Raw genomic sequence first — 72,089 nt, 5'->3', positions numbered from 1 at the left:
TTTTAAAATTTTTTTAAACCAGCTATTTTTTCGGCGTAGTCTGTGTACGTGTCGTGTGTCGACGCGACGCCGCTATACGCCTTGGAAACGTAGACTTGCATGCCTATACCAGTGCACTCTCGTAATCCCAGATAAACACCTCAGAACCATTCCTGAGCAACTTTGATTGCACGCCTTTTTATACAAATTCTGCACCGTTTCTTTTTCTGAAGTGACACACTGAAACGGGTACACAGGAGTTTGACGGGCAGGCGGGCTAAGTGCGGGTTCTTATATACTTACAGCCAAGATGCGTCTGATGTAGCAGTTGTTGCTCACTACTACATTTGTCCATTGTCCTGCGTTCGAGTTGTCAACAAGTTTCGCAGTCTGTGTGTGATCGAGGAAGCTTGTTGCCAAAAGCCAGCCACCAAAGGAGTTACTGGCTGTAATACGGAATTCTTCGTTTGCCTTTAGAGGTGTGTTGTTGTATTTTGTGGGCTGAGGTCCGCCTACGAGACCAACATGAATCCTGCAGAAAAAAAAATAAAGGTTTGAACTGATGCGTCGTGTCATCCCCAATCCCATCATCATCACCAGCCGGATCAGGAGCTGGACGAAGGCCTCTCTCACTGACCTGCAACCGCTGCTGTCCTGCGCTGATTCAGTCCACAGTTTACCCCCGAAGTTTCGTATTTCATCTTTCCATCCTGTTATTATCCATCCACTTCTAGACCCATCTCTTGGTATCCACTCTGTTACCCTAATTGTCGATTGGTTGTCGGTTCGTTTCACTGTATGATGGCCAGCCCAAGTCGATTTTTTTATTTGAACTATGATATCGTCCTCTGTAGTTTGTTCTCCGATCCAGGTAGCTCGTTTGCTGTCCCTAAATGTTATTGCTAACAATATTCGTTCCATGGCCCGTTGAGCCGACCTAAGTTTGCTTTTTAGTTGTTTAGTCAGGCGCCACGTTTCAGTGCCATATGTCATCACCAGCAGTATGAACTGGTTGCAGATGTTTATTTTGAGTGACGCAGGTAGCTTAGTTTTCCTTATTCGGGAGTGCTTTCCCAGTGCTCCCCAACCCATACCTATTCTGCGCCAGATTTCCCTTTCGTGGTTGGGGTCAAAACTAACCATCTGTCCGAGGGAGTTGTATGCTTTTGCTTGTTCTAGTGTTTCGTTTCGTAAGCTGATGAGGGCGTTTTTGGGTGCTTATTGCTCATTATTTTTTAATTGTTCCTATTTATTTTTGCCGCAGGCCGGGCTTTCTGATTGTAGATCCTGAAGCATTGTTTTCATGTGCTCCACAGTCCCACTCAGCAAGGCTATGTCGTCTGCAAACAGCAAATGACTGAAGTATTCTCCCTTTATCCTTAATCCTATGTTTTCCCAGTAAAGCTGTCTAAATACCCCCTCCAGACATGCTGTGCATAGTTTTGGAGAGACAGTATTTCCCTCTCTTACTCCCTTTCGGATCGGAAATTTATCGCTGTGATTGTAGAGGGTAATCTTGCCCGTGCATTCCTTATCTGTCTTCTAGAGGTTTTACGTATGTTTCCTCTAGTATCTGGTCTGTTATTGCTTCTAAAATGGGTGCGGTGAGTAAGAAATCGAACGTTTTCTCCCTAATCTATAAATGCCATGTAAGCGTGTTTAACGTACTCTGCGGATGTTTTTATCACTTGGTTGATGATATGAGTGGGATCCATGGTTGAGTACCTTTTGCTAAACCCAGCCTGGTCTCTGGGTTGATTGGAATCTAGGCTGTCACTTATAACTTTGGTAAACAGCCTGTAATCAACCGAGATTAGGTTGATTGGAATCCAGGCTGTCACTTATAACTTTGGTAAACAGCTTGTAATGAACCGAGATTAGGTTGATTGGAATCCAGGCTGTCACTTATAACTTTGGTAAACAGCTTGTAATCAACCGAGATTAGGTTGATTGGAATCCAGGCTGTCACTTATAACTTTGGTAAACAGCTTGTAATGAACCGAGATTAGCCTGATAGGTCTGTAATTCTTAAGATCTGTGGGACCTCCCTTCTTGTGAATTAGAATTATTTTTGCGTTTTTTCAGGCTATTGGCACTTGATTATTCAAGCAATCCGGAAATAGCACATTAAGCCTTTCCAGTACAAAATCTTCTGGCTTGTTCAAAATATCTAGGGTTATGCCGTCGTCACCTGGAGTTTTTCCAATTTCGAAAGATGGAGAGAAGCTTGACAGCAAGTAAGAGTAAGCTAGCCATCGGCAAAGACAGGATGCTCGCACTCAGAAATGATAAGGGAACCATTACAGACAACTTAAACGAGGCAATTAATGTGGTAGAGCGACTCTACAACAGGCTGTACGCTAGTGACGTCAGACCATGGGAAACTACTGAAAATACAAGCCCAACTTGCACTCTCCCTCTAGTAACTAAAGAGGAAGTTGGAAAGGCTCTCAAAGGCATGAAAAATGGAAAGTGTCATATGCACAACGTAAAAAGACAATAATTGTTAGCAGGTAGTCCCGAGCCCGCCAAGACTATCAATTATCACATTCCGGAGGACATTTCAGCTGTAGTTTTTGGGTTGAGGTACATCAATATTCCTAAGAGCACGTAAACAAGATAGAGTTTCTGTAGCTGGTCGTTAGGGTACCTTGGCTACCCTGTTTGCTCAAAAAGGTAGCGCTAGCGCAATGCTTGCTTTGGAAGAGGTCATACGTAAAGCGTGATAAGATCGCCTAAGCATACTTTCAATTCTTCTGCGGTCACGAAACCCCGCCATAACGCACTGGGAAGTGTTCAGATGATCTCCACAGCCGCCCAGGGGCGGTGCTGTAAGCGGTACCCGCTAACCTCACTAAGACTTTACACGGTGGAGGCCAAGCGAGGCCTGCGCGCTGCGTCCAAGAAGCTCAGCTCCCACCGAATGCGGCAGAATAGGCACTTTGTTTTCGTAGTTCCCAGTAATTGGTAGATCTGGCGTTTTTGATCTTATGGGTGGGAACAGTGGGCAAAAATGCCAAAGTCCTTTGGTGTACCAGGATGTCGCTCCGGCTACAAAGAGGCCAAGCGAAAAGCTATCGTCGTTTGGTACATAGAGTTTGTTAGGAAATATTGTACATCGAGTAACACAGATCAGCGGGAGAAGCGCAGCCGTGAAATACCGCGACAGGAAGCCGGCGGCCTTTCTTATCACTCTAAACACGCGCTTGTGTGGTCAGATATTGCTCGAAGCGAAAATTTCGTTGCAAAAGAAGACTCTGCGTCTACACCACGTGGGAAGCCTAAGCTGCGACCCAGCGCCGCTCCTACCCTGTTCGAAGTGTCCCCTCAACTTGACAAGATTTGGGCATTTTGACCCTTGGTAAGTAGTCTAGTAAATACTTCGGAATGCGGCAGCATTACACTCATGCACACGTGCGCTTATTTGGCACAACAAACCACCAGCTCGTTTCAGTTGATCGAGTGTTCCCGTTACTATCGTCTTTGCACCACGCCTTACAGTAGTAGTCATTCATAACAATACCGCCTGTTAATTGAAGCATGCAAAATCAATGGGGCTGTAGGATTTGCCACCGAAGGCGAGAAATCTGTTAAGCGCAACGAATTTGGCAGTGCGAGCTTCCTGCATGCCCTTGAGTGGTTGCACTTCCGCTCGTGGAGTGCATAAGTAACTTTAATTTGTTGGAGTTTGTTGAAGTTGAAGTTACTTTGCTGAAGTATATTTTGTTGAAGGGTGTTGAATTGAACATAAGGTATCTGCGAACCCGAAGTCAAGCTGGATTAGTTCCTAAATATCCCCCTGCCATCACGCAACGCACGTGATGAAAACGTCGTCGTACTCGCTGTGAAATCTTGCCGAAACTTGATGTGATAGGCGCAGGACTGAAGTTAACTTCGATAAACAGTAAACATGGGGATCTATTTTTGATACTGCAGCCGCGGCGAACTTTGGCGGCGTAGACGGTTGGGTTTAATATAATTAGCGGCATCGGCAATGCCACAGGTCTCGCTGCAAGACTCGCATTTGTGAGTTTCTAATGCTAAGGCTTCGCCAGTGTCACAAGCCCAAGTAAATAGCACGCACTTAAACAAAGCGCAATCTTACGCTTAATTGCACGAGATAAAAAAACTGCTGCAAGATCAGTGGTCGCCCATCTATGCACCTAGAGGTAAATATGGAAAGAAGAAAATCTCGAGCACGAGAACCTATAGATAAATCTTTCATAAACCATTGTGAGCAATGTCTACGTTGACGCTGCCAATTGTCTCAACGCCATGACAGTTGCAGTCCTCAGGAATGATGGGCTCACAGTAGCGTCTGCATCCACGCCGGCCAAAGATCCCTCAGAGCGAGAAGAAGGCTATAGCGATTTTTTATAAATTCTGCCCGAGTGAGTGAGTGAAAAACGTTTTATTGAGCCGGTGAAGTGGGAGCGCTTCCCTTTTCCAGGAAGCAATATTATGAGCGATCTGCCTTCGTCCTGAAGGCCAAAAGTGTTTGGACATCCAGGTCACTGCTGGTCACCAGGTCCTTCCACAGCTCAGGGGTCGGAAGGGGAATGGAAGACGGTGGAGGTTGGACTGTGCTTGCACTCCAATATGATGTTAAGAAGAATACCGGTTGTAAGCAGAACTTGCGTTCGGTCGGAAATTGCATTTGGAACATACGATGGAGGCGGACTGGGTGAGGAAAGGTATTGCTCTACAGTCGGCGAAGTAGGGATTCTTATTGTGAGAGTTTAGGATGTAGAGGAGGGACGTGCTGTCATTTGAGCCGGTAATATTCGAACGACAGCACTTCCCCCTTTCAAATCCTAAACTGAGCGACAGCAATTATCAGCTACTCGAAGTGCACCATACTGAACTTCGCGAAAGGCAGGAACTCCCCTACGGCCGCCTCGCAGTTAGAAAAGACTCCCGATCAAAGAAAAATGTTTTAATATGGACTCCCGCCAATTACAGTCTATCGGGGCAATCAACTGAACGAAGCAACCACTCGAGGTTTTGAAAACCGAGCTGTGTTACCGTCGACGCCACGACAACCACCATCATCCCCATACCAGACAGCACAGCAAGGCCAAGAAAAAGCACACCCTATCAGATAACCCAAAGGCAAGGTAGTCACATGCAGGGATGTTACGAGTCACTACAGGTGAGCTGGATGCAAATATTCACCGGCCCAGCACACCATTACGAGAGAAGAGGCAGTCCCGTGGCGACGCTCGCAGACAAGCACCTTTCGAAGCTTTGTTTCCCCTACCCGTTCCTATCGCGACCTTTACTCAAACCTGTGCCCTCTGAGCAACAGCAGTTAAGACTTGGAGACCATCATATGGTCTTTCCATGAGCTCCAAAAAACAAGACTATAATAACAACTTCGGTACGAATATAATTAGAAGATACAATATTAGGACTATAGAACAATGGGAGATTGTTCTGCTCAGCTCCACACCGGAGCCACATCTCACAGCAGTCCGGATGGCCGAAGCTACCACCAGGATCCAAGGAATTCTGGCGGACGGCTGAGGAAGTGAGACCGAGGTCGACCCTTCAGAACCAACATCGGGCATCAAAGAAAGAAATAATCATCTCTCTCTCTCTCTCTCGCTCTCTGTCTCACGGCAAGAGCACGTACAATGGTGGATAAATAAAACGCGAACACAAAAATATGAACCGGAATACAGAAACAGCGCAATTTCTTTCTGCGCAAGTAAATTGTCGCATGGCTCGATAACAGTAACAAAGTTTGCAAAAGTGACTTTGAGATATAGAACAACAGCTTTCTTAAATTATCTCTACTAAATGGAAGCTCGCGTATTGTGTGTTATGGTTCATAATTTACTGTTCCCATTTCATTTGCGCCTCAGTACGTTTATAATGCTGCATCGCAGGACTGCTTCTATAGGAGCGTGGATACCTTGCAAAGGTACGCAAAAAAAAACTTTTTACACTCGGACTGTAACCCCATAGTATTTCAGTCTAAATATTAGTGATATCAGCACCTCATCGTTCTGATGCACGATAAACGATTGCCAAAACCAACGCATTAGCTCCGACATAGCGCTGTGTGCGCTGGCAGCGTGGGCACATAGTGCCCCCGCGGCGACAGCGGCGATTCTAACGGCAGCTCCTGCTCTTGACTGAAGCTGCGGCCCCAGTTTCGTGACCAGAAAGGCACTGAACGACTCTGTGAGAAGTTTGTTAGGATGAAAACGTTGTAGCGTGATAGCTGCTTTATTTTCCACGGTTCTGGTTCCCCTTTGCGTCACTCTTACAGCAATTATTAGCGCTTCAACGCGAAGGAAATGATCAAACAGCGCAGTCGAAGCAACAATAATTAGGTTACCATGTTGAGCAGATCTAAAAACGCGCCTCCAACAATTCTGTACTAGTGCCAAAAGCCTTACGTAGAACTGGGGGGAAAGCCTGTAATAGGAAAGCGGGGCAGAATACGTGCGATGTACTAGTGCGCTCGGAAATGCAGATGTTTACGTTCCGGCGAGGGCACTCATGTTTGCAAGTACAAAATTTTGTTTTTTTTCAACGCCGTTTTTCGGTGTACCGCTGCAGACAGTTTGTATGCGGTTGCTTTCATTTATTGGTTACATTTGCCCCAGAATTTCGCTTGGGCAATCGGTTCTTGACTTCCCGGAGTATTACTTTTCTCAACTATCCAGGGGCCAGTTGCTTTTTTACTGCTTGTGGAACATTGTAGAGAAGCCAGAAGGTCGCTATAGAGACAAGACGTCATCCCTATCCCTCCTATGGCGGTTTATGACAGCACATAAAGACATAAACAGTACAGATGATCACAGGTCTTTTTTGCCCCAGTGAGTGGTACTCAGGTTGGTAGAAAACCACACGTTCTGGTATAAGTCCCAGCTGCAGCAGCCCTGTTCCCGTTGTTTAGTGCGAAGCAGTATTATGTGTAACCCCCCTCCCCCGTTTTCCTTCCGGTGAAGCCGCTTTACTCGACGTCGCTCCGGCGTTCCATTTCGCCACTGCAGGGCACTCTTTCACAACTGTTATTTGTCGGTGTCTTGACGTTCAGGCACGCGCACCAAAGCAGTTGCCGGTGTATGCGTGCACGGGCGGGAAGTGGAGAGAGGGAAGGGTGCGTGCGGTCCAAGCTCTAGTTTTCATGTTCTCCCTGGTGACATGTCCGTTGTGCTGGCGGCAGGCTTACACGTATACATCAAACACCAGAATCCGACCTGTCGGGTGTCTTCACTGGTCGAGCGGATTGGGTGGTGTGTCGCACAGACAGTACGATGCCTACGACGCGGGACGGAAACAGGCAGCCCCATGTTTGTTCGCTAGAATAACACTCGAGTCCTTCCAAGTTGTAGTAACTGAAATGGCTAGAAAGTATGCTCAATCGCCAATTACAAACAAACATGATAGTTTCGTGCACTCCGTCGACTGTTTAGAGCTTCGAAGGTCATCATAGAGTGGAAAAGCACTAATTTTTTTTTATTTTTTGTCTGCTCTCATAGCTGGCCATGGTCCTCGATTGAATTGTATTAAAACCTGCTATCCAGTACTGTACTTAATATTTTAGATGCCGAGCATCTATCTATCTATCTACATCTATCTGCCTAGATGGGGAGCATCTCATGCTCGGGGCTGTGTCCCTCCCTCCCTTGTCCGCCGTCCGCACTCTACTGCGCATGCGCGTCTCTTCAGCCGCGTCAGCGTTTGGGCTGACGTCAGCGCAGTCCACTATAAAAAGAAATAGTTAGGACACGCCCGGTTTCGATCCCACGAATCTATGGCCGCAACGGGAGGTACGTAGCGCTCTTCCCACTGCGCTACAAACCAAGACGGGAGCATGTGCTACGAACGCGCCTTATGTCCTTCAGTCATTCAAACTACGTCAAGAAGCTACTGATACAACAAAAGCACGCGAAGCTGAACGTCAATGGAAATGACGAACTGAAAACTAATGGGAACTTAAGTCGACCCCATTGCTGTTTTGCATACTATTCAGGGTTCCCCTACGGGAAGATGGTGTAATTTTTTTCCCCATTTTGAAAGTTATTTCAATTGTTTTTGCGACAAAAACACTTACGTTTGACCGTCTGGTGTACCGCCCGTGAAGACCGCGAAAACGGTGACGTAGGAGCCGATTGGAAGCACGAAGTTGAATTTGTAAGTCTGGTTCTGGGCAAAGAACAAGATCAGTGTTCCTTTGTTAGAACAAACAAAAAATGCTGTCTTATTCAGTTGCTCTACAACAAGTTCTGCGAAAGTTCATTTCGAGCAAGTTGTCGAAAAATGTAGCACCTTGTCATTACCCAATTCCTTGTCTTATATTAGCCCTCTATCTTTTATCTACTGATTCAGATTTATCTTTTTACTTTGCAACAACATTCCTAATTTCTTTGGAGTCACTGGTATGCAGTCTTCTTTTTTGTATCTAACATTAGTTTCTGCAGTAACACAAAGTGTGGGTGAAGCTGAGTGATGCAGTTGAGACGCCTCGATATTGGCTTCTTCTATGCATGGTAATGGGGTGTGCTGCGAAACATTGCAAATACTTGCGCTTAGCAATATCGGGCTTCCAACCCTGTTCGCAAGCGGAAATTGTTTGGTTTACGGCTGATGCAAACAGTTGGCACTCCTGCAGTCAAGACGTTGGATCACTTTGCTGTATTGGGAAAACTGGCCTTAAAATCTATCCAACTATTCTAACACTTCCGTTATCGTATATAAATATTGTAACTGTAGCAAATTTCCAATTGTTACGGCAACGCATATTAACACAATATAAATATTTTCACAATCACGCATTATGGACTTGGAAATTTCACAAGTGATGTGAATACCGTCACATGAACGCATCCGCCAAAATTCAGAAAATTTCAAAAACATTAACCGGCCTAGTCAATGATACTGCCATCGCCAAAGCCACTTGGTTTTATGGAAAATAACTAACGGCGCAAGAAACGCGGACACGAGAAGAAAACGAACAAGACAGAGGAGGCGCCACTTCCAACTGCAATTTATTAATATATAAAAACTGCATATATATGTTATTCGCTGATGATATCATCCACTGCACCCGCCGTGGTGGCTTAGTGGCTAATGCTTTGTGGTATACTGTGCCCAAGGACGCGTCTTCTATTCCCGGCTGTGGTGGCTGCTTTTCCGGTAGAGCTAAGAAGAGCAAACGCCCGAGTGTTCGAGATTTCTGCGCACGTTAAAGATCCCCAGTAGTCAAAATTAATTCGAAACATTCTACTACGGTGCGCCTTATCGCCTGTGTCGCGGCGGCGCGTAAACCTCATTATCATAAAATCACCCAAAGTGTTCCAGTCCACTTCTTGTAAATGCAGCCTCTCTAGCTGAAAGGGCAATAGATATTGCGCTGACGCTTTTTGGATTAAAAGCACTTAGATAATTTCCCTTTCAAGCGTATCACTGGCCCCGCGCTGACATCTCGTTTGCTGTACCTCGGTACGCACTTACATTCTTTACAATGGTCGGACATGTGCCCTCCAGCTTTATTTTTCACAGCCTATTTGGGTTAAGTTAAAACAGCGATCGGCATGCCCGATGTAAACTTTGGGGAAGTCATTTGGACTTCACACACATTTTTGTGCTCTCAGTGTATTGCGTGTCATGCTTCTTTGTTCACTGCGGGCCTTCGTCCTTGACATCATCGGGCAAATCTTCGACAACTTGCCAGGTGCGTTAAAACGATATTCCCCCGATACCTCTGCGCTTTTTTCATGCCACGTGACATGCGGCGCAATTGGGGAATGACATGAACGTTCTACTAGTCTATCTTTAGTTGCTCAAACTATTTTTTTCCTTTGTGCTTCACTTCCTGCTAAAGCGGCTGAGAAACGCCAGACAAAAACAAAGATGGAAGCCCAGTTTCTTAGAGCCGTTCAATTTTGCAGTCAAAGCTAAATTGTACTTCGTGGATACAGGACCTTTTTACGCAAGCCATTAGGCAACTCTCGGCTAGAGCATCTTTTATGCATTTTAAGAAGGAATGCGCCCTACGGCGCACTTCTCCTCCAGAGTTCATTCAAAATAAGCGGAATATCTACGCATACATCCTCTTACGACGTCGGTGTGCCTTGATAAAGGTGCAGTATGTCCGGAATTCCTTCATCGATACTAAAACACTAGTGCCAAAGTGTGGACCACTTCGGTGAAGAACACACCACTAAGAAGGATTACGGCGGCAGGACAGTGTTTTGAGTTGGTGTTTACATGGAGATAACCCACTAGTTGGAAGAAATTGAGTGGAGTTAACCTCCCAACAAGCAGGCGATTTGGCATATATTGTTGATTCGTTGCATACTTGTGGGCTGCGCGACTGTTCTTAATAATTAAAACTATGCTTTCAGATCTAACTATCGGCCCAAAGGGCGTATTTTCTCGCATCCACAAACGCAGCTCACAAGAGATAAAGCGACCGCTTTCAGACGACTTAAAACCAACACCTATCCCTACCGCCATTGCTTTCATACCAAAACTACACCGGGGTATCAAGCCGCAAGTAACTACTGTCCATCACTCGGCACCTCATAGCATCACGTACGAAAGGGATAGCGAACACGACGTCTACAACTCATAGCCAATACCTCCACTGAAGAGTGGACGATGCGGTTGGCCAGCAAGGACTCTTTGGTTCAGCTTGACGTAGTGAACAGGGCCCGCGCAGCAAGAAACAAATAACCAGTGGATCCCGGACTGAGGACCCCTTTACCGTCGGTGCCCTAATAGACGCGCTAGATGCTTTTTAAAGATTTCATTCATTCATTCATTCAAACTGAACGTGTCTCATGTAAATAAAAAATAAATAAAAATAACCTACATTAACCAAGTGCACTCACCCGCTCCAATATTAGGTATCGCCTTCGCCATATGTAATGACAATATAACGTTTCGCCGTGAATTCCGTAAGAAAGCGGTCGTTCTTGTACTTTAGTGCCGTTTTGAATGTAAGCTCTCTCAGGCGAATATAAATTTTCCGCAACCTCAAAGGCATATAAACACCCTAATTTTGTGTCAACGTTGTGCATGCCGCCATATACCAAGAGACATGCCGTTCCAGCTGTGCAACCCGGTTTATGGCTTTATGAATCACTGCTAAGCTTGAAAAAAGAACACACTGGGCCACACCAACTTTCTGCATACCACAATTCGCGCTGTAGGCCGCTTGAATTGGTGCGAGCCAGTGGGCACAGTAGGTTTATTTAATCTATGTAGTCACGTTACTTTGTAACGCGAAATCGTAGGAGAGGAGACGATGACTATGTCAAGCTTTGAACTGCACAAGGAATAAATTGCAGCCGACATGATGTCGACGAACGAGGCCTTCGCGATAAGCGCATTCATGATTACATCGCCCACTTGGTGCTTCAACTGGCTGGCCGAGTACTCCTAATTCAAGGTCTGTTCTTGACTTCGTTTATGGATCAGGGCCTTCAGGGAAGTCCCGGTTGATTCTTATGTGCGCATTTGCCTGGATTTCGATCACTGTAAGGGAAAACCTTCACACTGAGTGGACAACGCTGTCCATGAAAAGCCTACATAACGTTGTTCACACCGGAGGTGCTGTCCATGTAGACGGTCACGTGTGTATATTCCCAAAAATGCTTCAGCCTGCCCTGTCTTTCGGCTTCTGGAGCCTACTCGAAGACCATATGTGATACTGCAGAAGTTGAAGTTTTAAAAGCGCAGCCAATGAACAGTCATCAGCACCACGTGATTAAGGCATGGCGGTTTTTGTTTGTAAACTACCTGATGGCATCTTCAATAACAAGCAGGTGGGACTGTTCAAAAAAGTGGCTTGCGCTTTGATGAATGCAACGCAACAATAATTTGAGTTAGGACGTGGGTTCGATTCCCCCGGTGGCCGCTTTCCTGATGAAGGCAAAAGCAAAAACACCTGTTTGTACGAGATTTCGACACTGCAAATTCCCAGGCGGTCAAAATAATCCGGAGCCCTCCACTACGGCACGTTTCATCGCCTGCGTTGCGTCGGCGCGTTAAACATAGCAATAAATCAATCAACTAAAATCAAGTAATTTGAGTCAGTGGATGGTGTCAACCTTGCGGCTCCCTTTGAGTTCAAAAACATTAAGATTTGCGAAATTTCACGCACGCTGGGCGTGAGGCCGAATTCGCGCTCGTACGTCTGCCCCTTGGTTTGTTCGACTGCAGTTTAGTGCTTGTTTCATATTGTCCCCCATTGGTAAGAAGTTCAGGGGTCCTTCAATTCGAGTGTTTTAATCTTACATCCACATCAGTAAATTTCATCCTTTTGGACGCTAGATGTGTGAAAAGATAGGGTAGTACACTTTTGGGGATAGAGGCAGTGGATCCGCCAGGTTGAACGGGCAATATACAGGAGACATCGCGCCTGTCCACGCATGATCAAAAAAAGACGCCAATCACTTCCTTTATCTTCGCTGTCATAGTGTAGATGAAGATGTGTTGCGCATATGAGCTGAGTGTTGCTTGTTAAGTGACCACAATAAATTAGAACAGGCGGCTGTGTGGTGACAGGAATCGGATTAAAAGAGGCTTCGGCATTATCCACATCGCCGGGTTTGGAATATTAATGCGCTGCTTTCGGATAACCCTGATTTCATCCTTTATCTGATTTGTGTTGAGATAAGCAGAGAAGAGGACTGGGGTGAACGCAGGTCTGTGTGAGAGCGCACGAAAAAAAAAAGTGCTGGCCCTAAAGATATAGCTAGATCCACAGAGATGCGGCCAAAAAGGGAGGTAGGGGACTGAAAATGGGAGCGTTTCAAAAGATCGCCCTTGAAAATTGTCGGCCACTATACCATGCCCCGGAGTCGAAAGGTCGTCAGGAAGGGCCGCCAAACACTTTGCAAAAAAAAGTAGCTCCATAAATATCACAGGTATTCCCCGCAGATGGCTTGCACGTGAAATAAAGCAAACGTTTTAACATCAACTTTCGAAGGTACCTAGGTAATAATTATAGAAAAAATGCTTCACTTACCAGTCCTCCTGATGGGAAACTTCCGCCAACTTCATCGCAACAATGAAGCGAAACCAGAAAGTTGTTCCCAGTATAAATTTTCATGGACCACTGGTCATCTGTTAGAAAAGAGCAGTAAGGGTACTTTGCGATAATGAATGAAGCATTCATAAACCATAAGCATCTTTTCGCGGAAGGAACCAATATTGCACGGGCTCACACCAGTACTGCTATTATCACCTTAAGACTCTCCAGGAGGCAACAGCCTGGCCCCCAGGATCGGGAACCGCGAATGCAAAGTATGTGCAGGAATATAGGACAGACATTTATTGACTGTCATTATATCTGCTCACAAAAACTAGGATACCTGCTTCTGTACATATCGGAAGGCAGAGACGTGGACACACACACGAATGTTACAACTTACTGAAAGTCAAACCACTCTTCTTGGTACAACATTCCAACTTGAATTGTTATCCTGTTGTAGAGAACGCTGCTGCGATGCTCCATTCCTGGTGCACAACTTTCCGCATGCACTTCTTCACTAAACACTCCGCACAGCAAAACTGTTCATTATTGAGAGACGACGTTTGGCGTGAACGTTTATTTGACCAGTCGGGCAAAGGAGCAACCCACGCGATTATACAGATTATGTAGAGGTGACGATGATGGCTGAGCCATCGCAGCTAGCACTTATGTTAGTGTGGTAATTATGATGGAGCCCCGGACCAAGAGTATTGGACGTGTTGTTCAACGGGATATTAACATTATCGCCAAACTAATCGTTTTAGCCCAGTAGTTCACCTCCGTAGACGCTGCCCCCAGATTAGCTACCACAAAAGCATGCAAGCGTGGGCAACTATTATACAAGAGACTGATGTTAAGAGGCCCAATCATTAAAATTATTTGATAGCAATAGTTTTTGCGCGACGATTTACGACGACAGCACGGTATACCGTACTAGGAACCTGCGCATCTCTCTGGTAGATGTACCTGCAGACATGGTGTCACACAGGTATCTCCTTGCGGACTACGCTAAAATTTTATTGGATGCGTTAAGAACCGGTTAGGGCTTTTTTGTAATTCACCTTAATGCAAGTTTAACAGTATAACAAAATTTCTCTCTTATACGCTACATTTGTTGGCCCTGTTTTCTGTAGCACCCCGTTGCCATAACGGTGTAAACATCCATTCTCCGTTAAGCTGCGGGAAATATACTTTTCAATTTTTAGCTGTGGAAGTAAGTGCGTACTCATTAGGTTAACCTGGGAGCAATCGCGGTACCATGGAAGTATATGCATGTTCATTATGTAAATATATGAGCATTTTGCCTTAGTTTGTTTTTTTACACAAAATCTCATCAAAGAACAAACAAAAAATTTTTGGCAGCATATACAAAGTACGCGATGTCAGGATACCGCAAGAATCAGCTGTCTCAAGGGGCAGCTAGTCAGAGCTGCGGGCGCCCGTGCGGCAAACACAGAAGCTAACTGGAAGAATAACGAAAATGCGTTTGTTTGCATGTAGCTGTTAGTTTTAGTCAAAATATACAAAATTCAGCTGAAAATGCAGCACAATTGTAAAAACCACCTGCTGTAACTTGGAGTTCAAGCTGAAATTCAACAGAACCTTAAAATGCCGGCTGAAATTGCGAGTAGAAGCTCCACGTTCACAGTGGGAAATGCAAAACCCCTTGTTTTGTGACAAAAATTGACCTAATTTTACGTGACAACCCAGGTATTCTGCGAGACTTAAAGCTATTGGGCAGAATTTACAGCAGCGATCACAGGATGGTTAGGTGCCAAGTAATTCTAAATATCAAATGAGAAAGAAGAACGACACTTGTGAAAAACACAACCTAGATAAAAGTCAGCCACAGCCAAGACGCAGGAATTGAAAGTAACGCTTCAAAACAAATTCTTTCTTTCAAATGCGGTGAGGAAAAATAGGGAAGATAGGGTAAATGATCGATTGAGTATTAGGGGGGGGGGGGAACGGCACGTAGAAAACGAACTGGAAAGCAAACTAAGGAAACGATGGGACTTATTACGAAACGTTGGAATATGAAAGTCGCAAGCATGAAAAATCAAACTGAATTAGCAGGGCTGTCGAAATGAATTACTAGAAGTAACACGAACGTAAAGCGTGTGCTGCAACATGGCAGTGATCGAGTGAATGCTGGAATGGGGGGGGAGGGGGGAGTTTAGAAGCAACGAAGAGGAAAATAGCCATCGGCAAGGACAGGTTATACGCACTCAGAGAGGAGGAGGGTACCATTACGCACAATACGGCGAGGATAATCAAAGAAGCCGAGTGATTCTACACCAGGCTATATGCTGGCGGCGTTAACATTGGGTTAACTACTGAGCGCACAAACGTAGCGGACGATGTCCTCCTAGTAACTGAAGAAGTAGTAGAAAAGGCTCTCAGTTGCACGAATACAGAAAACTCTGGAGTGGATGATGGCATAACCCTGAATCTTTTAAAGGAGGCAGTTTGTTGCATTTTCTTCAGAATGCACAAGGAGTGTAAAAAAAGTGTGCATAGCCTGGAAAAGCTCCAACATAATTCTGATTCACATTCCTGCATTTATAGCGCCAACAAGAAACTAGGACGACGGAGAGAGCAACATACGCAGGCGCTGACGTACAGCTGATGTTTATTGCTGCGACGCCTGGCATTTAAGTAAAGTATAAATCAAGGCAGTCAACACATATTAACACCAAGAAATCGACTCATCACAAATGAAAACAAAATAATAAACTGCCCCGACCTTCCTACCACCACGTGTTTACACGCTGTCCAGGTAGGTAATTTCATTTGCTGATAGCGTGGCAGAAGAGACGCTGACACGCTTTTTTTCTTTCTCCGCTATTTCATGGGCCTAAATATTTTCCGTTGGCATTGTGCTTATTTTTATACAACATCGCGGTACCATTGAAGATATGCTCCCATCCACAACAGTGTCTACATTGTACCCCTAAATGACTGGTTTTGCATTTTTACACGCTCACATCATATCTAGTCTCTACAATGTACTCTTCAATGACCGCTTTCGCATTTTTTCACATTGTAAATGTGTTTCTTTAACTTATAGGTATTGCACCTCCCGGTATGCACGATATATTCTCTGCCACACATTAGAGCGATGGTGTCAGCCATGTTGGTGGAACATGGACTGAAGTGTCGCTAGTGCATCTTTCTACAAACCGGAGAACTAGGCGTATCCCTAACCCATCTATGTGTCTCGAAATTTTATTAGCAGCAGGAACAACAACATTCACATCGGCATGCTTAGCAGTTCTTTTTAGAATATCTGATACCTTATGTATGGACGACCATACTGCAAACTTCTCTTTTTTTTGTGGCTTTAGTCATTATTTGACAAGCCATCAGTTTCTCTTGGCAACCTGCATTAGTTCGGCGATCAAAGCGGTCCATAAAACTATAGCGCCTCAAATGAAAGCATGACTAAACGACTGAATTTGTCAATCACAGATTCTAAATTTCTCTTTTAATGAGTTTCGAATGCGCCCAGTCATAATCAAGGACCGATTTATTGCCTCAAGGTTCTTATGGCCAACAAATCTGGCATAAATCATGGAGAGGTTGAGATCGAAAAACCGGTTACATCATGCATTGGCTTCTTCATGAGCTACAACAAGTGGCTTCAAGGAGTCATTGAATTTTTTAACAGTTGTTTCGCCGTAATATTAATGTTCTTGTGGTCACATGGAATTACCATGAGGTAATCATCAAGAAATCAAAAATGTCTGCTGACATGGCTGTGTTGCGTTGATCGGAGAAAACCCTATCTTTGGGAGCTAACTAAAACCAACTTAAAATGGGTGTGATACATGAACTAATAAAAATGTCCTACTTTTGGAAATAATTTTTGCCCTTCCAGGCTGATAAAGTAGAATTAAAATAAAAAGCAACAATCTCTAAATACGGGCAACCGATATACCGGCAGCGTTCCGAAATGCTACCCGTCCGTGAGAGTCGATTTTGTCCATTACTTGCAGACGCAATTCCTTTTTGGAACAAAATAACAAAGGTCTTGTATATCAAATAAGCATGCAATGTAGTGGCTCGATTCCGTAGGAGCCACATATATCCTTCTCGTGTTCTGAAGGCCTGGCCGGACACTTATTTTACGAAACTGAAGAGTTCCGGTGGTGTTTTCGTGGAGGCACCTCAAACTTGGGTCGATGTCTGAGAGAACCGTGTACAGGATCTGAGAGGCTTACTCCGCAAGCAGTGTGGACTTGGTTTCTTAAGGTGTCTGTTTGCCTGGCGTGCTAATACGGAAATTGCGCAATATTGATCCCTCCGTGGTGATAGTTCTTCTGATGTTATTAGGGTTTTGGATACAAAAACGGACATATACTACGTGGTATGCTCATTCGATGTAAAAGACCTTTCATATTTGATGCACTACAATGAAATGCTTCAGAATTTAGAGGGTGAAATCGACATTCATGTACCGGTCGAATTTCACAGCGCTTCCGGCATGACAGTTGCCGATTTTTAAGAAGTTGCTACTTATTATTTGAAATCTACTTTTCCAACGCAAAACTGCGAAAATTATTTCCAAAAGGATGAAATTTGCCATGGTTCATGCATCCCACCGATTTTAAGCTACTTTTATTTATCAACACAAAGAGAAGGTTTTATACGACCGGCTGAAGACAGCCATATCAGTATATATTTTTGAATTTCTGCGTGATTACATCGTAGTACCATGGGACAAGAATGGCATTATTGTTATGATGCAACAGTTAGTTGCTAACAATTTTTATGACTGTTTCAAGCCCCTAATAGTAACCCATGAATTACCCAAGGCGAGAAGTGTCCGGTTTCTCAATCTTAACCTCTCCGTTAATGATGAACACATTTGTTTGAAATACGACTATCGAGGTAAGAAGTCTCTCCTTCCGTAAGACGCTTTCCATTCGAAACTAATTAAGGGAGGAATTATGAATCTGTGCATTACAAATTCAGTCATACAGTGATGCATTCATATAATACGCTCTCGTTTTATGAACCAGGTTAACTGCCTAATTAATGCAGGTTCCCGAGATATCTATTAACGTGCGTTGCCGAAGGGCTGATGAATAAAATAGAGGCTAGGCGAAAAAATGACCAGGAAAAAAAAATAAAAGAAAAGCTTGCAGTATAAGCATGCATACATAAGGTAACGCAAAATCTAAAAAGAGTAGCTAAGTGTGTCGACGTGAATGTTGTTGTTTCTGCTCGTAATAAACTTTAGAGACTATGTTTAGACGTTAGTAGGAATACTCCTGTTTCTCAAGCTTGTAGGAAGAAACACCAGCAACTGTTCATTACATGTGACAAAAACGTAGTTTAAAGAATCCCTCAATTGTGTGGCAAGGAATATATCAGGCAAACTGGGAGGTCGTAAATGATAGTGTAAAGGAACACAGTTACATCGTGGAAAAGTGCAAAAGCGGTTATCTATGAGTATGTGGTAGAGACTGTGCTGAGTGCGAGCCTGTCTTCAAAAGTACTGCTATATTGTGTAAGAATAAGAAGAAACTGACAAGAGACATTACTGAGGCGCATGAAGTGGCAAAGAAAGCAGAAAAGTGTGTAGGCGTCCCTTCTCTGGCGCTATCAGCAAAAGAAGGCACCCATCTGAACAGTGTGTAAGCCCATGGTGGTAGTTATGTTGTGGCACTTTTGTCATTATGTCTTGATGTGCTGCGTCCATTTTGTGCTGCCTTGATTTGGGCCGTAATAATATGGCACAGTTCGCAGTAATAAGCTTCAGTTGCAAGTGAGCACTTGTTTGTCTTGCTCTCCCTGTCGTCTTGGTTTCTTTGCGCTGTGAATTCAAGAACATGGAACACCAATTTGCCAAGCATTAACGTTGGTAGGATTCAAAAAAAGAAAGATACCAAATACCTTAAGAATTACAGACCGAATACGCTACTCTCAGCTGTATGGAAGCTATTTACCAAAGTAATAATTAACACCATAAGTGATGACCAAGATTGTTAACAACCCGGAGAGCTGGCTGGGTTTCGGAAAGTGTACTCAACAATGAATCACATTCGTGGAGTCAGTCGAGTAATAGAAAAATATGCATGGTGCAGTATTCCAATTATATGGCTTTTAGAGCCTATGAACCAGCTTTTCCTTCAATAGACACCGCAGTAATGTTGAAAGTGTTGAGATAATATCCCGTTGCGATCAAAGCGAAAAGCTCCCGACCCAGGAGGGAGGGCAAAAGGGAGACACTATCTCACCAACATTGTTCACAGAGAAGGTATTCAGGGAACTTGACAGTGAAAACGCGAGCTTGCGGATAAATGGGGAATGCTTGAAACTTTTGCATTTCGCAGACGACAAAGTCTTGCTCTCTGAATCTGCAGTACAACTGCAAAAATGCTTGAAGAACTACAATCAGAAAGCTTCACTGTGGGGCCATAAGGAAATATGAATGAAGCTAAAGTAACAAGGAATAAACATGCTAAATGCGTCATCTTGAAGGCTGGTAACAAAACGTTAGAACAAGTAGATGCATATAACTATCTTGGCCAGATGGTCAGTGCTGCTTCCAGCTTCACGAAAAAAATCTGGGGCAGAATAAGAATGAGCTGTTGTGCATTCGGGAAGCACTCACAAATAATAGAGAGGGATGTGCCTTCATGCCTAAAAAATGAAGGAAGTTCTCAACTAACGCGTAAGACTTGAAGGTGGCGACGCTGTACGCAACCTTCACGACCATCACAAACGTTTAAGTTCACGATTGCAGCTCATTTGCTTCTTCTTCACTGCCGCAACGACATTTACTCCAACAGTGTTGCTATAAGTGTGAGCTTCCTTCATTTTTTTGGAAGTGGTATTCACTGGACATCACCTGGGAGGTGCATATGCTATTACATGTCTTCCTTGTCTGGAGCAAGTGCTGTCAATACTACAGTGAACGCTGCAGTTTTGGCCAATCTTGGTTTCTCCAGGAGGGTTGCATGTTGGGCTAGTTGGTAGTCAGATGAAGGAACAGCGCACATTTTGACGAAGGGCAGACGGAAATACACTCCACAAGCGCTGTAAGTGGGTCAAGTGGGCCAAGCCTACCGAAAATCGCCCAAAGTGGGTAGGCTTGGCTCTCAAACGTGCGCCGGATACGCTGAGTGGTCGCAGCGAGGCACGCAGACACGAGCGCTCGGTATTGACTTGATATTTTTAACTGCCGGGCGGTCGCCGCAATCTTGGCCAATCTCCCTAAGTGGGTATGTTTGGCTTGACAAACATTCGCCGTATAAGCTGGGTGGTCGTCGGAAGGCTTGCACGAACAAGCGCTCGCCATTGCCTTGGTTTTGTTACCTTCTGAGCGTTCGCCGCGAGGCCTGTGCTCACGTGCTCGCGCTCAGCAATTCAGCGGTATTTTTAACCGCGGACATGAAAAATTACGATTTGCTGAACAACTTCGCTGTTAGAAGAATAGTAAACACCCAATGCGTGTGCCCGGTGATGACGTGTGAAGCGAAAACTTGGCACCATACGAAACATCTGGAAAGCAAACCAATGTCGACCAAGCGGGCCACGGAGCGAACAAGGACAGGAATAATACTTAAAGACATAAAATGAGCTCCGTGAATTAGGGAGAAAACTCGAACAGAGCATTTCATTGTTCGAACTAGGAAAAAGAAATGGAGTTGCAATGGCTATGCAGCAAGACAGACCGAGAAGAAGTGGACCACGAGGGTTACAAAATGCATACCTTGAGACAGGACTTGACGAAGAAGAAGGAGACAGACATTAAAAGGACCCTGCAACACTCTTCGTGCAGTGCAAGTAAACCTGCGCGACGTTTAAATTACACTGCCAGGAACACCCGAGCCAAATATTACACATGCACGTGAAGCGGTAAGCGCACAAATCGCCGTGAAAGACGCGGAAAAACAAACCGCGCTCTCTTCAATTTCCCTCATTATGCACCCGTGGCATGGCTCTACGACGTCATTTGGGCCTTGGCTGTCCTGGCTGTCCTATTGGCTGTCGCTGGTAAACTTCACGGCTAATGTCTGGCATTTCCTAGGACGTTCCGCCGTCGCCGGCGCTGTGTATCAACCTCTTCCACGTCTGAACCTGTCCACATACTTTTGCTGTTTCTTTTGTTGTGAGTACGCGCGGAGTTTGAGTGACGAACTAAATTAAATATTCCACTTTCAACGAGCCCACTCGACAACAAGCGCTTATTGCTTAAAACGCCCTACTAGCCTGCGCGCTTGTTAGCGAGCATGCCGCCATGCCTGCTTTTTTGTGGCACCAGACCGGAAATAGACCCCTCCACGTTACGGAGAAAAGGACAAAGCTCGCCGGCCTGTGACATATCGAAGGCCGCCGAACAGAACGCCGCGAGCCGCCCCCCTCTCCGGGAGAGAGCGCACAGCTTTCATCGCGTTGTCCGCAGTTGAGTTGAGAGAAAACAATTACGCGCGATTTTTCATCGCGCGTAGTTTCGGCCATAGTAAACGGGTTTTCATAATTCTCGCGGGAGGAGTTTGCTGGGACAATAAACTTTACTCCAAAATACATTCCGAGTAGTCGATAATAGGTGTTGCAGGGTCCCTTTAACTTGATGTAGAGATGAAACAAGAAAATTCTGAAGCAAAGAATCGACTCGGACAGCGTAAGACAGGAGCGGGTGGAGGTCAATGAGCGAGGCCTTCGTCCTGAAATAGACCTAAATATGCTGTTGTTGTTGTTGTTGTTGTGGTAGTCGTTGTCGTCGTCTTTGTTGTTGTTTTAAATGACGCTGAAAATGATCACGGGTTTCCAGGTACAAACGTGCTTTTGAAGCTGCAATATGTCCAAGAATTTCTGTCTTCACAGTCCATTAGGAAATAGAAGTACTTTTCGATGAAATGATCAAAGATGTTAGAAGTAGACTTTTATTTCGGCTGAAATAACCACCCCGTAAGGCTATACATCTTCCCCGTACTGTCTCTAGGATGGAGAAATTTAAGTTGAATCTATGTCACTGTAGCGCCATAAAAGTTGACACTCCCTTATTGTTGCCTGGGTCAGTGTGCCTTAATACCTAATGCAGACATGAGTAATCAACAAAGGCAAGATAGTGCAGTAGCGCATGCTCTGGTGCTTGGCTATCGCTGTGGAATAAACGATACTCACTAGCGACTGGTTGACCCATGTCGTACCCACCTCCAACCCAGTCGTTGACCAAAGGCTGAAAAAATTCAGAAAACGTAATACTTCAGTTGTTTGTATTTGTAGGAGTGATAGTCGTGCGTGGTGGTTAACGGGACAGCGAAGACAAATGACGAGTTTGGTTTATTGAAACAACTTCAGTGACCCAGCAACAGCGATTCCAACTTTAATGCATACGTCCAACGAACAAGCTAAATAGTAACTAGAAAAGCAGATTAATGCGTGGAGCTTCACAGGCCACTATCCATGCAAATTGCTGTGACGTCAAAATGGTTTCAAAGAACGCTTGTATCCAGAACCAGCGCGAAGTACTTGTGTTTTTTCTGTTTCCACTAGGGGCCGCTTCGGAGTAAGCCTCGCGCAACCGTCCGCAATGCGCTCCTAACGCATGCAGCGCCCTCTATGATATTTTTTCTCTGTCGAGACATGGCTGCGTTCATTTCGTTCCATCCTCGGCGGCACACATTTTGGTAGTTTATTGTTATGCACTACAAGTGGGGTGTAGCCGGTGGGGTTGGTCTTTTGGTGTCAGAACACTTCCCAAAATTTTGTACGAGGCGCATCGCCGCATTGTTTCTGCCTTTTTCTCGCAGATGCGTTTCACGAATAATCTATAAATTTAAATGTAAAACTTGAGTAGGCTAACAAAACGAAAATGAGACATTGTTTCGGTCCAAGCTGTCTTAAATTTGCTTAATTTGCGGGACAAAGCACCCTTCCCCCAGAAAGAGTTTCTGGCTACGCCACGGCATCATATATATATATATAGTGCTGATCGCCCGTTAGTTTTTGTTCCAAGAAAGACATGGCAGCTAGGCTGGTTGCTAGGTTTCTTGGTTCGAATGCATTTGGTAGAGGGTGAGGCGCTAATATAGACATTCACTAAAAGAGATAGAACAGATGAAAGGACCTCAAAAATTAGATAGCTGAGGACCTCGGACGGCAGGCTACTAGCCTGGAAGCGGTTGATGACGGAAAAGGTGACATAAGACAGCTTCTTTTGTATATACCGCACAGCTGCTATATACGCTAACTTCCTCTTTTATGCAGAAATGCATTATAGTCGGGGGTTGTCGTGCGTCCCTTGGCCGGCGTGCGCAGCGCGTCTGATGATGATTGTGGCATGATGCTCCTAGGGATTGGCCAACCAAACAATCCATCACGAGATAGCTTCGCGTTCAACCACCATAGTCATCTTCCCGTAGGGGAACCACTGAAGAAGAAGAAGGAGAAGACAAAGGTGCGAAGAGGAGGGCTGCGTGAGTTTTGGCTACCGTTATCCTCCTCGGCCGGCGCATCTTCCCGATCTGAACCCGGTCGAAGAGCGGCTCATCGCGCCTCGACTCCCCTTCATGAGCATCAGGCGGCTGACTCGAGGCAACGGGCAGTTTGGAATCAAGGGACAGGCGGTGAACGTGCCCATCGACGTATCGAAGGTTGTGCGGTGCCTTCCTCGCATGGTACCCGAGGACGTTGCGTTCGACGTTCACATCAAGCGAAGGCTGATGAGTCCGGCAACGTACAAGCGCGGGTTGGTGAAGCGCGGCAACATCCTGGCTTGGCTCAAGCACCTGGAACACACCCCGCTGTATCGCGCCATCAACGTTCGGGTCGATTGGAGTCGGCTCGATCACTTCGATGACGGCGGCGAACGAGAGGAACCGCAGGAAGACGACATCGATGATGCTGACGGGGAGTTCGAAACGATTCTCGACGACTTTGACGTGAACGATCCTCTGCAGTTGGCGGTTGCGTTCAACGCGGTCTCGAAGACGCTTCTCTATAGGGACCGGGCAGCTGGACGGGTGGCGCCACCCCTCGGCGCTCCCCTCGTCAGTAGAATGAGCCGGTGCATTGGACTATACAGCCTCCCGTTGTTTTTGTCGTGTTTGCTTCGGTGCTTTGAATGTTTTGGTGGTGTTGTGAGTGGACATGTGAGATGAAACGAAGTCTAGACAGATGTGTTGGGTTCTTAGATGCAGTAACGACTACATAAACTTGTCGGACGCTTCTAAAGTTGCGTATCGGCTGCAATGGCTTGAGCGCTTTTTGCAGCGATCTGCGCTTGGCTCTACCCGTTCTGGGCAGGAATAAAACAACTATTATTAGTATTCATTTCTTCTTAAATGGACTAACGGCTGCGCAAACTTATTGGATGCTTCTAAGGTTGGGAATGGGCTGCATTGACATGAGCACTTTTTGCAGCGCTCTGCGCCTGGCTCCGCGTGATCCGAGTAGGAATAAAACTATTAGGAATATTAGTATTCATTTCTACCACATTAAATTATCTTCACTGGTCTCAATGACTACGGTTTCCACGCCAGCCTTAGCACTGGGATACCTCGATACGTGTGCTTTGAAGAGGAAGGCACTTGCGTACGAGATGGATTACCGTGTAGCCGTAGAAATGTTGCGGTAGTTTACACTTTCTGTAACCGTGAGCTTTGTGCCTTCGGTTTTGGTGAGCGACACTGTGAAAGCATGGGAGCCTGAAAGCCGAAGCGGAACTCCCACGTTTATGGTGGTCATTTTATCAAGAGCAAAAGTTGTTCCCCCACCCAACAGCCCAAGCCACAAACCATCCGTCCTCCCCTTCCCGTTTTACCACCTGCGTGGAATAAAGGCTGGCACGGATAGTTGAAAAATCATGTAATGACTTGTGAAGACACCAAAAACGCGCGATTAGTTGCCTCAAATATGGGTGCATCAGCCCAAGTCCTCCAGCACAGACACATTTCCGACGCGCTGGAAAAAGGTAAGATTTGGGGAGGGGTGCATGGAAGTTCAAAATTAAACAGCAAAATCATCTATTCCTCCGTCTAATGATTACGATGGTTGAACGCAAAGCTTTCTTCGTGCGAAATCGAATGGGAAATGGTCAAAGTCACAGACGCTGCGATCAAGAGACCAAAATGCGTGCTTGTCAAATTCGAAGCTCAACTAGTCAAAGTTTAAATCCAGAAGGCAACCAAGGAAGCCCATACGAGAAAGATTTGCGATAAACCATCATCGTCGTTAGACGGAGGAGTGCATTATTTTTCAAGCGTAGGCGGCAGCTTGTAAATTGACCGCAGCATTCAGTTGTGAAGCTGAGTACGGTTTTCGGGCACCCTCCTGCCTCGCATCCTTCAGCCACGCAGGAATTGGTTTTAAGTGCGAATGCACTTTATAAGCGACCCTGAATTCCGTCGACCACCGTCCGTCCACATAGCAACAGCTGCGGGTGCGCGCGCTCCTCGTCTTCCTTGGCAACGAGGGGAGATGGGCGCGCGCTGCCTGGCCGCTGACATGGCACATACCCACGTGGGGGATTGGCCAGGAATCTCCTCGTCTTCCTTGGCAACGGGGGGAGATGGGCGCGCGCTGCCTGGCCGCTGACATGGCACATACCCACGTGGGGGATTGGCCAGGAATCGGGCGTGAGAAGGGCTAATGCACCCGCTTAAAGGAGTACTGACACGAAATTTCAAAGCTGAGATCCGATCTAGCAATCAAGTACAACGACAACACAAATAGGTGTCTGTGCATGGCACATACCCACGTGGGGGATTGGCCAGGAATCGGGCGTGAGAAGGGCTAATGCACCCGCTTAAAGGAGTACTGACACGAAATTTCAAAGCTGAGATCCGCTCTAGCAATCAAGTACAACGACAACACAAATAGGTGTCTGTGAATAAATACATCTTTCTTTCTTTGTAGTTGTGTGTGTGTGTGTGATCTCTCTTTCGCGAACATTACCGAACCGCGCAAATTCAACTCGTGCATTCGCACTTTCACATTCTTCCCCTCGGGGAAATGCGGGGAAATTTTTTTCAAAAACCATTTACCAACTAGCCAGCAACCATTGAAATTCTTGTAAATCAATGCTTCTCCACGACAAGCAATAACGTTCTACTATCATGCGGTATTTATTCTATCAACGATTCCCGATGACTGTAGTGAGAGCATTTCTGTGAAATTAAACACGTTTCAGCCGTATGTAATGAAGTTACGGAAGCGTTGTCCATCACAATTTCTGTTTTGAGGTAAATCTTAGAAGGCACCTTCCTCCCCTTTGTCTTTCGCTTGTGCACGACGTCGACGCCGTTTCGTCATCAACTGCCAAAGGTCAGCGCGGCAGCATTAGGGGATCGGTTGCACACACAGGCTTTGTGGGAGCATTTAGCTGCATTGTACTCTTCGATACGCGAAACTGCATGCAGGCATGAAAAAATTGCATGAAGGAACAGACTTCCACTTCCAGCTTGACTTCCAGCTTGGCGCATTGAGCGTCGTCTGCTATTTGTAAATACTCAGTATGGGCGTAAATCACACACATGGCATGCCTCCTAAAGGTCACGTCCACGCTCAAGTCCTTGTGGTTATGTACACTTTGCAAGCTGCGCCGCAGATAAACGACAGCAGAAAGCTATGCATAATAAAGCTGCGCTGACCGCCACCGGCATTCCACTGACGAGCGGTTCGCCACGGGCGGCGCTGTTCGCTGCAGCGACGGTGGTGCCATACAACGGCTGCCCGGTCCCTATAACGAAGCGGAAATGACGGGTGTGGGAAAAAAAAATAAATGATTACGCTCACACTCTCGCCTCTCTCTTCGCCATTAATCGCATCACACTCATCGGTGCACCCAATGCATTTCTGCATCCTCACAATCCCCCTCGGGGAGGTGCGGGGATTTTTTTTGCCTGCGTTGAATAAGAAAAGCCGCTCTGCTCTTAGAGCTCCCTCTCCTTTCGGCCACTTTTTGACCTCCGACACTCGTAATTTATAAGACGATGCAGAAGTAGGCTGTGGTGAACCAGCCCATGGAATACAGACTGAAGATGACGAGGCTATGAATGTGACATAGCCGTGGTGTTCACTAGGGGCGTAGCCCGAAACAACCCATTCCCCTCGGAACTCGTACGGTTCGTACTAGGGGTGGGCTATTGATCGATTAACCTTGCGATTAATCGCTTAAGGCTTTAATGGCGATTAATTTTTAAATCGGTTAGTCGGTTGAAGTCGGGTGAGATAATAAAACAAGGCTGTCATGCTTAAACTGGGCGCAAGCACGTTGGGCATTATATTTGAGTTCGAATGACCCGTCATACGTCCCCCCCCCAAAAAAAAAAAAAAAAAAAAAAACCGTGCACGTATACTCAGCGATGATAGTGATCAGAACCACAATCTCTTATCCAAGAGAGACGAAGAAATGACTATACTAAATACAAATACTGGTACTGCCACCGCTTCACCATTTATAAACCAACTATGCCGTAAGTAAACCAGGATTAATCAACGCCCCTGCAATTACGGCACGTACCAGTGTTCCTGATTATATAAATAGTGCGAGTGACGATCACTAGGATAACCGTCCCACCCGAATATGTGCCATGATGATCTGCTCCGCTCATTTGGGATTCCAGTGATGTGATAGCCTGACTTAGCCCTATTTTGTACTCTTCTCCCTTTCTGCTCTATCTTTTCAGTCCCCATCTAGTCCTCTTCCCCGCACTGGGTTGCATGTAGCTGAGCTACCTGCCCAGAGCACGTCCTTTTTTTTCCTCTTCCCTGGAACCAGTGCAAGAAGCTTTGAACAGGGCGAGGATAATATTGATTATATTCATTGCAGTGTGTCGAACCGAAAAAAAACCGGTTCTCATTTCGTTCCGGTTCAGTTCCGGTTCGACAAAATCAAGTACCGAACCGGTTGGATGAGTTGAATTATCACTGAAATTAGAAAAAAATAATTTAGTAGTTTAAAATGACAGTCAAATCAAAATACAAACAAAAATTCAAATAGCTGCTGTTCCCCAAGGCCAGTGGAGCAATTGCAAAGCAAACTTTAAACAATTACGAGATATTAGAAAAACAGATGAATTGGTGACGATTTACCGCCTACTTTCTCGCCCAGACTTTATGTTGTCCTATCGACTATTCATAAAGCCCCCTCCAACAGATATGACGGGTGGATATGTTTTCTGCCCTTTCCTTTTTTGTTGAAATCGCAGTCGTCGCTATGGAATCGCCTATCAGGATAACCTTGAAGCCTTAAATTTAGGCCTGCATACTGGCGCGTTCAAATACCAGCGCCTAATGCCAATGGGGCAGATTTTTTATATTTGTAACAAAACAGAAAAATCCCACAGCAGGCACATAAATACTACCAATGAAATAGATTATTTGGTCACCCTGAATAATTTCTTAATGGTCACCTTACCGAATGTTCTAGCCAAACTTTTGTTAAAAGTAAGCTTTAGTTAACACTCAGTCACTGCATTATTGCTATGACAACTGCAATTCATTTTGCGATAACTATACCGGATGTGTGCATTACAATCAGTATGTCATCGTACCGCGTGATCTCTCATCGTAAGGATGAGAGATCACGCGCACTCAACCACTTCTTCTTCCACACAGTCGTCTCTTGGCGCCGGTGTTAAGAAAGAGTTACAATGTGGCTTGTTACTTCCGCGTTCGACATGTGGTAATGGAGATTTTTGGGGGGTATCTGTTGGTACGTGAAGATGCTGCGGTGATTCGATTCCTTTCATAATGTTGTTTAGGAGCTCCATGGTGTTGTGGAGTTTCGTGTCGACGTCCTGAAATTTAGTTTCGAGGGTTTGTTCTAATCTGTTGAGCCTATTGTTGATGACGTCGAGTGTTTCGTCGTGGGCAGCGAGTTTACCAGTTGCCTCTTTAGTGACGGGAGTGTCTAGAACGCGTTTTTAAAGACGATAGTCTTTCTTGGGCTACTTAAACCCAGAAATTTTGGTCTGTCTGTATGTCTGTGTGTCTGTATGTCTGTCCGTCTGTCTGTCTGTGACTCGATTCAGCCACCCGGCCAAAGCAAATCAATGCCTGCGCAATAGTCTTATATAGTCACAGCTAAATCTACCCGTCTTGGTCCGGTGTAATGTTCATACTTATCAACATTGTTGAAGAAGAACAAGACATTACGTAAATATGAGACAACAAATCAATACAGAAGTGATATGTGCAGTGTTCCTTTATAAAAATTCAAACATGCTTGACTTTTGCGAAATTAAATACTTCATCAACTGCAGAAAAAGAATTTACTCCGCCGTCGCCTGCTGTCGCCAGCGCCACTATAGCTTCTGGCGCCATTTTAAGAAATCAACCGGCAACAGTTACGCAAGGTTCCACTAGATAGTTTCCACCTTCTGCTTGCAACGCACGTGGAGTAGGGAAACGCGGTTCTATAAACGTTGAAGTAGGGTGCCTCGATTAACGCGCGTCTTCGCCGTACGGCAGCGTTCGCATCGAGACACCCGGTTTGGAGCAGTGGAACGCGGGAAATTTAAAATGATTTAAGCAAACCTTTGGTGTCTTTACCTTGGGAGGAGCGGGACGCAAGAGGAACAACATGAGAGGTGAGCGGTAAAGCGAAGGGAGGCATTTACTTGGCAAAAGTCGATAAAGACTATCGTCTTTTGACGACATTTGCAACGAAAGGAGCAGATACGCGGCCAATTTTTTGACAGGAGGAGAGTTCATTTCTGTTACCGTTGTGGTTGTTGCCTGTGCTAGGTTGTTGCGCAGTGCTTGATTCTCCGAATCCAAGGCCAAGTTATCTTTCTGTTGTTTCGACATACTTTGAGCGCTTCTATTTCCGCTCGCCCGCTAGCTATTTCTTGTTTATGAGCCAAGGAGGGATGGAGTGTTTGGTGTTGATTCTGATGAGGATAGGAGCCCGCGCCGCCCCAGCTTACCTGCTTATTGTTGTGCTGGGTCGGAGGTGGTGGTGGTGGTTAGGTTTCTTTTATCTCTTTGCTTGTCGAGCGGCGCTTTGTGTTCATCGATAAATTGGAGCGGCTTCTTTGACGTTCCGGAAGCCCAGGCAAACCTTCTGGGCTCCCGAGTTGAGATAGCGGTGGTGATATTGGTGGTGGTGGAGGAGGTGGTTGTTGCTAGGCTAACTGTTTATTTAGGTGTGATGGTCTCCTTCTTGGCTGGAACCTGGATTGGCATTCCGCAGAGCCAGTGATATGAGCGCCGTTACACACTACACATTTGGGTTGGCACGGGTGTTCCGGGTTTGGGTTGAGTAGTCCGCACTTTGTTGATGTCCTGTGCGCAAGCATCGGATGCATGCTTCTGTTCTTCGTCGGAAAGGTTGGCACCGGTATGAGAGGTGATAGGGTGTAATAGTACCGTCGAACAGGACTTGAACCGCGTTGGAGTTGCCCATCCTTCTGGCGTTTAGGATGCTGCTTGTCGGGTTGAAATTTATGAGGATTTCCATAATGTCTTCAGGCGCGTCGTCCGCGGAGACGCTGAATATTAGCCCGGTCACTGTGCGAGATGGGGCGACGGCATTCATGGCGACCTCGAAGGTCCGGCCTCTGATATTGATATGTTTGATCGAGGCAATTATACTGCATCTCTCCTCCGAAGGGGTTTTAATATAAAGTAGTTGGAAGTCACGTTCGTTCTTAGTTGCTCGCCTTGTACATATGATATCCCCCGCTGACTTGTACACGGCATCTAGAATGTCGGCTTGGCTTGTGCGGACATTGAGTCCGTCATGAGGCCGGAAGACGATCTTGAAGTCTTCTTCAGGGAGCTTCTCTGGAGGTGGAATGCGTTGCTTCGGGCGAGGGCGATGCTGCTTGATCGCATGGTCTTGCGAAGCAGTTGGATTGGGCGCTTTTGGCGGCCGCGATCTCACGATGTGAATGGTGGATGTCCTTCCAACCGTCCTTTTGTAGTTCGTCAGGGGTGATGTCTTCTCCTGCCACGAGGACTTCAATGCCACCGCTGGGCGTCGGAGGGGAAGCTAGGCCTAACGGGGTAAGCCTAGTTCCGGCATGGTTTTCTTTGGTGGCTATGGCTCCGGAGATATGGGCCCGAGGCCCAAAAACCTCGCATGGGTCGAACACTTACACAGCACGGGTCAGTTTCGCCAAAAAATGCGGTGAAGAACGGTTTGTTCTGTTCAAACGCCGAAAAACTACGGTGCCGAAGTGAGGCACGTTTGTCCGCGTAAGGTCCACAAGCCGAATGCCATGCGAGTCCCTTTCGTAACCGCCGTATTGTTTTAGGGGTGAAGCTCTTCTTGCTCGGGCCCTGTCCCGTCCCTCGTTGCTGCTGTACACGGCACATTGATGATGATTGTGGCAGGATCCCCCTAGGGATTGGCCAACCAAAGATTGCCCGAAGAGGTCAAAACGTTCAGCGCAATCGTTGCTACCCAACAAGGAGGAGAGAAAGAAGAGGTTGTCGTTCGTCTCCTGCAAGCTCAAGACTCTTGCTCGGGCCCCGTCCCGTCCCTCGTTGCTGCCGTACACGGCGGAATGATGATGATTGTGGCAGGATCCCCCTTGGGATTGGCCAACCAAAGATTGGCCGAAGAGGTCAAAACGTTCAGCGCATTCGTTGCTACGCAACAAGCCGGAGTGGAGGAGGAAGAGGTTGTCGTTCGTCGCCCGCGAGTTCAAGACACGTACCGGGGGTACGCGACACACGACGCTGTGCAGAAGGCGACTGCCACTGTGGCTAAAATGTCACACACCGAATTCGCCAACTTGCCCATGGAGATTCTCATCGTCCCAAACCAGCCCTGCATAATCACCACAAACATCGACGTCGTCGACGGGCTTGTCAACGGAATGGTGGAAAGCTTGACGTGTCGAGTCTTTATATGATGTGTGCGCGAATGTTTCACGGTTTTACCGATAAGCATTTAAGCTTCGCCCCTCTCATCATCATTCACTTCGTGGAGATGGCGGGATTTTTTTTGAGCGTAAGCTAGACTGGCCGAGGTTGAGCAGTTTCGCGTGGAACTTGAAGGGCCGTGCAGAGCAAGCGCGAGGAGCATTTGATTGGATTGGATTGAATTAGATTGGATTAAATTGGATTAAATTGGAATGTATTGGATTGCATGGAAATGCAAACCAATTGGAGTACGGGTGTTCAGCAGAATATTGGTTTGGGCGAGTTGGTACATAGCGACGTATCGAAGCGCAGCAAAGACGAGGACACGAACAAAGGAGACGACACACAGAGCGCTCTGTGTGTCGTTTCCTGTGTTCCTGTCCTCGTCTTTGCTGCTCTTCGATACGTCAGTACGGGTGTGTAGAGGAATGGGTCTGCACATTCGCCGGTCTGCGCATTCCAGAGGAGTGACGTCATAGCCGCGGCAGACGCACTGGCGCCAGCGCGTGCCCAGCTGTGCGCCTTCGTTGCGCAGTAGCCAAGTCTGACGGTGCGCCGGAGCCGCTTGATAGCCGTTTCGTGTGGCTCCTGGAGAGCCGTGCTGCGCATGCGCGAGAAGCAGTGAGTGGACTGGACTGGATTGAATTGGAAGTCGTTTTAGCAGCAGCAAATAATCAGCTAATCCTAGACAACCAGGAAACTTAAGAATATCCAGCTGAACCTTAGCCCACGCTGCCTATATCCTGGCATAGCCGAGCTAAGCCACTGCTAATTTTTTTTCTTTTTCTGTTTTTGCTGGCACGCGATGCTAGAATGCGGGATGGCGCGTTTTTCTTTTTGTTTTTGCGACAGTGGCCTGCGTGGTTTTGACCGCTTCGACAAGTGTAGGCAGTCAATCATGTTTAGACGTTTCTGGAGGCCTGTGCGTCGTTTTGGTTTCCATGGTAAATAAGGCGGTCTACGTGACGGTCTACCTTACTTTTGCTTCGTTTCAAACGTTAATTTACTGGAAACGCCCTTTTCCTTGAAGGCTCGAGGTGCTTATTTTTCATTTTTCGACTTCTGTGATTATATAAGCACGCAAATGTTTAAGTAGCTGTGGGAAAGCAGCGCATATTTTCCAATATGGGCAAGCAAAAAGTACGAATTAACCGAATGACGGAGTTTGAATTAAGCGGCTTTTAAATACGTTGAAAGGATAGCGGGCCAACCAAAAAATTGTATTTGGTTTGAATTAACCGACAGTACGAATTATCAAAGTTTGAATTACCGCAACTCGACTTTATTCCCTTGCTAAAACATTTTTTGGCGACTCCCTAAGAATTCAGTCCATACACCCGCGTGGGACGGGCTTCATTAGTGTTGATATAAGTATCTTAGTGCAGCCTAAACATGCATCACTAAAACAAGGCCTAGGGCCTCCTGGTCGAACATGGTACTGCGTAAATATCTACGTGCGCAGTAAAAAACGGCGATCAGCTTTGGAAAATTCCCACTGAGGCATTCAACAAAGTTTTCCCGGCGGAAATCCTGGTAGGGCGCAGTTAATCAGATGTGAATGGTTGGGTGGTGGCGATGGCCATTGTGCGCGTCCACAATTCCCCTGCCACCCGTAACGACACGCTGATAAGTGTTTCAAGGCTGGCCCTTATTAAGTCACTAGAGTGCGTAAGTTGAGTTTAATTGTTTTGCGCTTTCCTTTAGTAAAATGCCTTCGGTGCTCTTCGTGTTTCGCAGCCACGTCTTTTGTGGCCAGAATTGAGCTTAGCCAGCAACAAAGCCAAATTCTTTCGAATTGAAGGAGAAAGAGGAATTTTGTCTCCATGGCCCCACTAGAAGGATAGGATCTTTGCTGTGGGCGCTCAAGGCCGGTGACAGGCCAGTGCCTGAATGAGCAGGGTTGGCCCTCGGCTCCATACCCCGAGCCCCGGACTGGACGAACCTTCGGCTAATAAAGTTACTTATCTCGCTGGTTTTTCCGAGTTGAGGAAGCGCTGTAAAATAAGTTACTCAGGAAAAAAGCATTTCTTTGGTTGGTTACGCATTTATTCTTCAGTTAGGGAAAATTTAGTCAAAGACGAGCATGTCGTCCGGGCCGGACCGCTAAGGGAAAGGCAACTCAGGCAGATTTACTTCGTTATGGGAATCATTGGTCACCCCCCGCAGAAAACGAAGCGTGCAAAGGCAGGAGTGGGGCTGGTGTAAATAGAGAAGGATTACTTACAAGAATCAAATTTCTGTCCATGCGAAGACCAATCGAAAAAAATGTACCACGCGGAATTTTCTTTGTAGGATGGGTGGGATCATCGCCTTTTTTCGTGCTATCTCCGAACGTAAGCGAGAGGCTTGTGTCCTGTACTTCTAGGGAAGCGAAGCGGGTAGTGTGCTCTCCTTTCCGACCCATCCGAAGTTTTTGGTGCCTGTGAGAAAATAGAATCAATAAAAAGGCCATTTTTTGCTCCAGTCATTGTTACCGCACAATGACAGCAACAACAAAAAAATTGAAACTGTCCACGGCTTTTGTCGTTGTGCGCAATAAGTGTACGCAAGAATGGCAGTTGCCGAAGGGAGTTCACATGAAACTGTTCTTTTGGCGTTCTTCCTACGGCACCGATATACATTACTCCGAAAATACTTTATTCCTCACTAGACTTCCGAGAACTGCTTTCAATTTTGTGGCATTAAGCAGGTGCAAATGAATGAGAAATACGGGAAAATATTCAACTCTTCATACAACTGCGAAAATCGGCGACCCCTGTGGGCTCAATAATGTCCCAATATGGTAAAGTGATGTCCTTAAATAGTTCAGTTACATTCTTTCGTGCTATCTTCCAGATGAGAGACGTGATACACGAAATTAACAGTTTTGCGCCGGGATGTTGTAAAAGATTATGGCTGGTCACCGCGGCCTGGTGATGCGGGAAACTTCATTTTTACGATTCCAATCGTTTTTTATTTTCTAAAGAAAGTTTATTCGCTTACTCAGTCACTTTACGATTTCTTGCCCCAACATGCGCACGCAAGTGGGGCAAGGGGTACGTTCTCGGCAGTGTAGGTTGGGTCGGTAAAGCTTTGTGACTTCACAGCTACGGCAGTGCCGAGGCATAAACAAACCTTTATGGCTGTGGCTTGCTGTAGCTGCCAATCATAGCGAATTTCTACGTTTGCATAGATTCTGTTCTCTGTAGAGGTTTTCAAAAATTATGGGTGTTATCATCTATTTCAGTGTTTCGACGAAAACCCGCCCTAATAAATCGGTATAGGACTAATCCCCAAATATCTCTTTTACTTAACGTAGCTTACATGACTACTATCAAGAAATAACGAAAAAAAATAAATACCCAAAAAACTCCAAGCTGAACACATAATGTCTTACTCAGAGTCCCTGCGCCGTATCCTAATGGTGTCACTGATGAATATGCATTGTTTTTGTAGGGACAGCGTTATCCGCAATGCAGGGAACTTATGTATGAATTTTCAATTCTTCCGCATTGAATCCGTAAAATGAAAGCTGCATTAGATGTTGGTGTTCTTTCTTTTTAAGGCCTACGACACCCGATGTACCTCAAGCTCTTATCGCTATGAAAATCAATGGCGCGGTGTTAGACAACATTAGTTCTGGTGATGTAACGGCTGTAGGAGGCAATACATACAACATTCTGGCGCATGTATATGTAACGCAATTTTATAAGCGGGGTCTTCCCCAATGAACCAAATAGGAGTCAGATAGTAGCAGATTTCAAAAGCGAAGACCAAAAAATATTGCCTGACAACAGTTCTATACCAATATTGTCCGTTTTGGTAACATAATTGGAACCGACAAAATTAATTGAACTACCTTACAAAATTTAATCTTTTATCCCTACAAAAGGCGCAATTATCCAAGTGAACTTGAATTAATAGAGGATACAGACTGTATGAAGCATTGTTTAGGCATTCCTTTTTCGCGGGATCATAAAATTTGATTTCACAAAGCAAAGACATTCGACACCACTTACAATGATATCATATTGTTTTTTTTAGGTTTTAAGTTAAATCGCTTGGAATCTGTGGCCTTTTAGTATATTAACCATTGACCTAACCAACCGAACAGAGTTCGTGAAATGCGGCAACGACCCCAGGGCGTTGGTTATGGATGAGTGCTAGGGCCCCTAGTATTCTTGGTGAATATCAATGACCTCCCTACCTACCTTACCACAGCAAGAATATTTTATATTGTGACGATACAATATCTCCAATATGGCAAGGAGCTTGACTGATATCTTTAATAGGGTTCTGGAGTGATGAAACCCCCCCCCCCCCCCCACGAAGTAATACGCTCAAATCTACTTTTATGATCGCTCATCCTGCCCACGAAGAACTGATATGCACGCAATATATTGTTCCTGACAATCCGGCCATCTATTCATCTTATTCGACAACCTTTCTTCGAGTTACACTACATAAAAATCGGCAATTCGACGAAGGTCGGTTACATCTGAATTCCCTTATGGCATTTGCACCATTCTTGAAACTCGTTCGTAACCAACCTGCGCGTGAGTTGCACTTGTAGAAAAGAAGGACGAAGAGGGCGTGAGCACGCGCCACGATCATCATCGGTAGTGTTGTTCGAGTACAGCCAATAAAGAAGCACGTATCGCTCCATCTAGGGCTCTGGGGCTTTGACTCGCGCTAGCTTCCGCGACATCTTTGGTGCCGACCAACCCGGGAAATCGTCCTTCGGAGCATCCCCCTCATGGCTTCGTCGATCGACCGCCTTCGAAAGACTCGTGGCATTGTCAGGAGCGGCATCACGTGGGCTCTCACCCAGCTGAATGACCTGCTGCAGCAGCCCTCTCCCGAAGCGGCAACCCTGAGCTCCCACGTCGAGTACATCGTACAGCGAGAGCCTGAGCTCACCGCCCTCAACGAGAAAATCGCCGATGCCACGGATGACGACGGGCTGGAGCAGGAGCTCGAAGGAGCGGTAGAGTATACCCGCAAGATATCTTATGCCGTCTCTCAAGCACACTTCCTCCTACGAAATGCCCAGCAAGTGCCCAGCGCGACCGATTCCATCGCCAGCGGAGGGACAGCCGCTCGAGTTATTGATCCTACGGGTGCGTCAGGCGGGCATACACATGCGTCACGTCATCGGGCGGTTATGCTTCCCATGCTCCAGATCCCAGCGTTCTCGGGAAATCTACACGACTGGCAAGCGTTTTGGGATCATTTTAACGTGACGATCCATGAAAATACCGAGCTGCCGAAGATAGAGAAGTTTAAGTACTTATTGACATACTTGATCGGCGACGCCAAACGAGCCATTGAGGGAATCCGGCTTGCAGAAGCGAACTACAACCCTGCGGTGAAGACCTTAGTTCAGCGATTCGGCCGACGAGACTTGCTCATCAACGAGCACATTGACCAACTCATGGCAATGAAGCCGATCAGAAGCTCAACGGACATCGAGAGGCTCCGCGAAATGTACGACAAGGTACGCTTCCGTGACAGCGCCCTGGAAGCCCTGGGAGTTCCGCGCGAGCAATACGCCGTAATCCTGAACCATGTGCTCCTCCAATGCCTGCCGGATTACCTGACTCTAATGTACCGGCAGAGGGTTAAGGAGACGGACAAGGGGCTAACGGGCGAATCCGCGACGCGGCAACAAGGAGCTGGCCAGGTGAAAGAGCTGATGGAATTCCTAAGAATTCAAATCGAAATTCGCGAGGAAGGAAGACCAGGACAGCCTCCCTCCAACGGAGCTCGTCGATCCGTCCAAAATGCCGACTTGATCTCTCCAGGACAACCGGAGGCACCCGTCCCTCAGCGTCGTCCTTGACCGCGAAGTCTGAGTCCGTAATAATACCAGCGTGTCCCTTGCCTGACAGCCATGGTCACAAGGTGGCGGACTGCCTAGTTGACATGTCGGCAAACGAGAAGAGGACGCGATTGCGCAACGCTCATTGCTGTTTTCGGTGCGGCCGACGTAACCATGTGTCGCGTCAGTGCAGAGCTTCCCGCAACTTGACCTGCAGTAGTTGCAATCGGCGTCACCTAACCATCCTGTGTGACTCTTTCAATCCGACTGGCAGCAGCACGCCCAGATCAACACGCCAAGTACAAGCTAGAGAAAGCGCACCTGCCGTCATGACGGCTTCGAGCGGACACTCCGGGGCAACGTCAGTGTTGCTCCAGACGGCCCGAGCCTTGGCAGAGGGTGTACGGCGACGCCTTGTTGTTCGAGTGCTGTAAGACACTGGCAGCCAACGCACCTTCATTTGCCAGGATGCGGATAGGGCCCTGAAATGCACGGCTCTCGGCACGGAAGACCTGTCCTTAGTAACGTTCGGTACTGCGTAGTCACCCGAGGTTCAACGGTGCCGGCGAGCACAGGTGACGCTACTCGGACAAGCTCGTGGAAGGCCGGTCGTGTTGGAAGCTTTAGAAGTTCCGAAGATTTGCTCCCTTACGAGTCCGGAACTCGACACCGCGACCGTAAAAACCCTTATAGAAAAGCGGTACGTCAATGGGAACTCGAATCGGACCTAACTACGCTAATATCTTTATGGCTCACCTCGAATCAAACTTTCTTGACACCCAAAATTTAAAGCCAATGTACTATAAAAGGTATATTGATGACATATTCATGATCTGGCAACACGGTGAGGCGGAGCTCCTCACCTTCACTGAGGCATTTAACCTACCCATCCTAGTATTTCTTTTGCTCATTCCTATTCGAAACACAGTGTAAACTTTCTGGACGTCACCGTTACTACCTTCCAAGGTCGGCTTCAAACTAAACTGTATAGAAAACCGACAGACACGCGGCAGTATTTGCACTTCCGAAGTAGCCATGTCAGACACTGCAAGAGAGCAATACCTTACAGCCAAGAAACGAGCCCCTCTTTTCCAAACCATATTATCATATATATATATATATATATATAGATTGCGAGAAGGGCTGTCTTTGGTTGCCGTAGCAAATAGTAAAAAATGGGTATAGCTTCTAACAAAACTGTTTATTGGTCGACGTTTCGATCGGATGCCGATCTTTTCGGCATCCGATCGAAACGTCGACCAATAAACAGTTTTGTTAGAAGCTATACCCATTTTTTACTATATATATATATATATATATATATATATATATATATATATATATATATATATATATATATATATATATATATATATATATATATATATATATATATATTGCCGCGAACCATTCATGGAATTATTTGTTTTTCTTGCCCACCTGCTTTAAATAACTTCAAAAAATGACGTCATTTCAGGTCTCAGCCAACCGAACTGCGTGACACGGCGTTTTCTTACGATTAAAGATGACGATACGGGTTTTGCGTCGGTAATCTGAACATAGTATACCACATAAACCCAATCCGCTCTACCACTAAGGTCTCCGGAAAGGCCCCATTGGGCCGTTTAACTTCCGCGTTTGAGAGAGAGAGAGAGAGAGAGAGAGAGAGAGAGAGAGAGAGAGAGAGAAACTTTATTTGAGCCCCATGGGGCTAGTCTGGGTGGCGGGTGACCGGCGGTGGTAACCGGCCGGTGACCATTGCAGCTCGCTGAATGACCTTAGCCTGGACCTCACGGTCCGAGCTGCACAACGCCTTCGCCCAGTGCTCTCCGTCTGTGAAGGGGGGGAATGGGTTTTGGGGGCACTGCCACATGCAGTGGTCTTGGGTATCGAGGGACCCGCAGTCGGGGCACAAAGGGGTGGGGTACAAAGAAGGGTAGATAAGGTGAAGTCGATATCGGCAGGGGAGTACGTGTGTCTGGGTGAGTCGCCATAGGCGTTCCTCTTCGTTGGAGAAGGTCGGAGCGGCTGGGGGTAGTTGGCGGCGGGAGAGGCGGTAGTGCGAGGTTATGTCGTTGAAGGTAACAAGTCTGTCGCGGGCTGATAGGGCTCCGTGGAAGGGCGCAAGGCTAGGACCAGCTCGGACGGTGAGCCCTCGAGCGGCCCTGTGTGCTGCCTCGTTCCCCCCCACACCCGCATGGGCCGGAGTCCATACCAGCTCGACTGGGGTGGTGGGAGAATTTTGAAGAAGGATTTTGAGGGCCAAAGGCGAGATCATTCCTTTGGCGAAATTTTGAACGGCCGTTTTGGAATCGGAGATTACGATGGAGGGGGGCGGCCTGAGGGTAAAGGCTAGGGCTACTGCCGCCTCTTCCGCGGTCGCCGGGGAGTTAGTGTACAGAGTAAGGGAAGCAAGCGGAGGGGCGTCAGGGCCATTAATGACCGCTACCGCATAAGCTTCACGGCTCCTGCATCTCGCAGCGTCGACGTAGACGGTGGAGGGGGTGATTGGGTACCGCTTGGTTAACGTCCTCGCCCTGTGCTCCCTGCGCGCTCGATGAAACGTCGGGTGCATATTGCGCGGTATGGGTCTAACCGTTATTAGCTCATGAATGTGGCTGGGAAGGGGAATGGGCGCGTCGATAAAGAATGGGCTGTCAAGGCGCAGCCGTCGGAGAAGCATTCTGCCTGAGAGCGTGGCTGTGAGACGAGTGAGCTGACTCAAGAGATGCGCCTCAATCAACTCTTCGGCGGTGTTAAAGACCCCAAGTGATTCAAGGCGGGCAGTGGATGTGCTCTGAGGTACCTGCAGCGCTGTTTTATAAATTTTCCTAATTAGACAATTAATTTTAGCTAATTCGGTGGGCGAAGGTAGCAAGTAGGGAAGAGAGTAAGTGATGCGACTAATAATGAAAGCCTGTATCAGCCGAAGGCGCTCTGCCTCTTTGAGCCCCTGATTTCGGGTAGCTATACGACGTATAAGATTGATAGTTTGATTCACCTGAGAAGTGAGGTGTGAAACTCACACCAGCACAACAGACATGCCATCCATCAGTACGGGCATAAAACCTATAGCTGCGCGTGCACGCCTCCCTCCTCTCTCCCACTATTCTCCACTACAAACCTGCGCACACATAAACCGGCCACCGGTCATGTGCGTGTGCTTAGAAGTGACAGACGACGTCGAAAATATCCCCTGAAAGGCTTCTGATGTAGTGATATCGGCTCACGGCGGCGCTCTACGCGGCCAATTTGCTGTTCATTCCGCGGGGGGGGGGGGGGGGGGGGGGGGGGGAATTCGCCGCTACTCCACGAGCTGAATTTAAGGGCGGTAACGGCGGTGCCAGCAGCTTTCTGTTGTTTTTGCACCCATTCGCACTTGTGTTGGGGCCGATACTTCAAATCTTGCTCGAACGGCATGCATCCATCCCATAACGATTTCAAACCTGGAAGGCCTTGAGCTCTATTCTCGCGTACAAACTGTCCGTTTTCCTTCCCCCTCGCAAGCATCTTACTATGTGTGTAAGATGTCTGTGTAACACATCAACCCACACCCGAACCACTCGATGGAGGAGGACAGCCGACTAACCGCACTGAGCCATGCAATTTCGACATCTAAATACCAGCACAACCGGCATTTCATCGGTAGCGGCATGAAGCCTAGCTGTGCGCGCACGCCCCTCTTTTTCTACCCGGAAACCGTGCACCCATAAGCCGGCAACCTGTGATGGCGCACACTTAGGCGTGAAAGACACTGGCGAAAATTTCGCTCGGAAGGCCTTCCAAACTCAAAAAGAAATATGGGCTCAAGCCGCGTTCCAAAAGGGGAAGTTTCTGTTCTACCTGGAGGAATTCACAGCTACTTGGCGAAGTGATTTTGAGCGGAAACGGTGAAATCAGGTTAGAGGACAGACGTTTGGCAGCCGTTACATTGGATTCGCGGGAGCGGCGTCTGTTTATTGCCGCGTAACCGAGTGAGCCAACGCAGCAGCGACGAAAGAAACAAAACGGAGAGGAGCGTCTAGCGAAAGGTCAAGTGGAGTACGACACGTGCAGCTACAGCGTAATCTCTCTCACTGCCTTTCCCTCATATGTTTCATGTGTTGCCACCAAGGAGCTCCCTCCGCCTGACACTTTCACCACACGCTGTTCCATTCTCCGCTAATCCAAACCACGTGACGCTTCCCTCGGAAGTTCACACACGATATGGAACAACAGGCTCGCTTCTCCCTTGTGAGGCGATAAACCGAACCGCATGACTTTTGCGCGGGAGGTTCAAACACGATTTACAACATGCTGGCCGCGGCAGAGCACTGCGAAGTAGCAGCAGAGTACCGCACGCCACCGTACGTTCGCTGATCCCGCGAAGAAAGAAAAGAAGGAAGAAAACTTTAATAAGAAAGGATGGCCCGAAGCCTCAGGGGAAGGGGGAGGGCAGGAAGGACGCTAGTAATGTCGAGCCATCGAGGCCGCACAGACGAAGCTCCAGAGTGTAGTCAAGGTGTCCTTGACGCGCCAAGAGGGCCGAATCCACTCTTCGTATGAGTGAACCCACGCCGGGTGGTGTTGGGCGCGAAGCACGGCAAGGCCCGGGCAAGACCAGACGAGGTGCGGGAGGTCAGGTTTCGATGTGCCATGGCATGCGTAGCAGAGCACACGGGGGTCCAAGAGAGAAGGGGAGGAACTGGGAGCAGATCCGGTCTGTGTAAATCCTGCGAGGTCTGCAGAATGGGAGTTTCCCGCAGAGGTTGACATCGGAGAACCTGCCGGCGGTATGTTGTTGCCTTTTTGGTATTTGTTTCCCGAAGGGTCAAAGTGAATGTGCCGTCCTCGCCACCGTGCGACTATGTCGACGGTTATGGCGAAGCCGGAACGGGCCAGGTTGAGAAAAACCTGGGCGCCGCGAGATCAGTCAGGAGGTAGAGGATGCGGATTCTGGCATACGGACGAGTGGAGGGGAAGGCGCCAGACATGTCGGCGACGCTGGCGCTCCTCGTCAGGATGAAAGCGGGCTCCACTGGCAATGGTCTCCCCGGGCTGACCGCGGTACGACGAAGATGCCTCGCTCGCCAGCCTGTGGGCGCTTTCATTACCGGGATGCCCTCCATGGCCAGGGATCCACCGTACTGTTACCGGCGTGTGGAAGGTGTGGTGCAGGTAGCTGCATGATCGTTTAATGCAGTGTGCTACAGAGTAATTACGTGGAATTCTTATAAGGGAATGTAAGGCCTCGGCACAGTCTGTGAAAATGTGCACATGGTGGTACGCGCGCTGATTACATGCCTGCAGAACGGAACGTGCTAGACGTAGGCCTGGTTGAACAGCGCGCAGCTCCTGGTTGGTGGTGTCAGGAATGGCGTCGACGGTATAGGCTGTAACGCTGCGTTCATTGCTGCCTGCCGCTACAGCTGCAAGTGCCACAGCGGCCGTGCGAGGTTGCCAGGAGGCGTCCACGTGCACACGTAATGTCCGCGGATCCGCAGCGTCGGCGGCTGCGGTGGTCTGCACCAGTGTGGCACGTTGCACCGCATGAGTAGCCCGAGCAGTTTTTCGGGGTGCTGGTCGCCGCTCTGTAATCAGCACGTCCTCCCATGGGCGAACGTGCGGAGGGATGGGCAGCTCATCTAGTAGTCGCTAACCGTCGTGACGTAGCCGGCGGCGGCCCTGCCGTGCATAGGTCGGCCAACTCACTCATGAGTGCACTCACACACCCCCCACTCACCACTCACGAGTGAGTGGGGAGTGAACCTCACCGCCTTTTTGGCCTGGTGAGTGCGAGTGCGAGTGAGTGCGAGCGCCACTCACGGTGAGCCCCGTTCACCACTAGCGAGTGCGAGTTCCACTTGCGGCGAGCAACGCTCAGCACTCGCGAGTGCGAGCGCCACTCACGGCGAGTGGAACTCGCCACTCGTGAGTGCGAGTTCCACTCGCGGCGAGCCCCGCTCACCACTCATGAGTGGCGAGTGAACTCGCGCTTCTTGCGCGATGTGCGGGGCTTACCGCGGTGAGCATCACTCGCTGTTGGCATTCGTCGCAGGAGCCGCTTGCTGTGGTAATTGCGGCTGGCGATATCCACTCGTACGCACAGCCACTAGTTAATGGAACGACTGCCTTTAGCTTCGGAAAAAAGTAGCTACTCCACTTTATAGTTAATGCACCGTGTAACCAACTCTCCAGTGACCTGTTGGTTGAGAGAGAGAGAGACAACTTTATGCACTTTACCTACAGGCGCCCGAGCCCCCGTGAGGGGGCAGCGCCGTCGGCTGCTGGCGTTTGAGGGCCGCCAGCGCTAACTGGACAGCCTCCCGCTGTGCGTTAAGATCGGTATGTGTTACAGCACTTGCTAGGCGTGGCGGTAGCACGTCCGTAGCACTGTCTTCTACTGCACAGTTCCATAACATCTGCACCACAGTGGCACGATCGGCACCGCACACCGCACATACGTCGCTTGTGTATAAGTCCGGGCACACATGTTTTGCGATTACAGGTGTCCACATTGCGCGAGTTTGTAGTTGCCGTAGCATCGTTGCCTATTGCCTGTTGAGCTGTTTGTGAGGCGGCGGGTACTTCCGCCTACCTTCACGGTACCTGCTCATCACGTCTTTGTACGAGGTAATTGGCTCCATGTCTTCGTCGTTGATTTCATCCGCGGGTTGGGGGGTGTGGTCTGCGCTGCGGCTAGTCAGCGCACGCGCCGCCCGATCTGCCCCTTCGTTGCGGTTCTCTCCTGTATTCATTGGTCCCATGTGCGCCGGGAACCATTTAAGCACCACCGGCATTGCTCTTTGTGTGAGGGCCCCGCACACCCTGGCCGCGCATGGAGACACGTTGTTTTTGGCAAAGTTCATAATCGCGCTTTTCGAGTCGCTCAGAATCGTTGTGCAGTTGGGGTTCGCGAGCGCCAGCGCTATGGCTAGCTCTTCAGCCTGTACTGGGTCCCGTGCCCGCACGCTGCCAGCCGTGCACAGCTTCCCGGAAGTCGCCGCAATCACGGCCGCAGCATACGTACCCGGCCGACCCGGGTAGGTGGCGACATCGACATAGTAGGCGCCCATGTCTGATGTATGTGTGGCCGTGAGAGTCCTGGCCCTCGCTAGCCGGCGCTCCCGATCCGCTTCTGGGTCCATGTGTCGTGGAACCGGTGGGACCTGCAAAGAGCGCAGCAGCCCGCATGGCAGCGGCGACCTGCCCCCATTCTCCCGCAGCCCCCTTCAGAGTCCTAGTCTGAATAGTATAGATCTACCTGTTTTGGTGAGTGCTAGTCGAGCAAGTTGCGTGCGATTTCAGCTAGTGTGTTATGTATTCCTAGTTCTAGGAGTCGTTCGGTGCTTGTGTGTGAATAGAGGCCTAATGCTACTTTATATGCTTTGCGTATGAGTGCGTCAACCTTCCGGCTCTCCGCCGCTTTCCAGTTGTGGAAGGCCGCGACGTAGGCTACGTGGCTGATTCCGAACGACTGCACCAATTTCCGCAGAGTATCTTCCTTCATGCCTGCATGTCTTGTGGATACCTTCCTCAGGAGTCGTAAGGCCGTGGATATCTTCGTGTCGAGTTTTGCAATGGTAGTGCCATTATGTTGTGAAGCTTCAATGTGGAGTCCAAGCACTCGGAGTGTTTTAACGTGCGGTATGTTTCCTCCGTCTTTCGTCCGTAGGTTGATATCTGGTTGGCCATGTTGTGCCGTTGTTCCACGTGGTGGTATGATGAGAAGTTCGGATTTAGCCGGTGCACGTACGAGTCCCGTGCCCTGGAGTTGGTCTTCTATTTCGTCTATTGCCTGCTGCAGCGATGCTTCGATCTCGCCGTCGCTGCCTCCTGTCATCCAGAGAGTGATGTCGTCAGCGCAGATGGTGTGATTGACGTTCGGGAGGCTTTGGAGGTGTTTAGCTATCCCGATCATGACCAGGTTGAAGAGCAGTGGCGAGATCACTGCACCCTGCGGCGTGCCGATGCTTCCGAGGCTTTTGCTTGGGAGTTCTATGTCGCCAGCAATGATGGTTGTAGTACGGTCCGTTAAGAAGTCTTTAATGTAGGCAAAGGTGCGTTCTCCCATATTTAGTTGTGATACTTATCGAAGAATGGCTGAGTGATGAACTCTATCGAACGAGCTCTGTAGGTCCAGGCCCAGCACGGCACGGTTGTCCAGGGTGTGTGTTGGTCGGTCGACGACTTCATGCTTGATGAGGAGCATGGCGTCTTGTGTGCTGAGCTTGGCCCTGAAGCCGAGTATCGTATCTGGGTAGAGTCCTTCTGCTTCCAAGAACGCCTGCCAGCGATTCATTAGCACGTGTTCGAACACTTTCCCCAGACAGGATGTTAGAGAAATGGGTCGCAGGTTCTCGATGTTCGATGGTTTGCCTGGCTTCGGAATCAGCACTGTTCTTGCGTCCTTCCAGCTTCTGGGTAGCTTGCCGGTGAGCCAGCATGTGTTGTAGTATGCCGTCAGCGCCGCCACCGCAGCGTCGTTGAGGTTGCGTAGCGCCTTATTCGTTACCCCGTCCGGCCCCGGTGCCGACTTGCAGTCGATTGTTTGAAGCACTGCGCGGACCTCCCATTCCACGATGTCTGCATCCAGTTGAGCATTTGAGGCACCCGTGTAGTTCGGGAGGGGGTCCGGCGGGGTGGACGGGAGGTATTTGTTATTTAGGCGTCTGCAGACCTCTGCTTCGCCAAGCGCTTTCTGTGCTTTGTATAGAGTGCGTGCTAGGACGTGCTGTTGCGTTCCTTTCGTCTTATTTTCGTCAAGCAAGTGGCGTAGCAGCTGCCAAGTGCGGCTCTTGTGCACTTGGCCATCCGCCTTTTGGCAGACCGCATGCCACTGTTGCTTACAGAGCACTATGCTTCTCAATGTCCCGATTAATCGTAGCGATGCGTTTGCGAAGCTTGCGGTTGTGCCGCTGACGTTTCCATGTGTTCTTTAGTGAATTTCTTGCTTCCATTAGGTGTGCCAATCGACTGTCTACGTGCGGGGTATCTTCGTCTGTCTCCACCTCTGTTGCGGCTGCTCGCGCTGACGCATTGAGAGCGCGCGTCCATGCCTCGATGTCAGTGATTTGCGTCTGTAGGTCAGTGAGGGCTTCTCTGTATTTGTGCCAGTCTGTTACGGTCTGTTTGCGGGTTGCTGGCGTTCTGCCGTGCAGGGGTATTGTGATCTCTAGGATACAATGGTCACTGCCCAAGGTTTCGCCCGGGTTTCACCACCGAAGGCCGGCTGACTTACTGAACGCCAGGTCCGGGTTTGTATCGCGTTGCACGGACGTGCCATGTCGCGTAGGTATACCGATGGGTCATTTAGGAGTTGGTAGCCTGCTTCAGTGGTTTCCTCAAGCAGGCTACGTCCTTTTGCTGTAATTTTCGAGTATCCCCACGCTGTGTGTGGGGCATTGAAATCTCCGCACAGTAGCATGGTGTGGTCCTCTGCTAGCTGCTCCACCTTGTGTATGAAGGTCCGAAATCTTTGTTGATGCTGCTTCGGATTGCTATAGATATTGAAGATGAAAGTGCTTTGCTTTTGTTTTGCTTTGCTTTTGTCCTGTGACGACTTCGAATGCCAGGAGTTCGAGAGCGCCCTTCCCAACCGCTCGCGCGCTGGGTGGGCTAGCGTATGAGCGGTAACCCGGCAGGCGTGGGGGATGTTCGCTGTGCGTTTCTTGTAATAGGATTATGTCTGGTCGCCGGCTGGAATGTCTGATGTGTTGTTGTAGTAGTGCTTTTTTTCCGCGCGGACCATTCGCATTCCATTGCCACACAGCTAGCTCATGCGTTGGTGTTGCTCGGGCCATGTCGGGCGGTGGTCTGGGTGTCGGTGGTGGGTACAACTATTTGCCTTGCCATGGCCGCTTGTATTTTGAGTAGTGTATTCTGTACTGTCTGGAACATTTGTTCAACTTAGGTCACTCGGGTAGCGATGTCAGCCGTTGATGCCTCTAGTGCTTCTAGTCTTATGTTGGTCGATTCTCTTTATGCAGTGAGGGAGGCTTCTGTGCGGGTGAAGCATTCCTCGCGATGTTCAAGGCGTGTCTCATTTGCTTGAGCTTCCGCCCCGGTCGCTCGTCTCCTCTTCGCTCTAGGTTAGGGTGCGGCAGCTGCGGTTTCCTCTTGCGTTTCTTCTTCGAGCGGCTCTTCAATTGGTGTTTCGGTGGGCTGCTCAAGCGTTCGCACTGTCACTTGGCGTTGCGCCGGCGTTGATCCCTGTTCTTGGCCTCGGTTGGAGAGGAGCAGGTCAAGCTTTCTACTCATCTCCTGTAGGCGCCTGTCCTGATCTGCTAGTTGCTTCCTTAAAGGAGCCATGAAGAGAAAACACAAGTTTGGTTCATTCGAAAGATTGCCTCGTTAGAACCATAACGACACCACTTATAACGCAAACTTCGCTCAAATAAGCTACATAATTAGGAAAAAAGGAAATGACCATGCGACCCACCAGCTCATTTTCCGCAACAGAACCTATGATGTCACTCGAGAATGCTCTGCGATTGGCGGAGGCCGGCAAAAGCAAACGCATGTTAGGCAGGGCTTACAGTTTGCATAGCGAGCTAAATGCCCGTGATACATACTGCACATTCTTTTTATGACAAAGAACGGTGGAGTAAACGGTTGAAGTTCCGAACGAACACGCAAGCGTGTGCGCCAATGCGTACGAAACTACCGCCGGCCGAGCTCGACATCTCGCCGTCGCGCAGACGAATTTTCGGGTTCGAGGCTCTTAGGTGCCAACGAACCGTCCCAGCACGCACAGCCGCGACCTTGCTTGGTATCGTCATCCCTTCACAGGAGGTTGGCCGTCATATCGCCAACCAGCAAAGGTAAAAATAGAAACGAGGGGAGTAAGGAGCAGCAAGCAGCGACGAGATATTGACAGTCGTCGCAGTTTCGGAATGGTGTTGGCTTGCTGCTATTGTTAGGAGCTCGTTTCCAGTTTACAACCACTGAAAACTTCAGTTTGTTCGAGTACTTTACAATGAAAGTTCGTTGCTACGTTTTGAAATGCCCATGTAGTACGGGCAAATCGTCGAGGGAGTGCGACATCCCCGCTGGTGAGGAGATCTCCTTTCATGTGCTGCCCAACGACGAACCTCGGCGATGCAAGTGGCTACGTTTTGTGCACTTTGCAAACGGAGGAGAAAGAGAGCTAAATGAAGTACGAGTGTGCTCGCTTCATTTCCGAGGAAGTGATTACGGCAGGGACCCTTACGTTAGCTCACTCCTGGGACATGCTGGCGCTCGTCGCCGACTTCGTCAAATGGTCAAAGCGCTCTGACCTTGGGGGAAAAATGCCGTAAACACCGCGCATTGACGCTCGTATCTTTCTGGTCGAAGCAGAGAGCTCGCGCGAACGGCTTTCCATACACGACACCGGTCAACTGGAATAAGCGATACTGCTACTGAAATTGAACTATTACTAACCGTAATAAAACTACGGCACATACGTACCAGTCTGTATTCGTCCGTCGCGACGGGGCTGACGAGGCAGCGGTGCCGACGTCAGGGCGTTCGTCTGTTGTGGCTATCGCGGAATGGTCGCTTTCCCGTCCACCGCGAATCCCACAACTCTTGCCGCTGGTGCACTTAGAAGCATTGGGCGTTCAAGTGGTGTGAGGTTGTTAAATGCAAGCCCGAGCTCCTCGGCGAGAGTTTTGTTCTCCGGATCAGGCGATTCAATGACTAGGGCTGCGGGTGCACTAGGTTTTACTAGTATTTTTAAAATGGCCGCCGTCTCGGTGGACTCCCGCGTGTGGGTGCTATATGGAGTAGACATACTAAGTATCTGTTTCATGAACCGGCTCGTATGACGCCATTGTTCACGTCACGAAATGTGCAATTTTAGCGGGAGATTTAAAATTTTTGCGTAAATTGCCTTATTTCTCAGTGAATAAAGCATCATTTGCTTCCCGGAAAGTGCTTGGGGTATTATGAAACACCTAATCTTTCGAATAAAACAAACTTTTGTTTTCTCTTCATGGCTCCTTTAAAGGTTCGTTTTCTTTACGAAGTTGTAGCAGTTCGGGTCTGGCTTGGGGTGCGCCCGCCCGATGTTGGTGCTGCGCGGCTCCTCGATTCGTTCGCGATCGCGCCATGTCAGCCCACAACGCCGCGCCTTCCCCGAATTGGCTTTTGCAAGTGATTTTGTTGCCCGGATGGGCTGCGCCGTCTGCCATTGGAGCGCTGCCGGTTGCTGCCGCGCGGACGTCAGCGCTCGCCATCTGTGCCGCTGCGCCGCTCGGCTGCAGCTGCGGGAGTTGCGCTAAACCTAATGGCGGCTTGTTCCGCCATGTGCTTCTTATCCCAGCGGCGGCGGGTCACCACGTAGGGGATTTTATAGCGGTTCCTGCAACCCGCGACTCCGGTGGGGTGCGCTCCGTTGCAAAGTTTGCAGTGTGGTTTGCATTCTTGTTCATGGCTGGGGCTTGGGTTTGGAGCCCCACACGCAAAGCATACCTTTGTGCTCGGGAAGGGCCATACATCGGTTCTGTGTCCTACCTTGCCACAGCAGTGGGATACTTCAAAGTGCTGGTGGTGTAGGCTGCACTTGACTAGCATTGCACCGTATTTTACATAATTGGGCACTTTGGTGCCCTCAAAAGCTACAATGACCGTGGTTGAGTTCCCTATTCTATGTGCTTCTAGTGCTAGCGGATTGGCTTCATGTATTATATTATCCTGAATTTCTTGATGTGAGTCGGTTAACGATATGCCCCTAATGATCCCTTTAGTGGTGCCGTTTGGTGCCGAGAGGTATGAGTGGACCTCATATTCTCTGTCTCCGAGTTTTAGTAGACTGATTCGTGCATATTTGTCGGCCCTTGCCTCTTGCGGGGTACTTACTACAATGATGTTTTGTGCTACGTTAGTACATATAGTATCCTCTCGTGACTCTTGGAGTGTTGTGCCTGTCGCCGCGAAAATGGCGGCCATTAGCTTTGAGACCTCAGTACGTACCACGTTAAGTCCGCCGCGCGGCGTGATGACTACTTTGATATCCTCTCTCGGCAGCGTTCGAGGCATGCGCGCTGTTTTGCTAATCTTAGTGGTTATCCTTTTAACAAATTTTGCTTGCCTCGCCGCGGGGGCTGCGAGAATAGTCGTTGAGGCCGGCTCACCTTTTGCCGCGTCGGCCGCGCGCTGTCGATGGCGTCTGCCGGCCACCTGCCAGCCCTCTGTGTCGGTAAGCGCCAGGTCAGTGCCGGCGACCGCCACCGCTGTATTTCCCTCGTTATAGTTCACGATCACGTTCGATGGTTGAGAGTCGTACTTGGTCTCCGTGCTGTTGTTGGTGTCCATCGTCGCGTTCTCTTGGGGGGTGGTGTCCATTGCGTCGCGTCGGCGGCTGCCGCCGGCGTGCCCCGAGCCGAGCTCGCGCTAGGCCTAAGTTAGGCTTAGCTGGCCGTCCGCGCCTGGGGAACTTTGTTCGTCGATGGAGAGAAGAGAATTCGTTGCACCTCACCGAATTTGGGGTCAGTCGATTCCTTGGGTCAATGCGCGTTGCTCTGTAGCGGAAATTCTTCGATGAGATGAAAGCGCACTGCACAAATGGGCATATTCTAGGGAGCCGACGCAACACACGTCTGCTCGCCGTGGCGACCGCAGCGCCCTCTGGTTGAGGAATACGATTTGGATGGACGTCTGACGCCATAATGCGCTGATACTCTCACTGTCATGACTCATTGAGGGGCTGTTGCGCGCACTCTCGCCGAATGATGTTTCTGGCTCGCAGCGTTTTGTGTTGGAATTAGTGTTGGTAACGTCGTCGCAATAAAGCGATTGCACTCCCCTACCGCTGAGCGCTGCGATGGAGGCATTAGGAAGCTCCGTGGTCTAGGAATTGGCCGGCTTGCTGCAGCTGTCAAATGGCCCGTGGTACTGAAGCTTCTGAAAAGGTATCGCAGATTTTTACAGATTCGCGTATCAGGATGGCGAAACGGTTTGGATGGGCGAGTTACGTGTTGTGGAAGCAGTGGCTCATTTTTGAGGCCTTGGCGTATTAAGCATATCAGTACTTGTCATTACATTTTACGGCGGAGCTCTGTTATGATCGTCGCTTTCATGCGGACTTCGTCGTCGTCCGCGTGCCGATGGCGTAGGAGTACTGTGACCCCTGACTGGTGGGACGAATAGTAAGCGTTCTTGGCAGTCGGATAGCGCAATTTGTGAGTGGGTGAGTGAGTGAATGAGTGCGTGCGTGCGCGTGTTCACGTGAGTGGGTCTGCATGCGTGTGCGCGTGCGTGCGATTTCGTATGTGTGTGCGTGCGCGCACGTGTTCAAGTGCGTTGGTGTGTGTGTGCGTGCATGTGCGTTTCTGTGCTTGTGCGCGTGTATGTGTTCGTGTGTGTTGCGTGCGTGTTCGTGCTTGTGTGCGTGCGTGCGTGTGCATGCGTGCGCTTGTGTGCTGCGAGCTTGTGCGTGCGTGTGTGTGTCCGATGACTTATTCTCCCCGTTATTTCGTATAAACTTTCGACGTGAACTTTCTCGGTGCCCGGTGCGGGCGCATGACGGTGTAGTTTAGGATCAAGCTGAGGTTTTGCTCTGCAGCAGGCTGGCGCCGTTTATGGAGGAGGTCGAGACAGGAGGCGGGCGCCAGGCAACTCGTCTCCATGAGGACGCCCGCGCTAAAGTCAGGCGGCGCAGATTTGGTGCGACCACGCGGCGGCGCCTCTCTCCCTCGCCTTGTTTCTGCCACGCGCTCAAGGCCAAGCGCTCCAGTAGGCTTCCTCCATCTTGCTTGCCGTTTTCAATCTTTTCGTGGCGGTGTTGTGCTGGACACCCTCGCTATGCGCCCTTTTCACCTGGGATTACTCTTGAAATAAACTGTTTGGAGGGTTGTCCAGAGCAAATTGATTGCGCAATTTTACTGGCGTGTATAGCGCACTTCGAGCTAAGAATATTTTCACGCGCTAACCAGTATTTTCACAGAAGGCAACAGCTTTTCTAAGCTTTTCTTCTGAACTGGACTATTTCTTTTATGTTCGCCACCGCTGTGAAAATTTTCAGTGTTTATTTTATTTTGTAGAATCTGAGCGAAATAGCATAGACAGTAATAAAATGTTATGATTAATGGCTTCAGGCAAATTTGCGAGAATTTGTTCATTTCGCAAAAGGATCCAGCGATGATTACCGCTTTGAAAGTGGCATTTTAAGATATGTACTTATAATAACCGAATACATACTTAGGAAAAAGGGAGACCCCGTTCATGAGAAAGGTAAATTTTAGCTCAAATCAGTACGTATTTCATGCCCGTCATTATTTGTACGTGCGTGTGACTGGAGGAAGCGAGTGGTGATTGCGAGTGAGTGTGAGTGGCCATTGCAAGTGGTGAGTGCGAGTGCGAGGGAATGTAAGCAGCGAATGCGAGTGGTGAGCGTGAGCGCGGATGGGTGCGAGTGGTGAGAGCGAGCGAGTGTGAGTGGTAGGGATGGGTGGTAAGCGTGAGCGTGAGTGAGTGCGAGTTGTGATGACGTGTGGTGAGCGTGAGTGCGAGTGAGTGCGAGTGGTGAGGACGAGTGGCGAGCGTGAGCGGGAGTGAGTGCAAGTAGTGAGGCCCGAGGGGCGAGCGTGAGTGCGAGTGGGTGCGAGTGGTGGGGCGGAGGGGTGAGCGTGAGCGGGAGTGGCGCGGACGAGTGGAGAGCGTGAGGGGGAGTGAGTGCGAGTGGTAAGGGTGGAGGGGTGAGTGTGAGCGCTAGTGAGTGCGAGTTTTGAGAGCGGAGTGGTGAGCGTAAACGTGAGTGCGAGTAGTGGGGGCGAGTGGCCAGCATGAGCGCGAGTGAGTGTGAGTAGCAAAGGTGGAGTGACGAACGTGAGTGCGAGTGAGTGCGTGTGGTGAGGGCGGAGTGGCGAGTGCGAGAGAGTGAGTTAGGATAAATATATCTTTTTAAGTGAGTGTGATTGAGTGGCATCTAGTTTTGCCGAGCTATGCTGCAGTGTCAAGTGGCGACGGTCGCTGGCGCCTGCTGTTCGCGCTGAGATGGTACCCCAAGCGTGGGCAAACCAGCATAACGGTACAGCACTTCGACGCGAGTGTGACGGGGCAGGCCAGTAATCGCTCTCAGCGCTTCCCGATACAAGACCTCTAGCTGGTGAAGTTGGTACTTTGTGAGATCGTAACACATGGCGTCGTAGACCGCTCTAGATACCAACACTGCCTCTACTAGGCGTCGAGCCATATCTTGCGAAGCACCGCCGATTGCTGCAGAGATACAACGTATTATGTGTAGGAGACGTCGCCACAATGGTTTGAGCTGTCTCAGCCACTCTTGAGCTCCCCCGTTTTTATGAAACGAAAAACCCAGTATGCGGATCCAACCATCTGGAGCTGGCTGGAGGGGTTGACCTGCGATAGTTAAATGGATACGCTCACGGTTAGTTGCTTTGCCGCGCACAGCTAAGAAACTTGTGTTTGTTGCTGACACTTCCATGCCCGTGGATATTAGAAGGGCCGTGAATGTGTCCAAAGCATGTTGCCGGCGCTGTACGGCGGCATCAGTCGTAGGGTGATCGTCAGCCTCCGTCCAGATGGTCACGTCGTCAGCGTACGCCTTGACATGAACCCCTGTGATGGCAGCAACGCCCTTGACTAGCTTTGCCATTACGATATTGAATAATATAGGGGACATTATGGCACCTTGTGGTACCCCGCAGGTGTTCTTGAAATGGTGGGTATTGACACGTCCAGAGCGTATTTCAAATGTCCTGTCTGCCAGGAAGGCTCGCACAAAATTCCTCATTCTTTTACCCGGGTAAGCTTCGCAAAGGGCTTGTAGTACCGCGTGGTGAGAGACGGTGTCGAAAGCCTGGCTACAGCCACCAAGATGTGTGGTTTATGATTTCGTATACGCCGGAGTACCCGCCTAAGGAGGTGGATGCTGTCATGAGTTGCGAGATTGGTTCTGAATCCAGACTGCGCGGGGTGAAAAAAGAAAGCCTCTTCTTCCAAGTAGTGAATTTGTCGAGTAGCTGCCATTCGTTCAAGTAATTTGCACAATGTCGACGTCAGGGAGATGGGCCGTAACTTAGACGTCGTGGATGGATCTTTCCCAGCCTTAGGAATGGGTGTGACGACTGCGTGCTTGAAAGATTCTGGCAGATGTCCTGAGGCCCAAATGAAATTCAACAGTTTCAGTATGACACATCTAGTTTGTTCATCTAGATTCTGCAGCATTGACCAAGTCCCGCCATCTTTGACAGGCAGACTGCGCACGTTCACTTGCTCCAGGGCAGTTATAAGTTCAGTAATAGTAAAGGCACCTCAAGGGGGTCGTTTTCGTCTACTGGCTCCGAGAAGTTAATGTTCTGAGGTGGCGTAGAGGATGGCTGCGGGAAAAATTACACCATCTCCCCGAAGGGAACTATGTGGTTCTGCAAAGCATGGGGGTTCCATGTAGGTTCCACACCGGAGCAGAACCAGCGCAGGCGGTGTCTCGGAGCAGACTGAACGCCGCGCAGCGCGCGCACCTGCTTTTATACAGCTGCAGGAGAGGAGAATGGAGGAGAGACGCGCATGCGCAGTGGGGGTGTGGACCGCACAACAAGGGATGAACATAGCCCCGACCATGAAATAGCTCCTGGAGCGACAGTGTCGCCGTTGTCTTCCTGGGCCGGCACGAGACAAGCACGCTTCCCCTTTAGGGGCAATTGGAGCGACAGTGTTGCCGGTGTCTTCCTGAGCCGGCACGAGACGAGCCGAGCGGCGAGGAGGAGAGCGGCGTTATCACAGCTGGTGTGGAGAGGGGGACAGGGCGGAGAGGTGCGGACGCCGGACGCCGAGGGACGACGGAGCGTCGACTAAGAGATGCTTTGCATCTAAAACACCCTTTCAGCTTCACGTTCGAAAGCCTCGTGAGTTGCTCCGGTGCGTAGAAGCCCAGCCGGGACTGTAGCATGCGCGCTCGTGCCACCAGTGATGGCCCGGAACGTTCCCCACAACTTCCGAGCTCCGGTTCGGTGAGAAAACGAATTTGAATGGGAAATGAGGGGCTCGTTGAATTAAGAGAGAAATCAGAATTGGCAGACAAGAAACCCCGGAAGGCAAAGGGGGGAACGCGGTAGATCATAGAAACAGTTGAAGAATTTTTAGAGACAAAAAGAAAGTGGTGCAAAAATGCCCGCCGGGTGGGATCCGAACCCACGACCTCCAGAATACGCGTCTGGTACGATGACCACTATACCCTACCGGCGGGGCTGCTTCCCCACCACTTTCTCGGGCATTCATGTTAAGGCATTTTCGTTTCCTACACTTGGGAGTGGTAGCCAGCGCCACTCGGACTACTCGGAGTGAAGGGGACCTTCTTTTTAGCCCCCGGGCCGTGACTCGAGGGTCTACGACTTGTCAAGAGTGGTCGACCAGCTTTGAACCCTCTTAAGCTCCCTATGGCACCAAGACTGCTAGAACAGAGGGCCTCGCTATGCATGTAGCCAATCAGAATGGGAAATGAGGGGCTCGTTGAATTAAGACAGAAATAAGGGTTGGCAGTCAACAAAACCTCGGAAAGCAAAGGGAAGAATGTTGTAGATCATAGAAACAGTTCAAGCATTTTTTGAGACAGAAAGAAAGTGGTGAAAAAATATGTCTATGTATATAGATAAAAATATATATATTTTTTAGTATTGTTGAACCAGAAGTGCCGCAATCAATTTGTTTCATAGTATCTCCTTCTTTTATGACCAATTTGTGGCATTCATGCATTGACTTAGACAATAGAGCCACTTAAATGTTTTATTGTGTTGTTGGCTGCCTTAAAATGCATTCGTACGAAAGGCTTTTTGCGTGAAACGTCTTTCACTCCCCTTTCTCTCCCTCTTTCTTAGTAGGGTTTTGTGCCCGCCGCGAAGGAATTCGAAGCATCTAGAATCGCGTTAATCCCCCACCGTATGTTAAAGGCCAACTCGGAAAGCATAAAAGCACTCACGGTAGAACAGCGTCCTGGACGCATCGCAGTTTTCGCTGCACGAAGGAATTCAAATGTGTGTGTGTGTGCAGAGAACAATGCTGCGGTATGTACCCCAGGCCAACCCTTTCTCTCCCTCTTTCTTGGTAGGGCATTCTCCGCTCCTCGAAGGAATTCGAAGCGTCTAGAACTGCGTTGATCCCCCGCTGTATACGTAAAGGCCAACTCCGAAACCACACAAGCGTCCTGGACGAATCGCAGTGTTCGCCGCACGAAGGAATTCAGGTGCCTGTACAGAGACCAATGCTGCGGTATGTACCCCAGGCCAACCTTTTCTCTCCCTATTTCTTAGTAGGCCTTTGTGCCCGCTGCGAAGGAATTCAAACTTCGAAGCTTCTAGAACCGCGTTAATCCCCCGCCGTGTATTTAAAGGCCAATTCCAAAAGCAGACAAGGATTCACGGTAGACAGGCATCCAGGGCGCATCTCAGCGTGCGCCGCATGACGGAATCCAGCTGGTCGGTACCCGTACAGTGTAGCGTTCAGCGGCTCCTTTCTCGCGGAACGACGCTGCCGTATTTCGCGTTCCGAGGCACAAAAGACCTCTCCTCAGTAGCAGATGCCCCTGCGTACTATGTTCAGCCTCTGTGGGAGTCCATGGGAGGTTATCATTGCTTACGGAATTGTAATGCGCTTACTGCTTGTATGTTGCGGCCTTCCTCTCTATTTTTCCGGGATGTGATGCTAACAGTGTATGCCCCCGCGTTCAGTTGCGACTATGGTGTCCGATGGCCTCTGAGTAGTTGTGTTTCTAAGATATAATTTAATGTTAGGGGACCGATGGCATACTTTGAAACTGATAGAAACCGCGGCTGCCACCAAATGCAGTTGCCCAGGCGCTTTAAGGTTATCCAAGTGCAACTACAAATAGTTTTTTGTTTTTGTTTTTAGAATTCTCTATGAATGTGAAAGGTACCAGCAACTCATCCTTTCTTTTTTCTTCAGCCTTGAATACTTTCTTATCCAAAATACACTAAACTAAAGTACAATTCACTGATTACCTTATCAAAGCGCGACACGCGTCGCTGTTTGCCCGCTTTGGCCGCTCTTTATTTGCTCACTCGCTCAGCTCTTCTAAGAATCGCCCGACACCATGTAAGACCCTAAATGCTACAACGACCAAACAACAACTGCGACTTCTCTAGATAGATGCAGAATGTTTTCGTAGCACCATCTGAGAATTTAACGTGCCACTTAGGAGCAGATTTATTATGAGAACACACGCACGACAGTTTCTTCTTTCCTTTTCTTCTTTTTCTTTTTTTTCTGCCAAAATATCCCAGGTATCGGGTGCTGCCTGGTCCGGAAGTAAAACACCTACCGTGATACCTTGGAGGCTACACTAGGAAGGTTCAATCATGCTAGGAAGGTTCCCGGGGACACAAACAGCACTGCCTCACCAGAGAAGGATCTGACCACCCTGGTGTAGCAGTTGGCCCAACCCCTCATGAGTGACCAACCCAAATCTCGGCCCTCAGTCCCCAGAAGCTGTAGAACACCTGACCACGGCGATGGTCAGGCAAGTGATACAGCGGAGGGGGCTAAAAATGCCTGGATCCGGAAAGGCCTCCTATGGAACTTGAACTTTCCAACGTTCAACGCACGAACCATCTCTAGCGAGGGTTGCTTAGCTGTACTACTAGAGGAGCTCAAAGACGTTAAGTGGTATATTATTGGGGTAAGTGAAGTTAGAATAACAGGAGAAGGCTGCATAGAACTGACTAGGGCCATATTTTGTGCCATCGGGGGCCTCACGAAAAGAAAGAGCACGGGATAGGATTTTGATCAACAGGGAAATAGCAGGAAATGTGGAAACATTCTTCAATGTTTACAAAAAGGTCGGAGTCATTGTGATAAAGCTTAGCAAGCGGTACAGGTTGAAGATAATACAAGCGTATGCGTACAACAGCTAGCTGCGAGGATGAGGCCGTACATAGTTTCTACGAAGAGTCGAGTCAGCAATGAATAAGGGAACCGCGCAGTTCGCAATTATTATGGGAGACTTTAACTCAAAAGTAGGTGCAAAGAGAGTAGGAGTGGAAAATTTTGGAATATGCACTCGCAACTCTCGAGGTGACACACTGGTGGGATTTGCAAAGAGAAATAACCTCAAGCTACTGAACACATTCTTCCGGAAACGCAAGAGTAAGAAATGGACTTAGAAGAGTTCTGACGGGATTATAAAAGCGAAATTGACTTCATTCTGAGTGACAAGGTATTGTGCAAGACGTGGACGTACTAAGAAAGATTCCGTGCTGTGATTATAGGATGGTTTGGTGCAAAGTAAGGGTAAATCTCAAAAAAGAAAGAAGCAAGCTCGTAAAATGTAAGAAGTCCAACGTCAGGGCAGTAAAAGACAGGACGCATGAAATTAAAATAAATCTTCAGAACAAGTTCGCACCTCTAGACGGTCAGAATGAGGACAGTGTGGACACTCTAAATGATAACCTAACAACAGCAATCACGGAGTCGGCAGCGGCTACTGGAAAGCAGTATGTAGGAAGCAAACGGGAAAACTAATTAGGCTTATTTTGTGGCGCCAGAAGATGATATTCTCGAGTACGGTGGATAAAACTGAACTAGCGGAGCTGTCAAAATTGATAAACAAAAGTAAAACAAATGACATTCGTGCATACAACATGGCGGCCATCGAGGAAACTTTAGAAAGAAGAGAAAGCTTGAAGGTAACAAGGAGGAAGCTGGCTATTGGCAGAGACAGAATATACGCACTTAGAGAGGAACAAGGTAACGTTACGCACAATATGGAAGAGCTAATAAAAATCGCAGAACGGTTCTACACCAGGCTAGACGCCAGCGACGCTGGAGCGACACAAAGTACCATGCCTACAAGTGTTGCTTGCGATTTTCCACCAGTAACGAAAGAGGAACTAGAAAAGGCACGTAAGGGCATGAAAAGGGGGAGAGCTGCAGGCGACGACGGCATAACCATATACATTCTAAAAGAGGTTGGAAATATAATACTAGCTTTCTGAATTATTACAGTATGTTTAAGGACTTTAAAAGTATCGAAAGCCTGGAAAAACGCCAACATTGCTTTAATTCACAAGAAGAGAGATAACAAACATCTTAAGAACTACAGACCCATCAGCCTTCTGTCGGTTGTATACAAGCTGTTTACCAAGATAGTAGTTAGCCGCACAGCCGCCATCCTAGACTTCCAACAACCCAGGGAACAGGCTGGGTTCCGAAAAGGATACTCTACAATGGATCACATCCATGTCATCAACCAAGTAATAGAAAAATGCGCAGTGTATAATAAATCACTTTACGTGCATATTTATAGACTCTGAAAAAGCTTTCGATTCCGTAAGCACCGCCGCAGTGATGGACGCCTCAAAGGACCAAGGAATAGAGAAGACCTACGTACGACTCCTAGACGACATATATAATGAATGAACCGGGAGAAATACAGTTCACAAGCAAAGTGATAATTACCGATCCGAAGGGGAGTGCGACAAGGAGATACCATCTCACCAATAGTTTTCACAGCATGTCTGGAAAGTGTATTCAGGAGGCGTGGTTGGAAAAAATTGGGCTTGCGAATAAACGGGGAATACTTGAGCCATTTAAGCTTTGCAGATGACATAGTCTGGCTCACTGAATCTGCAGAGCAACTCCAAAACATGATTTAGGAACTAGAATCCGAGAGTTTCGCTGTGGGACTAAACATAATCATGAATGAAACTAATAAAAAATTAGTGCCCTTCCACTCTGTGAAGAAGGATGACCTGCAAAGCTGGACGCAGTCCACAGAGTGCACGAAACAAAACACGTTTATCGTAATTTGCGATGAAGCATACTTCCTAGCCAATTACCTGAATGAACCTCTGAAGGATCCGAGCTTTCTTCTTGTAGATAAACATAGAACTGCCTGCGTCCCTCCCGCGTCGTAAGCATCTTACTGTTTTTGTAAGGCCAGGTTCAAACTGTTGCCGCGGCTCTCGTAATGACTTTAAAGAATGCCGTTATTTCAGGTCTCAGCCAACCGAACTGCGTGACATGGCATTTTTTGCGTGCATAGATCACGATATGGGTTTTGCGTCGGTAATCTGAACATAGCCTAACACACAAACCCAACCCACTCTACCATTAAGGACTTCAGAAAGGTTCCATTGGGCCCTTTAACGTCAGCATTTAAATCTCGTACTAACACAACAGACATTCCATCCACCAGTACAGGCATGCGCCTCGAGATTCGCGATCGCTGCGCCGCCTGCCGCCGCTTCTCCGCGGCGTTTGCGGGATTAGCGCTGCGTGGCTGATAGGTGGTCATGCAGTGTTTTGGTTTTCTTTCGCTTCTCTTTGCCTTTCCGCGCTCTAAACAACTTGTTATGGTGACGTCTGTAAGCTAACTGCACGTTTAGGGCACTTAAAAAAAACAGCTGCGTCTTGGTAGAGCGCTCTAACGCCAACAAGAGCTACCCGGGGAGGCGGTTCTACACGCTTCTTGGCCGCTCTTGCGGGCGTCGGCGATGGCAGCAGCATATCACCGCTGTCACCTTCGAACACGTCAGCACAAGTGAATTCTATTTATTGTCGCCTCGTTTAGACCTGATATTGGCACTGTAAAAGGTTGGTTCGTTTTGCAGCGCGGACAACAAATGCGGCTTTGCTTCGAATACGTACGTCGTAGAAAAATATATTTCGGGGATGTGATAACCCAATAGCTGACAAAAACTTGTGCCTTTTATGGGAATATAAGCCACGCGAAAATATTAAGTACGGAAAAGAAAATGTTAAGTCAGATATGTGCCCACTCATGCCTTATAGTAAGAACCAAGGTATATGTTAATGAAACCACGGGAAAATGAATGGTCTGCAAGTAAGGAATAAATAGAATAGTACGGGAATAATAAAAAAAAACGAGTGCAGCTTCTGAAATGCTAAAGACGTTTGTTTGAGCAAGGCAGTATTCACCAGACCAACTAGATGCGAAATGCACTGATATTTCGCTAGACATGGGCGGGGGGGGGGGGGGGGGGGGGGATGAGGAGGAGGACGCTCAACTATCGTTGTTTACAAATTACAAATGCGGAGCGAAATCAACGAATGAACGTTTTAGTTATCACACACACAAGCTGCGTGTTCACTTTTCGTTTGTTTTTCGCCTTGAAAAACGGCTGATCACTCGGCGGACTCATTTTTTGAAGAATACTGGGTAGGCAGTTCACAAGCGATACGAGGTGTCCTTGGAAGAGTTGATTGATTGATTGCAGGGTTTAACGCGCCGACGCAACGGAGACGATGAGGCATGCCGTAGTGGAGGGCTCCGGATTAATTTTGACCACCTAGAGCCTTAATACACACGGGCTCGTTGGAAGAGTGTCGTATCTGATAAGGGTCTCTGATTTCGGTTTATGCTAGATTCTGCAGTCTCCCTGTGTCATGACTCATATGACGGTGTTTTGAAGAAGAGTTTGGTCACGGACGCGCGCGCTTCTCGTGGAGGATAAATGTAACAGATGAATCTTCGCGAGCGCTCACCTCGCTCAGGACAAGACGACCCAGCAATAAATTTGTCGTCGTGTGCTGACTCCGGAGTGTAATTTTGCATTATCAATCGTACTTCTTTGGTACAATGTTTGTGAAATTTATGCCGCATTAGCTTGTTCATGGTACTGATCAATATCTGATATGTGATATTGGCAGGCGTAACTTGCGTGCTGTCAGGTATGAGTGCTCCGCAAGATTTTGTAAGTGCACAAAGTCGATTTACATCATTGTGTGTATGGCCGCAACATGACCATCGGAGGAAAGACTGCTTACGGAGACACAGTCACTAAATTTCAGGGCAGCGGAATTGCAATCAGCTGCATGCAAATGCTGGCTTCGGGACGCCGGCCTGTGACACACGCCTGGCGCTCATATAGATCTCACTAATATCGTGTCATAAACGTTTATACTCTCGTGAACATACCACGCTTGCAAACAGAGTGCCTGCTCCACGTTATTCGGTATTTCGAACGCGGACAAACGGTAAATTGCTGTCTTGAACGAGCCCCAAAAGCAACGGCGACAGTGGGGAGCGGGCCGGGGACTCCCGCGCCTGCTTTCGAAACGGGCCGCTAGGGGGATTTCAGTGGCGCCCCTACAGGCCGCGCTCGAGGCGTATAGCTGCGCGTGCACGCCTCCCCTCCTCCCTTCGACTGTTCTTCACTACAGACCTGCGCACGCATAAACCGGCAACCGCTCATGTTCGCGTGCTTAGTGGTGACAGTCGCCGCGACGGCGGGTTTATGTCGTCTAGGGGGAAGCCCTTTTGCACCCGTTACCTAGGCTTAGTGGGAGCGGCGTGTGGTTATGTCCGCAAAACTGAGTGAGCGATCGCAGCAGCGACGAAAGAAAGAAAATGGAGAGGAGCGTCTAGTGAAGGGTGAAGTGGAGTACGACACGTGCAGCTACGGCGTCATCTCTCTCACTGCCTTTCCCTCGCACATGCTTCATGTGTGGCCACCAAGGAGCACCCTCCCCCTGACACATTTCCCAGACGCTGTTCCATTCTCCGCGAGTCCATACCACGTGACGTTGGCGCGGGAGGTTCAAACACGATATCAAACAACTAGCTCGCTGCTCCCGTGTGCGGGGATAATTCTAACCAAGTGACATAAGCGCGGGAGGTTCAAACACGATTTTCAGCATGCTGGCCGGCGGGGGCGGCGCACTGCAAGGTAGCAGCAGAGCAGCAAACGCCGCCGTACGTTCGCTGATCACGCGAATGCTTCCTGAGACGCAGCAGAAATGCGCCGTGACCGAGAAGACTGCAGCTCCCGCTGCGCACAAATTTCGTATTAGGGAGTGTAGTAACCGTCAGCGCATTTTTTACGCCCACCCGTGCTTTAGTTTATTTTTCTTAATCATCTGATAACTGCATACCGCCGTTAGCTGTCGACTGCGCAACTTGCCAAAGGGGCATCGGTGGAGGCGAGGGGGAAAATAGTTGTGAAAGAGGTATCAGCGGTGGTGAGGAGGAGCCCCGGAGCGGTTCCGAGTAAATCAATGACACCGGAATGAAAACTGGGGGGGGGGTATACATATACTGCTTTGCAGTAATAAATATGCTGAATGCGCCATTTTTAGACTAGGAGACGAAACACTGGAACAAGTACAAGAATATAACTACCTTGGCCAGATGGTCAGCGCGGACCCAAACCACGAGAAAGAAATCAGGTGCGGAATAGCACTGGGATGGGGTGCATTCGGCAAGCACTCGCAAGTAATGAAAAGTAAGATGCTTCCACCCCTGAAAAGAAAGGTATTAAACCAATGCGTCCTGGTGGTGATGACATACGGAGCGGAAACTTGGCGACTTACTAAACGATTAGAAAGCAAGCTTAGGTCCGGTCAATGTTCCATGGAGAGAATAATGTTAGGAGTAATGCTTAGGGACAGAAAACGAGCTACCTGGATTAGGGAACAAACTCGGATAGATATCGTAGTTCAGGTTAAAACAGAAAAATGGACTTCGGCTGGTCATGTGGCACGACGAACGTACAACAGGTGGACCACAAGGACAACAGATTGGACACCGCGAGACGAGCCTAGACGAAGGCCATTATCTCCATAGAGAGATGAAATAAGAAAATTCGGAGGCAAGGAATGGACACGGGCAGCACAGAACAGAAACGGGTGGAGGTCGATGGAGGAGGCTTTCGTCCTACAGTGGACCCAAGTAGGCCGTTGATTATGATGATGATGATGACGACGACGACGATGATGATATGATGGATTAATCAAAACACTTAAAACTCATTACTGGTAAAGCGAAACCAAGGGGCGCGGCTGGTGGCAATATAATTATTGCTCTGTGCGCGAGTACTCAGCAGCGGCGGGCCACAGAAATTAAGGTTGGAACACAAAGCAAGACACGCTATAGTCGGCGAAGAAGTAGACGTGACTGCGAATGAGACAAAGGTGCGCCCTTGGAATGCTGTATTTACTGTGTGAACTCACCCATTAACCCCGTTGTAAAAGAACGCACGGATACTGCAGCCGGTGTACCTAGGGGAAGGCCATTCGAAGTCCCAGTCTTTATTTCCCCGGACCCTGAGGCCGTACTGCAAAGAGAGAGTACATTCGCTAAACACGAAAAAGAAAATCACGATAAGGGGGTGTTCTGCACGTAAATTAGGCATATGCCACGTTTACCTACATATCAACAATCGGGTTATGAAAACCGCGGCGTTTTTACATACTTGACACTAGAGATGGATAAGGTAAACCAAAACGGTGTGGTCTAGCGAGCGCAATTATTAACGCTTCCGATTTACACATTTTTCTTCTGCAGGTGTACTACGTGTTCTGTGTTACAACGAGTGGCAATCAGGGCTTCCTCTCTCGACACACCCAGGGGTTGATGTTCTGACAGGAGAAAAAACAGGTCGCCGCCGGAGAATCTCAAAGAGCCATACCGAAAGCGGTAACGGCGCGTAATAGCTCTTCCGAGCGTCCTACAAGAGGATAGCCCCAAAGGAGTATTACAAGGCATAATATTAGGCTTTTTGGCTTTCAAAAACTTGCTGTGCAATTTCTGTACAAAAATAACTGCGCACAGCAAACAGCAACCTGTAGTTGCATTTTAATCCTTACAGCCGGCGTCACACCTCCTCTGTAAGCCTAGGAGTTCCTACTCGATACCATACCGAGATCAGTTGCGTCGCCCATTGCGCCACTTCACGCCGGTAGCATTTGAGTTAGTACTTGAAAGATCTGAAATATTCAGTAGTTCGGTTATACGTAAGGCTACTATATGTAAGGCTACTATACGTAAGGCTACGAACAACTATATAATTGATACTCACGATATTTAAATGGTTAGTTCTCTGAAGCAATGCTTCAAGATTTGGGTGAGCTTTTTTGGGGGCCCTTGATGGAATGTGATCACGGAATACCATCGTTCGACATGAAGCCGGCTCCGTATTGGATTACGCAACGCAGGCGGCGATTTTGAAAGGTCACGCATGCTTCTTACCTTTGGCTTGTGTTGAACGGGCTTCCCTGACTGTTTCCAGTCACTTGCCCTGTGCTATATTTAACACGCCACGCACAGTGCCTCTTTCCTACCACCCCCAAGAGCCAACGCATCCAAATCTTTTGTCTTTAAGTCACCACAGAGCACCACTTTATCACAATCCGCCTTCTATCGAATCAGATCAATATCCTTCCCTCCTAATAACCATTCTCCTCATGTTATTTCATTTCATATATTTAAACAGTTTTGCTATTAATTCGAAGTTACCTGATAGTCAATGTGCAATCCCTCCCTCTGCCGAAGTGAAACAACGTGTGAAAGGGTTTTAATGTCCATTGTTTCCGGTACAGGAGCGCTTGCCGCCATGGCTGTGCTTCAACTTTTCGCTGCGATATAAAAGAATACCAAAAAAAGTTTTAAAAACGAAAGTCCTTCTTGGGCGGCACTACTACAAAAATTTTATGTCGGTCTGTCTGCCTCTTTGTCGGCCCCCGATTCAGCCACCGGGCCAAAAGTTAAAAAATTGAACGAGGCGTTCATATAGCAAACACTTCCAAACTGATACGGTGGCTACCGCACTACAAACTTGTCGGCATTGTTCAGCAGATAAAAAATAATAGGTATGGTTCAAGTTTAACACAAATACATAACTGATGCTCTGGTTTACTCTTAAGACAGCAAAAAACGGACGTTTTGAAATTTTTCCAGGAATGCAAAAATCTCGCCCTCATTCCCGAATCTGGGGCTCGAGCTCTCAGGGAAGCAATAACAGAGCGCCCCCCCCCCCCCCCCCCCAGATGGAGCAAGACCCGCACGGTGCACCTTGAGTAATCTTGGTGACGGTATTGGCGACACCACGGACCCCGAGCCCCCATACATAGGTTGTGATCAACCGTGACGATGTGTTTTAAGGTGTAGGGTAGAAACCTCAAAGGGTGGCCGTCAGAGCCCAGGTCAAGCTCCGACGGATGGGCTCCCTGTCTGTTTACTAGGTAGGGAGCGCGGAACCTCTTCAGCTATCAGGGTAAGGCTGACGAAGACAGTACCCCCGTCTCCCTGCTTTTATACTTTCTATATGGTATCATTTAAACCTCAAATCAAGCGTCACCGGCCCCCGAAAATGGGCCGCAAGTAGTTTTTCTTCCACCTCTTCCTAACTTGAGTCTTCCGTAACCGAACAACTATCGCTTCATCGTGATGGAATCTGCCGACCAATCAAAACCTCTTGCTTCACAGTCGGTATTTCTTGTTTCAAAGTTTCTGGAGGGTATTGTTGGAGGGTCGTATAAGGCCAAAAAACATCGAACTGGTGAAATCCTTGTCGAGGTCAGTAGCCAGGATCAGGCCGATAAACTTCTTGCTCAAACTCGCATCGCCGATCTGGCCATCCGAGTCACGCCCCACCGGAGCCTAAACAGCTCCCTGGGCGTGGTCTCCGAACATGACGTACTAAATGAAACTGAAGCTGGCCTGCTGGAGGGCCTTCGTTGTCAGGGCGCAACAGCAGCCAGGCGAATAACCACACGAAGAGACGACAAACAAATACCCACAAAGCACCTCATCTTAAACTTCGACAGGTCGAGCCTTCGGGAATGCATCAATGCAGATTTCGTGCGATGTCCAGTCCAGCCTTATATCCCGAACCCGCGGCGCTGTTTCAAGTGCCAACGGTTCGGGCACGGCACAAACACCTGTCGCGGCCGACTTACCTGTGCAAAATGCGCCTAGCACGAGCACCCGTCTGAAAACTGTAACGTGCAATAGTTTCTTTGTGTAAACTGCCAGGGTCCACATACGGCCTATTCCAGGAAATGTGAAAAGGTTCAACTAGAAAAGAAAATCATCAACATCAAATTCACTGAAAACATCACCTTCTCAGAGGTGCGGAGGAGGTTCGCCTCTGTCCCTCTGGGCAGAGGCCCCCAGAGGCCACCCCCTGGGCAGCCTCTGGGGGCCCATCCCGTCTCCATCCCGTCTCCCGTCTCCATCCCGTCTCCGGTTGTGGAGACAACCACGTCTGGTGGGAGTGACGCTGCATCCTCCACTTCCGCTCCACCGTCCCAAACCACATGCGAGGGCACGAAGGAGATGGAGACGGGTGAACCAGCGGCCGCTCCCACTCCCACCGCACCGCCTGTGCCATCCGAGGCGTTCCTGAAACCCTCGGCGGTTGCGGGCAAGGAAACGCGTGCCCAAAAGGTTCCACAGTCCAAGGAGCCTGATTACACAGGCACTCCGAGGACATCCCAGGATGAAATGGACGTCGGAACGACAAGCCAAAAGAGACGAGAGTCACAGCCCCGAAAGACGACACATGAGTATACACACTCCAGTAGCTCTCACACTAAATAATGGGAAGAGAAAACATAATTTAATGGTCTTAAAAACCTTGACAATGTGTACGAGATACTACACTCCAATCGGCCAAGTGTAATGTGTCTTCAACAAACACATCTAAACTCCAAACACACAAATTTCTTGAATAGCTACATGGTATTTAGGTAGGACTAACATTTCTTCCGCATCTGAAAATGCTTAAGCAAAAATGTCTAAAAACTATGAATATCCTTATAGTTGTCTCTCATCAATCGTACGGTGCAGACAAGCAGCTCCTCCTGCGTCTTTATACTGCACTGGTAATATCTCGCTTGGACTACGGCAGCGTAGTGTATGGGTCGGCAACGAAAACGGCAGTTAGAATGCTTCACCCACTTCTGAATTTGTGGCTTCGCCTTGCTTGTGGCGCCTTTCGCACCAGCCGTGTTGAAAGCCTCTATGCAGAGTGCCACAAATGGTCCCTGTATCATCAGAGGATATACACTGACTTGTTGTATTCCTCTAAAACCATGTCTCTGACAAATCATCCTTTTAACTCGACCATTCATGATGCATCGTAACAGCAGCTCTTTTTAAATCATCCATCTATTCCCATGCCGTTCCTTCTCAGAGTGAGAGCAGAAGCTTTTGAGCTAGCAGTATCATTTTCATACATCCACAAGACACCCATCATTGATTTTATTTTACCATGGCTACTCAGGGCTGTTTCTTGCGACCTGTCCTTTGTGCAATTCGACAAAAACAGGGTACCAAGGGCAGCTATTATGCAGCATTTCCTCTTCCTGCAAGATAAGCACCAGTGTGCAGAGTTTTACTGCGACGCATCAAAGACAGCTGATGCTGTGTCTTGTGCTGCGCACGGACCGAACTTTAACGTGGCAAAAAGAATGAACTCCCACAACAGCATTCTTACGGCTAGTGGTCAGTATCATATCGGTTAGTCACAACATTCCATCGAAGAGATGGAAAGAGTACTGCAGAACCAATAGTCAAGTCGAGGTGTGAATAAGTGTTGTGTCCTATATTATGGTATGTAGGCTTGTTTTTATTGAAAAGGCATGCTCCTGAAGATGTCAGATATTTTTCGATAAGGCGACCTCGGGCATCCGTGCGAGCAGAGCCCCAAAGAGAGTTATATGGGTTGAGGTCGCCTAAAAGAATGAAAGGTGCGGGTAGCTGATCTACAAGGCCTTCGATATCTGATCTCGAGAGCCGTAAATCAGCAGGGATGCAAAGAGAGCATAGTGTTATTAGCCTATTGAAAATTATGGTCCGAATGGCAACAGCCTCACGGAAGGTCTGTAACTGGATAGTATGACATGCCAAGAACTTTCGGAAAACGACGGCCACACCCCCGGAAGATGTACCACCGCCATCCCTGTCCTTCCTAAATACCAGGTAACTATTAAACAAATTTCTATGTTTGGAAGTTAAATGTGTTTTGTGTAGACACATGACACTTTGCTGATTGGAGTGCAGTATCTCATACCCATCGTCAAGATTTTTAAGAAGGCCTCTACAGTTCCATTGAATTGTTTTCTCTTCCCATTATTTAGTGTGAGAGCTACTGGAGTGTGTATGTTTATGTGTCATCTTTCGGAGCTGTGACTCTGGGATTGTGCTTTTTGGGCTTCTCTGTAGGCTTGGAAGTCGGAGGCCGCTCCTTGCGCTATTTTGCAGGCAGGAACGGCCCGACATCCGTCTCCTCGTCAGATGTCAAATAGGCGCCCGATGGACCGGGCCCCCCGGACTTGGCCCCCCTTCGGGGACCCTTCGTTTGACCCGCCACCGCCGAGGGCGTCGGGGGTGCCAGAGGTTGCACGGACGGTGCGGTGGTGGTGGGAGCCGTTGCGGGGCTCCTGGTGTTCTTCCCCTCGGCACCGTCCAACGCACGGGAGGAAGGGGATGTAGCGGTGGGAGTGGAACCGGTCCCGATGGACGTGGTTGCAACCACAACCGTTGCTGCCCCAGCAAACGGTGTGGTGACGGGTTGGGCTGCGTGAGGAAACCCGTCGGGGGGCGCAGGAGGGACCAGGTCAGACTTGCTGAACATGGTTCTGTGGAGACCAGACGCCGCTCTGCCACCCGACGAGCTGCGTCGGCGTACCTCCCCAGGGGGAAATAGGCGAACCTCTTCCGCGCCTCTGGGAAGGTGATGCTCTCGGTTACCGTGATGTTTGTTATCTTATTCTCCATTTGAAATTTTTCACATTTGCGGAAGTGCGCTGCATGTGGTCCCCCGCAATTCACACAAGTGAGGGTGTCAGATGGGCAGTTGTCGCTCGGATGATTATGCTCCGCTCATTTTGCACACGTCGCTCGGCCACGGCAAAAGTTCGTACCGTGCCTGAACCGCTGGCACTTAAAACAGCGCCGCGGGTTCGGGATGTAGGGACGTATTGAGCACCGAATAAAACCTGCATTTATATGTTGTTGTAGAACTGCGCTGTCAAAGGTCAAGATTATGTGCTTGGTGGGAATCTCCTTGTCGTCTCTGCGGAAGGTGATGTGTCTCACGGCAGTGACGCCCTGATCCTTCAAGCCGGCAAGAGATCCGCATCCGTTTCGTTCAGGAGATCTGGCTCGGATATCACACCCTGCGAGCTGTTGAGGCTCCGATGGGGTGTGACCATGATGTCTAGATCAGCCAGTCTAGCCTGAGCTAGAAGCTTTGTGGACTGCTGCTTGTCATTTATTTCGATGAGGAGTTCACCGGACCTTTGTTGTTTGCACTTATACAATTTTCCTGTTATGGCTTCAAGATATTTTGCAATAAAGAAGAGTGACTGAGATGCAAGAGGATGGGATAGACTGAGGGACTCCATGACAAGAAATTGAGAGTAATAATCCGGTTCAGGAAACATTAAAGATGGCAGTGGGGGAAAAGATACTTCAGTGCGGTCCCTTTTCAGGGACCGATCACGTTTGAGGAGGATTTAGGAAATGCCATATAGCATAATATAAAAGCAGAGAGACGGGGTTACTTTCTTCGTCAGCCTTATCCTGGTCGCTGACGAGGTCCCGGAGCTCCCTGCCTGGCAAACAGACAGGGAGCCCATCCGCCGGAGCTTGACCTGGACTCCGACGGCCACCGTTTGAGGTTTCTACCCTTTACCTTAAAACATGTCGTCACGGTTGATCACAACTTATGTATGGGGGCTCGGGGTCCGCGGTGTCACCAACACCGTCACCAAGATTACTCAAGGTGCCCCGTGCGGGGTTATAAGAAATTTTACGAATGACCTTATTCTGTTCAATTTGCACGCAGATGCTATACGGGAAATAGTTCGCCCGAATCTTAATATAGATTCTGCTAAAGTTTTGTAAACCATCCTTCTAACCTAGATGCGGGAGATGGTCCTCGAAGTATACAGTTAAAAACAAAGCAACCCTAATCGTTTCGCGACATTTTCAATATGGGAACACCAATATGAGGTATCATAAAAATGTAAACCGAGATGTTTTATGCTACTTGTTAGCTTAAGACGATGGCAAGAGCAGAATTGGCACTTACGCTTATGTGAGTAGCCGGGATTATTTCGTGCGGACTGTGAAAAGACAAAAAAGGTTGCTTTGGATTTGTTTTAAAAAAATTTGTTGCGTCCATAATAATTCAACAAAGAAGAATGTCCTTTTGACATATGCATACTTCTTTATTGAACTCTCAGCACGTCAGAGGAATTGCACTGGTTTTGTCAGTAACATAGAGGTTAAGCAACACAGACTCCAGAACTCAGCCTTGAGGCGACCCGCAATTTACAATCAAGGGTTTGCTGAAACATTCGTCCAACTCCACATATTGCACGCGGTCGGTGAAATATTTTAAAAGAAATATAAAGTATGGACCTGTGAAACCGATATTTTCTAATTTTTGAAGAAGCAGCAAGTGTTTTATGGTATCAAACGCCTCTTGTAAGTCGACAAACAGCGTGAGCACGAAGTTATTTTTCTCTATTTCCTTGCAAGCGTAGTCTTTAAATTCTTCAAGGAAGCTAGTGGTGCTCAGTCCGCCACTAATTACATGCTGGGCTTTAATGATTAAATTAAATTTTGTACAAAATGGAGAAATATTTATTTCAGTTGTTATTCCCAGAATACAAGCCAAGGAGTTTCGTATGGCGATTTGAATATAGTTAGTATAGCTGCCACTTGGCCCTTTTTTGTGTAGAGGCCTGATAGTGCTACTTTAGAACTAAGGGTGTCGAAAATATTTA

The sequence above is a fragment of the Haemaphysalis longicornis genome, unplaced genomic scaffold (assembly GCF_048455015.1).
Source record: "Haemaphysalis longicornis isolate Haplotype H1 unplaced genomic scaffold, Haemaphysalis longicornis Haplotype H1 scaffold_10, whole genome shotgun sequence".
NCBI classification, from domain to species: domain Eukaryota; kingdom Metazoa; phylum Arthropoda; class Arachnida; order Ixodida; family Ixodidae; genus Haemaphysalis; species Haemaphysalis longicornis.
The sequence above is the reverse complement of the archived record's forward strand: the minus strand, read 5'-3'. Positions refer to the sequence as shown.